This window comes from Quercus robur, chromosome 2, assembly GCF_932294415.1.
Source record: "Quercus robur chromosome 2, dhQueRobu3.1, whole genome shotgun sequence".
NCBI lineage: Eukaryota > Viridiplantae > Streptophyta > Magnoliopsida > Fagales > Fagaceae > Quercus > Quercus robur.
In genome coordinates this window covers 50289685-50361773 of record NC_065535.1, presented here as the reverse complement: position 1 = coordinate 50361773, position 72089 = coordinate 50289685, and the positions used below count along the sequence as shown (strand labels likewise).

The 72089-nt window shown below is 33.9% G+C and overlaps 4 protein-coding genes across 7 annotated transcripts; 2 read left to right on the top strand and 2 right to left on the bottom strand.

Moving 5' to 3' along the window:
• Positions 1 to 6797: 6797 nt before the first annotated feature.
• LOC126700075 (uncharacterized) lies at positions 6798 to 12384 on the bottom strand. The gene is made up of 9 exons (XM_050398056.1): positions 12147 to 12384; positions 11795 to 11928; positions 11549 to 11681; positions 11215 to 11465; positions 10612 to 11038; positions 10412 to 10491; positions 10098 to 10294; positions 9766 to 9959; positions 6798 to 7195 (listed from the first exon to the last, which is right to left on the bottom strand). Exons 1-9 carry the CDS (start codon positions 12382 to 12384, stop codon positions 6798 to 6800), a joined length of 2052 nt encoding a protein of 683 aa, XP_050254013.1.
• Positions 12385 to 21616: 9232 nt separating this feature from the next.
• On the top strand, positions 21617 to 29141 carry LOC126713892 (caffeoylshikimate esterase). 2 transcript variants are annotated; one of them, XM_050413836.1, is made up of 9 exons: positions 21617 to 21777; positions 21906 to 22090; positions 23561 to 23590; positions 24551 to 24677; positions 24809 to 24955; positions 27194 to 27324; positions 27394 to 27531; positions 27753 to 27851; positions 28669 to 29141. In XM_050413836.1, exons 1-9 carry the CDS (start codon positions 21729 to 21731, stop codon positions 28894 to 28896), a joined length of 1134 nt encoding a protein of 377 aa, XP_050269793.1. In that variant the 5' UTR covers positions 21617 to 21728; the 3' UTR covers positions 28897 to 29141. The 2 variants fall into 2 exon arrangements, with proteins under 2 accessions (XP_050269793.1, XP_050269792.1); XM_050413835.1 differs by lacking the exon at positions 21617 to 21777 and having other exon boundaries at positions 21784 to 22090.
• A 24260-nt stretch (positions 29142 to 53401) lies between these two features.
• Positions 53402 to 60007, top strand: LOC126713891 (protein ABA DEFICIENT 4, chloroplastic). Of its 2 annotated transcripts, none has more exons than XM_050413834.1 (6): positions 53402 to 53741; positions 55278 to 55494; positions 57812 to 57912; positions 59248 to 59376; positions 59487 to 59575; positions 59656 to 60007. In XM_050413834.1, exons 1-6 carry the CDS (start codon positions 53697 to 53699, stop codon positions 59762 to 59764), a joined length of 690 nt encoding a protein of 229 aa, XP_050269791.1. In that variant the 5' UTR covers positions 53402 to 53696; the 3' UTR covers positions 59765 to 60007. The 2 variants fall into 2 exon arrangements, with proteins under 2 accessions (XP_050269791.1, XP_050269790.1); XM_050413833.1 differs by having other exon boundaries at positions 53406 to 53741; positions 59652 to 60007.
• Positions 59900 to 62675, bottom strand: LOC126713890 (uncharacterized). 2 transcript variants are annotated; one of them, XM_050413831.1, is made up of 4 exons: positions 62231 to 62675; positions 60728 to 61001; positions 60433 to 60632; positions 59900 to 60351 (listed from the first exon to the last, which is right to left on the bottom strand). In XM_050413831.1, the coding sequence occupies exons 1-4, from the start codon at positions 62527 to 62529 to the stop codon at positions 60039 to 60041; spliced, it is 1086 nt and encodes a 361-aa protein (XP_050269788.1). In that variant the 5' UTR covers positions 62530 to 62675; the 3' UTR covers positions 59900 to 60038. The 2 variants fall into 2 exon arrangements, with proteins under 2 accessions (XP_050269788.1, XP_050269789.1); XM_050413832.1 differs by having other exon boundaries at positions 60433 to 60629.
• Between the last annotated feature and the right edge of the window lie 9414 nt (positions 62676 to 72089).

Sequence of the window (72089 nt, the reverse complement as noted above, 5' to 3'; positions counted from 1 at the left end):
ACAACTAATAATAACCTATCACTTAGAATTTATTGTAAAATTGTTGATAAAATATTGTAAACATAACATTTATCATTTGTTAACGAATCTCTCTAGGGTAGTGGTTAAATTGTATTCAAGGCTTTATTAAATAATATTTGTGTACATTTAAAAAAAAAAAAAAGTCAATCTAAAACATATATCCAAAAAAACACATAATTATAATGAATTTATACGTGTAAGCCAATAAATTGTTAATATGTGTATTTTTTTTAAGTTTGTATTACATCAATTATTAATCTTTAACATGACCTATCTTCAAACTCGTTATAAAACTCCTAAAAGTAATTTTAGAGTCACAATCAATCTCACACACAATTTTATAAATTGTCTATTTATATTACTTTGAGTGGTCGATATTTTCTATGATGAGAGATATTTTCTAACTTGCATGACATTTTAAATTAATCATTCACAATCACACATATCAACAAATTATAAAATTGAGTGTGTAAATATATACTCAACTTATAATATAAAAAATCGAATAAAGTTTAATATATATATATATAATAAAAATAAAAATAAAAAATAAATAAGGAGAGAGAGAGAGAGAGAGAGAGGTGAGTTTGTTATTAAACCCAACTTGGCTCGACCAGTCGGACTAGTAACTTGGTGACCCAACACATAGACCGGTTCTGGTCATCAATTGGATCGGATGTGCACAAGATCAGGTCAAAATCGGTAAAACCCGACGGGTTTTAAACAAACCATGTGACCCAACTGGGTTTTAATGACCCGATTGAGTTTGTGAATTGTGCAAAATTACATTAATAAGTTCATCCCATTGACTTCTTTATTATTTAATGTGTGATAATATGGTAATTTAAATGAGAGAAAACCTAAAATATATATATATATATATAATGCACCGTTCTATAATTTCTCTGCTGATTCACACTACTCTCTACCCATCACTTTTCACAGTTTCAGTTCCCCAAACTTGTAACTATGCATCAATTTTCTACCATGAACAAATCACTTTTTAGTTTCATGTAGCTAAACATAGGTATGAGTATTTTAGTATGTGTTATATAGTTTATTGTTTAAATCTTATTTTCTCTTCTTTTGTTTATGTTTTTTTGTGTTTTATTTGTTTATTGCTTTAAGTTTAAGTCTTTAACATATTTTTTCTCTTCTTTTATTTATGTAGTTTGAGATTTTTTTTTTTGTTTAATATGTAGAATTTAAAGACATGTAATAAAATTTTATTTAGCAAAAATTTTGTTGCAATCTTATAACATTAGTTTATTTTGCTTGTGAATTTTATAGAATTTTTAATGCTATTACTTTTTTTTTTTGAGAGAGTTTCAACCTATAGCGTCCGCTCCTGATAATAATTCTTTATTATCAGACCAAGACACCAATCAGTTTTTGGTGTAGGCGGGGATTGAACTCCAGATCTTTTATACAACCATCAGAGACTTTACCAGTTGAGCTAACTGGAACCCACTAATGCTATTACTTGTGAAACCTTGATTTTGAATTATAATAGCAAGTTTAACATAGGCATAGACATTTTTTTTGGGTTAATTTATATATTTATGTTATGATTTTTCAAACTTATATATATAATTTTTAAATTTTTTTTATTTAATCTTGTAGTTCCACCGTTGACCCCCTTATTAAACCAGTGATCCACTAACCCAACTTATAAACCGGGTCAACCTCTTGTTCGGGTTTAATAACTACGCGTGAAGAAATGAAAGGTGAACGAGAGCATTTAAAACAAAGCTGGCTTCCATGGACACACGCCCAATGCCTGTCTGTCACTTTGACTTTTCAACTGATGAAAACTCAAAGGAGAAATGAGAATTAAAAAAAAAAAAAAAAAACCATTAATTTCGGGGACTTATTACTTCCACGCGCGCTAATTACGGACCTAAAGAAGTAGAAAAGAATTAAATTCAAGAGAAAGGGTGGGTCCCACCACGTTTTAGATCCAACGTCTCATCATCTCACACTGACTACGGAATAAGATCATGACACGTGGTCCCTTCTTCAGATCTGGAATCCCACTTTGCTTTCCGGCAAGGCAATAAAGTTTGCACGTGATTCACGTTCAGGACCGTCCTATGAAACTGTCGGGGTTTCAGAAAAACAGTTATTATATTATTTTTTTTATTAATTAACAACTGTCTCGCTCTGTCGCAACTTGTTTCTACATATTGGGAAAGATAAAAAAGGAATATTTTCTTTTTTACTCTTTTTTTTTAATATAAAATATCTATCCTTAATATTCCTATTACGAGTTTTTTTTAACGGGTTACGAGGTGAGATGTTTTTTCTTGTCAAAATTTTCTTTTTTTTTTCAATTTTTCAAAGTACTCTTTATTTACAAACTAAAGGCTATGGCTGGTTCCATAAAGAAACATCTTATTTTCTGTGGGTCCCACCACCCAAAAACATGTTTGGTTGTGTTTTTTATTCTCAATTTTCAAAAACAAAAACAATAAATGAGGGTTTAAGAACAATAAATAGGCTAGTACAACAAAAATGAGTATAGTGGTTTTTTTTTTTTTTTTTTTGGTGTGTGTGTAAAAAAACTCGACTCAAGTGAGGCCCAATAGTTCTTTTTTCTCACCACACAAATTGCAATATCAATTTCTCACTTTCTCCTCAGCAAGATCGATTTTTCTCACTTTTTTGACTGTGATTATAGGTAGTGGATTTGGGGTTGATGGTGATAAACATATGAGTTTTGGATGTCGCTATAGGTGGTGGATTTGAATTTGGTGGTAAGGTGTGATGGTAATTTTGTAATTGGAAGATAAATGAGGGGTGGGGGGAATCAAATGAACTAGACTAGAAAACTAGTGCCTAATAATGCAAGTGGTTTTTGGAATTAGGAAAATGGGTTTTGAAAACTGAAAACAAAAACAACATTAAACTTTTTTTTTCCCCCTAAAAAGCATTATATTCATCCTAAAAATCACATACTTTTACTGTTAATTTAAGTAATTTTTTTAAACCTTAAATTTTTTAGATTTAACTCTTTCTTTTTTTTGAGGAAGGAGATTTAACTTTCTAGATTAGGATTTTTAAAAGTTAATTACGTAGGTAACTCTGTCATGGAATTCATAAAAATCTATCCATCCATTTTATAGTTAGTGGATTAAATTCTATAACATCATTGACCTCTAAATAAAGGTTATCTAAATTATTGATGACGTGGTAAAATCTAATCCATTCATTTTAATATGGATGAATAGAATTTTATAAACTTCACAGTTCAGTTACCTTAACCTTAAGAACTTTGAGATCTTAATCCATAATTGTACTTTTTAACAACAATTACTACCAAACTTTATTCCCCAAACTTTGGGACAAACTAATCACAGTTAGCCACACGTATCTTTCTACATCATTTTTATCTAAGGGCAAGACTTAAGTACAGTATTTAGGTAATGTTCTTTAGGTTCTCCCGTTAGGATTCTGTCATGTGGATTTTTTCTCATGGGATGAAAGTGTATTTTTTAGTTAAATAGTCACATAGCTGAATCTTAAAAAATGAACCTAAGAAACAGCATCTAAGATACTGTACCTAAGTTTTATCCTTTATCTAATATAAAATTATACTCTTTGTCATATCCTTAACTAATATGTCATTTTTTTATTATTAGTTTTTCTAATGTGATTTTAGGTCTTCATTTATCTCTTCACGTTCTCTCAACTTGAATTTTTTTCTCTTTGATCTATTAATTAACCACTCTCCTTTGCAATTCGCACACGATCAAATTATCTTTAGTAGCTCTACCTCATCCTTTTGTCAATTGGAACTACTCTTTTTAAATGAATGTATTCAATTCGTACCATATCTAAGTGGCTCTACCTTGTCTTTTTAAATGTTGGGTAGACAAGATCTTAATTAAATGTCTATCGATCAAAATGATACATTGAGAGTGAAATCCAAACCACCTTATCACAAGATCAAATCACATCAAGTTTCAATGAATGATTTGCATTCTTGAACTTAGGGTTAGCTACATGTGACTATGAGTAAATAATTATGATTAATTACGTGTGATAATCCCATTATTATAAGCTTATCAACAATCAAATACATGAATGCACAAGAAAATTTCAATGGATAATTAAGTTTTTTAGATAATTAATTGATTATCTTAAAAAAAACAATCTGTTAATTTAAATATAAATATCCTTGATCATTGTTAACATAAGCTATCATAAAGTGGTTGAAAGGCTCAAGAAAAAAATTTGTTTTTCTCAGTTGAGGGTTTCAATTAGCTTGACTGAAAAAATTATTTATCAGAGCAATGGATTTGTATTCAAATTGCACTTACACAACAAAATATATATATATATATATATATTAATTTTATTTAAAAAATAATCATTATTAAATGGATATAATAGATTTTAAATTCTATTGTATTTAATTATTAAAAAAAAGGGGAAATATTTCGAGCTAAAAGTTGGAGTATATATAGTATCTTACGCGTTTTGTTGATGAACAATCTTGCTAGCACAACTACTGCAATTAAACTTGATAAATTGGGTAGCCAAGGTAAGTGAAACCAGCTGCATTGCTTTTACCTCTCACAATGTATAGTTCATATGGACCACTAGAATTAAAAATAAACAGATCATTTTAGAGAAAAGGAAAAGGATTTGGTCGGGAGTGCAAGAAGGTGAATTTGGTGAATCACATGTGCAAGAAACTTTTTTTGAAACCCATGAACCAAACTTAAAACTCACAAAATCATCCCTAGTCTTTTTTTTTTTTTTTTTGAGAGAGAAATCATCCCTAGTCTAGTGGGCTACCACCCTTGCAATAATAATGTCTTAAGGCAGAGAGAACGTATGCATTGGCCCAAAAAGGTTTATTATTAGAAGGATCATTACGCATACTAGAAGCAATCTAATAATTTGTTTTTTTTTTTTTTTACTATCAGTTATTATGTTTTTGCTTTTGTCACCGTTGTTACTCATAAATCATAATAATGAACAATGCCACTACAACAACACCATGGCTAATGTCAGAATATTATTAAGTCAAGGCCCACTCTATTTTTTATTTTTGTTTCTTAAGGAAAGTCAAGGTCCACTTATTATGGAAAAAAAAAAAAAAAAAGGGGGCTTTTGCCTTTATTTTTTTAAATATTTAGTATAATGTCTTTATTTTGAAACTATTAAGCATTATGTTCCTATTTTGAAACTATTTTTTAAAAATCAAGTTTCAATGTAACTCGATTTATCCTTGAATCCTTGAAGTTTCTTGAATCACTTGAATTTTTTTGAAAATTTAAATGGAACTCGACATTGTTAATGTCAAGTTACACTTAAAAATATATACAAAACTTGATTTTGAGGATATCGATTTTTACATAAAAGTGGATTTTGTCAAAAACATGAACATTTTGCTAAATAATTTTAAAACAAAGATATTTTACTGTATAGTTTTAAAATTAGGTGCTAATGCTCATTTTCCTACCCTTATTATACTCAATCACTTATTGTACTACAGTTGTATTGTTGTATTCATACTTTTGTGTCCAATGCCCTGCTATTCCGTACGTGTACTGTATTTGCAATGCGATGAATCTCCCTAAAATAGGACCTAAAGGGAGAAAACCCAAAAATGAAAATAAACTATATAAAAACAGCCACATATCCTATACCCTCCCTATTTTTGGGTTTTTCGATAGCCGCTTGCAATTTTTAGGGAGCACTGTTTATTTTCCATTCAAAGAGGCTCCTGCCTCTATTTCCTCTTGGGATTGTTGTTTTGTTCCAAGACAAGCTAATGTACGTACTAGCCCACAATTTGGTTGCCTGGACTTCTCTTACTGCTACATGGGGATCCAATCCCATCTCTGCTCTCCCCAATTGGGTTCTGTTTGAGGCATGAGATGCCAGGTCCCTTATGAATGCTTTTGTATCCTCCTTTTTGTTTGTCAATTTATTACCATTATTCAAAAAAAAAAAAAAAAAAAAAAATTGGAGCCAAACCTTTATTGCTTTTTGAGTGTCCATTTGAGATCAGTTTATTTTAATGAAATTGAAAACTTTTTGTTAAAAGTACTATAGATAAAGATAAAAGTTAGCTGAAATAATACTGTGAGACTCATGAATAATACCAAAAAGTGCAGTAGAACCTATGATGTCACGAAAGCCTAAAGGAAGCACACACGATACTCTCTTGATGGAACAGAAACTAAACTGTTAGTTTCTGATAGTAAATTCCAAATCTACTAGGGGTTTCCTTGAATGCACAAGGAGATGTAAACTAGAATCTACCAGAAGAAAATTTGACAAAACGTTTATGTTTATTGATAATAGTCTGTTTTGCCTCTGATGGCTACAAAACATATAAATACTAAGAAAAACGTCTAAAATCCTAATTCATACTAATTACGTGATTAGATGACAAAATACCGAAATTTACCAAAAATGACAAAATTGAGTTAAATGTAGAATTATAAACTACTGACCTTAAGGGTCGTCCCAAAACAGACGGAGCCTTATTTTGACTTTTAAATTAAAAGTTATTAAGGAAAAGCAAATATTACTATAAATAGCAAAAACACTGTTTTCGGGGCCTTAATGAAGGAATTCGCCTAAATTTAGGCGACTTTCATGATAACATAAATCTAGATCAGAATGCTGTTTCCTTTCAAACTGTCAAATTTCATGCAATTTCGATACTATTGCCCCGATGCCCTCTACTAGCACTCCCCTTTGATCTTGCATTGTGACTTTTGGTGTCCCTGCTGCTCTAAGAAGGCATGTGCTGTCTATTCTACATCAGTCTCCCCCACTTGAAAAGAACTTGACCTTGATTTCCCATTATCTGGCGCATCACGAGGATGGTACTCATACAAATCAGCAACATTAAAGGTGGAAGAAATATTTATGTTTGGTGGAAGAGCAACTACATAAGCATTGTTGTTGATCTTCTTTGTGATATGGAATGACCCATATTTCTTGTTCATCAACTTGTTGTAGGTACCAATGTGAAATCTCTCATTTCTAATGTAGACCAGCACTAAATCCCTAACACTAAAAATCTTCTCCCATCTCTTTTTATCAGTTGCTTCCTTGTACTTGGCATTATTAGCTTCCAGTTTCTGTCTCACTTCCTCTTGCATTGCTTGAATACGATTAGCCATATTCTCTGCAGCTTGACTCCCCACTGGAAGCTCAAGTAAGGTAGAAAGTCCAAAATGTGTTTAGGGGGCATGCAGTAGAGAATGGCAAATGGAGACTTACTAGTGCTTCTGCTGACCAAGCTGTTGTAAGCAAACTCTGTCTGGGACAATGCTAGATCCCACTACTTGGGCTTTTCTCCTAAGATACATTAGATCAGATTCCCCAAAGTGCGATTAACCACTTCTATTTGGCCATCAGTCTGAGGATGACTAGTGCTGCTGTAATTCAAGGAAGTGTCAAAACGCTTCCACAAGGTCCGCCAAAAGTGATTAATGAACTTGGTATCCCAGTCAAAGGTGATGGACTTTGGCACTCCATGTAAACACATAACTTCCTTAAAGAACAAATTGGCCACTCGAGTAGCATCTAAAGTCTTCTTACATATTATGAAATTGGACATCTTCGAGTACCTGTCAACCACAACAAAAACAAAATCCATACCTCGCTGGGTTTGAGGAAGACCCAGTATAAAGTCCATAGACAGTTCCTCCCATGACGCTTATGGAATTGGCAAAGGCATGTATAAACTAGTATTTTGAGATTGACCCTTGGCAGTTTGGCAGATTGAACACTTCCTCATATGATTGCTAACATCCCTTTTGAGTTGTGGCCAATAATACATCTCCTCCACCAATGCTATAGTTTTATCTTTGCCCATATGTGTGGACACAATGGAAAGTGTCGAAGTTGCCACCTAGTTATATGGTCTAGGAACCATGAATATAGCATCCTTTCGAGGAATGACCATTGATCTTACTATCAGAGTATGGGTTCAGAGTTTAGGTATATTCTTGGGAAGGTGTTAGGCACCTAAGACCGCCCAAGCCTAAGGTTGACCTCCATCGTTGTGTCTTATATCTTAACCTTATTAAAAGCATATTCAATACTTGTATTCTAACTCACACACACACTAGCATACATCTAAGCATAAAATATGACATCATTATCCCAAAACACATACCTATCTATCTATAAATCAATAAGAAACCCAACCACACATATATACCTAGCATACATTTATTATGACATCTCATATTAAAGCATAAACCCTAGCATTCATCTAATTATGCATATCATCACATCATAAACCCTAACATGTTATCATCAATACATATCATCCACCTAATATTCATCTAGCATCATATCATATATCTCATCCAAGGCAGCAACATGTAAACATCAAAGGACCACATTGGGAACATGAAAATCATTAAGAACACACTGTTCAATCAAACACATTCATGCTTATCACCAAACCATGTTATCAAACAATATGCATGTACATGTGAATGCATAACTTATCTTTACTTAGCTCATTACATCACAACACCTACAGCATCAATGAATGGACATGTGAATGAATGTCACGACATTAAAACTAAGGAACAAAAAGATAAACCCTAATCTAGCATACAATGACAAACAAACATATGAACAAAGAAAAAGAAACTCAAAAGCATATAATAAGAAGGTTAAAACAGAGGCATATTAGGTAAAAAAAAAAATAAAGCAAAAGAAACAGGAAAATCAAAAAGTAAGGTTTTTGGGCACGAGTATGCGTGCGCATACATAGGCCTGTGTATGCAGGCTAGTTGTATGCATACGTAGACAAGCTTGAACCCTAACCCAAAAAAAGACAAGTAGAAAAACAGAGCAAGACTTGAAAGCTTAAATCTAATAGCCTAATATGCTAAAAAAAAAATAAAGAAAGCATAAAACTAACCTAAACAAACATATATAAACATAAACTAAACAAAGAAATAGATTAAAGAAAAGATTAAAGGCAAAAGAGAAAAAGAAAGGGTTTAAGGAAAAGCTCTTCAAGCTTGATTTTTAATTGTTCCCTTCAGTCAATCTATTCATACATCAATAGAAAACGTGATTAGTAATCTTAAACTCAAAGGATCAAGGCCAAAAAAAGCTCTAATAAAATAAAATTGACTTGAGGATGTTTTGTGAAAAATTCCCTCTATAATTTACTATTTCTAATGAATCTTAGGTTTTCCCTTAGGATTTTTTTAGTGTCTTGAAAATGTATTGTGTAAGGCTTTATATAGTTGAAAAATAGGGGTTTGGAACGGCTCCCAGACAATATGAGATTCATTCCAAACCTTAGTTTTTAATGCAGAAAACTTGCATTTTTCATGTCTTTGAAACTCTAGTTGCGTACGCAAACTTGTATCTATGTACATAGCATGTGGCTTGCGTACACAAACAATGGGTTTTCTTTGGCTTTTATTTTCCAAAAATAGATATTTGCTTATTAAAAGTTATATTTTTCATTTTAACACCTCTCAAGTCAATTTAACATCTGATTGGGCCCTAAACCAACCTTAGGCCTTGGAATTTGGGCATCATTGGGGAACGAGGCTTGAGTTGTAAGGGTACAAAATGCGATGTCTACAATATGTCCACCTAAACCTCCACCATGCAGCTCCCTAATAATTTGCTCCCTCAATGAACCTTTAGAGATGCATAATTGATTATCTCGAAAGAGGAAATCATCCTGGATGTACATACTATTGACCGGAGTATGAGTTTGTTGACACTTACCCCAAATATCACCAAAATTTTCATCGTTCTCATATAGCTCTTTGAAGCAATCAAACCCTACAACTTTAGTATGTAGGGTGGTCAACAAAGATGCTCGCCTACTAAGCGCATTTGCCACCTTATTAGTGACACCAGACTTGTGCTTTAATGTGAAATGGAAGCGCTGTATATAAGCTACCCACCGAACATGCATCCTGTTAATGCTAACTTGATTATTGATGTGCTTCAATGCCTAATGATTTGTATATAATACAAACTCCCTCTGAATCAGGTAGTGCTTCTAATGCTTAAAATTTTGTACTATAGCAAAGAACTCCAGCTCATAGGCTGACCATTTACTTTGAGCTTCACAAAATTTCTCACTGAAGAATACTACTGGTCTGTTGTCTTGTAAAAGACCAATGCCTATCCCAACCACAGATGCATCACACTTCACCTGAAACACCTTATCAAAGTTGAGCAATGCCAAAACTGAAGCTATGCTTAACTTCTCTTTGATCAAGGCAAAGCTCTGTTTTGCCTCCTTTCCCTATGAAAACCTCCCCTTCTTCAAACACTCAGTGATAGGGGCTACTATGCTACTGAAATCTTGAACAATCTTTTGATAAAAGGTTGCCAACTCATGGAAGCTTCACACATCACTCACTGTCTTTGCGGTTGGCCATTCTCTAACTGCACGGACCTTGTCCTCATCAACATGAATCCTATCCATACTGACCACATACCCTAAGAACAGCAACTTATCAGTCAAGAAGTTGCACTTCTTTAGGTTGATATACGACTCATTGGCTTGTAACACCACCAATACTTCTCACATATGATTATAGTGGGCTGCTTTTGTCTTACTGTAAATCAGGATATCGTCAAAATAAACCACTACAAACTTCCCAATAAATGGTTTCAATACTTGATTCGTAAGCCTTATGAAAGTGCTGGGAGCATTCGACAATCTAAAAGGCATCACCATCCACTCATACAACCCCTCATTTGTCTTGAAAGCTGTCTTCCTCTCATCTTCAGGTCGGATTCGAATTTGGTGATACCCATTCTTGAGATCCAGCTTGGTATAACACTTGGACGCATACAACATATCAAACATGTCATGTAGTCGAGGAATAAGAAATCGATACTTGACTGTAATCTTGTTGATGACTTGACTATCCACACACATAGGCCAGCTCCCATCCTTCCTCTGTGTTAATAGTGCCGGTGTTGCACATGGACTGATACTCTCCTTGATTTGCCCCTTGCTTAAAAGCTCATCTACTTGCCCCTGTAGAATTTGACCTTTTTGAGGATTCATTTTGTAATGTGGCAGATTTGGTAGACTAGCTCCAAGAGCTAAATCAATGCAATGCTGGATGTTGTGCATTTGGGTAAACTTGCAAGCATCTCTTTTGGAAAAAGCTTTTTAAACTTATTGATCAATGGTTGAATTGCCTCAAGTACCTCAGCAACCTTCTTCGACTCTCCATCTGTCACCACTACAGCATATACCTGTTTCAACTCTTTACACTCCCTGTCAAACTCATCCTCATTGTTAACAATGAGAAGTGATGGCTTCTCCTTCACTTTAGAAGCTTTGGGTACACTGTTTTCCTTAATAGGACCAAGGACAATTTTTCTGCCATTCTTAAAGAATACATACACATTATCCTTACACCTATGAGTAGCATCTACATCATATTGCCAAGGTCTACCTAAATATTCAATGACATGCATTCATTTCAACAACATTACAAACTACTTCATCTACATAACATTTACACATAGAAAAAGTAACACGACATTGTTGAGTAACAAGAGTTTCCATGCCTTTCTTGATCCAACCTATCTTGTATGGAGAGAGATGCTTTTCTGTCTTCAGTCTTAGTTTGGTAACCAAACTCTTCGATGCGATGTTCTCTACACTGCCACTGTCAATGATCAAATCACAAACCCTTTTATTGATGGTGCATCGTGGTCGAAAGATCTCATTTTTCTGATCACCGTATTCCACCCTCAGTGTGAGCAACAACCTCTAAATCACCAAAGACCTCCCTAATAGCACGCCTTCCTCATCTTCTTGGACCTCATTGAGATTATAGGCATATGGATCAGCATCATTATACACCTTTTCACCATCTTCTTTACTATCTTGTTCACCTTTTGCCTCGTCTTCTTCTGTCACCACCAGATTCATTACAGCTCACTTAGGGCAAGTATTAGATCGATGTCCTGGTTCTCCGCACATGTAGCATTTATTCCTAGTTGCCCTAGCATAGGGGTTGGCATTCGTTATTGGTTGGGCTGCAGAACCTGCTACTGCTATTGTGAACTAGTTGACACCACTATTCTCCCTAACCACGGGTTGTGTCGTGGTGTAAACATGGGTTGTTTACCTTTGTTGGCAATGGAACTAGATGACTCCAAATTGCGGTTGGAAAACTTCGAATCTGCCCTGAGATGTTGATATTCTATTTTCTTGGATAGGGTTATAGCCTCATTTAAAGTATATAAGGTTTGTAAGGATACCTGATCTCGGATAGAAACCCACAACCCGTGTACAAATCTAGATATTCGTTGATCTTCAATTTCCTCCAAATCATTGCGGTTAGCCAACCTGTCAAACCCCTCCATGTACTCATTAACTGTTCAAGTACCTTGCCTGCAAACTTTGTATTGTCTAAACAAATCCTGTTGGTAATCTAGTGGTGAGAACCAATCTACCATTAATCTCTTCATCCTCTTCCATGATCGTATTGGAAGCTTTCGTTCACGGGTACGGTTTAATTAAACACGATCCCACTAGGCAGATGCTCCTCCCTTTAGTTTATAAGCCACCAAACACACTTGTTTGTCATCTGCAATACCCATATAATCGAAAAACTTCTCCACCTCACTGACCCAATCCAGATACTTTTCAATGGAGACATTACCATTAAAGGATGGTAACTCTACTTTCATTCGATAGTTCCCCCGCTCTTGATAATCTCGGCCATTATCCCTCGCAGGACCACGATGATTCCCAAGGACTCTTTCTGTGTACTCCTCGTCCTCACTGTTCTCTTCGTTGTAGTCTTGCTGCCTGTTCCGATTTAGACCGCGATAGGGAGGGCCATGCACTCGGTTATCACGTAAGTAAGGTGGCAAGTGCTTCTCAAATTTGGTCCAGAGTTTGTTGGGTTGAATCACAAAACTATTGATTTTCATCACAAAAATCAAGGAACTTAGCCCTAGTGAGGACTGGGTTGTTGATGTCATCATCGTCGTCATTGTTATGGTGGTCACTATCTTGCCAGTTAGCCATCAGACCAGGGTAAGTCAAGGCTCTAATACCAATTGATGTCGCAGAAACTTGAAAAAAGTACACACGATGCTTTCTAGATGGAACAGAAACTAAACTGTTAGTTTCAGGTAGTAAACCTTGAATCCACAAGGGGTTTCCCTGAATGCACAAGGAGATAAAAACTAGAATCCACCAGAAGGAAATTTAACAAAACATCTGTGTTTATTGATAATAGTCTGCTTTGTCTCTGTTGGCTACAAAACATTTAAATACCAAGAAAAACGCCTAAAATCCTAATCGTACTAATTACGCGATTAGGTGGCAAAATACTGAAATTTACCAAAAAATGCAAAATTGAGTTAAATGCAAAATCATAAACTATTGACCTTAAGGGTCGTCCAAAAACAAACGGGACCTTATTCTGACTTTTAAATTAAAAGTTATTAAGGAAAAACAAATATTACTATAATTAACAAAAACACTATTTTTGGAGTCTTAACGAAAGAATTTGCTTAAATTTAAGCGACGATCATGGCATTGCCACGAATTGGATTAGAATGTCGTTTCCCTTCAACTCGTCAAACTTCATGCAATTCTGATACTGTTGCCTTGATGCCCTCTACTGGCACCCCCTTTTGACCTTGTGTTGTGACTTCCGGCGCCCCTGTTACTCCAGGAAGGCATGTGCTATCTGTTTTACATCAACCATGAATAGTAGCAAAAATAAACTGAATAGTAAAATAAGTTGGTAAAAATAATCTTTACCAAACGGACACTAAATCTATCAATGACTTTTTTTTTTCTTCCTGTTTGAAAATCGTTGACTCCATTTTTGCTATCTCATGATTATGCCAACATACCATCCAAAAGATAGCACCATTACGGTTAATTTCCAGCAAACCAGGTGGTTGTAACATTTTTATCATTCTCCTTTAGCATTTTTTTTTTGACATTAATGTTTTCTAGTAAAAAGTGAGTCATTTTTCAAAAGGTATTTTCTCTAATTTATATTTGGTTGTAATCTTAAATGAATTGGAAAACAATATCCTAATTGCCCTTATTTAGTCTACTGTGTGATAGAGTTGTTTTCCGTATTTTTTATGTTGACCAAAGATAGTTTTTTTTTTTTACTCATTTTTTCTAATTCTACCAATATCAAAAACTGGAAAACACAAAAAACTATTTTTATGCAAGGTTTTCCAATGAAACAAATGGAGCGTAAAGGAAAATAAATTCATTGAAGATAATTAGTGAGAAAATTTAATTAAACTTATACACTTTTAATTCTCAATAATTTTTCAATCGTGCACAAAAAGAATCATAAGAAAAGTTTTGAAATCTGAATCATTGGATAATTTGATCTTGTGAGTGAGTTTGTTTAGAGCTTGGGCACAAAATTGATCAATTGATATGTGCTGATACATAAATGCTAAAATTTACGAAAGGAAATTCATATATACAATTTTGATCAATTAATAATTCTCATTTCAAAAGAGAATTATAACTTGCAGCAATAACGTGAATAATGGGTTTTTTTTTTTTTTTTAATAGTTTTAAGACTACAAATTATTCCACAATTTTTTTACACAATTCTGACATCTCAGACTGTGAATACTGGCCATTACTTACACATGGACTCACTATTTTTTCTTTACCAATCACACTTTGCCACGTTATAATTGTGACAAGAAATAGTGAAAAACTTTGTGATCCTAGATTTTTTTTTTAATGAGAACCACGCATATAAGTTATAAATCTGTTTTTTTTTTTTTTCAACGGTGAGAATCAAGCGTATAAGTTTTAAAAACTATAAACGAAAGACAAGTTTCTCAATATATATATATATATATATATATATATATGTACACACACAAAAGACAAAATGATATTATGTAAGGTATAGTTAATGGGAACTCAAAAATATCATAATCAATCAATTCACAAGAACGTTCTTAGTAAGATAAGTTCTTGAAAATGAAAAAAAGTATAGTTTTGAAAATGATTTAGATTTAGATTTAGATTACTAAAACAAGCTTGAAAGCGACCAAATTAGCATCAAATGCAAGTGGCATGCATTTTCCATGTGTACTAACTACTAACGACGAAGTCCCCCATCTACATGGCTACACGGCTACACCCGCACAGACTCTACCTCGAAATTTTGTATTTTTTAGTTGATGATCTATCAACATGACCTAATAAAAGCTTTGACAAAAAATAATAAAAAAATCCAAACAATTAAAGTTATCGACGGTCCTTGTTATTTGATCCCCTGATTTATTTAACTTTTAAATATTATTTAGGAAAAAGCCTTTCAAAAAAAAAAAAAAGAAAAGAAAAAGATAGCATCGGCCAAATAATGTTAAGAAGAAAAGAGAAAACAGTTATTATGATGATTATTATTTTTAAAGGTTATGAGCCTATGAGGGGGAGCCCTAATTGGGTGACAATATATATAGTAACCCCTATCTATTGAAGAAATAAAGCTTAAGGCAGGGCCGGCCCTAAGGGCTAATGACCTTACCCCCCACTTGTCCCAATTCTTTTAAAAGGCTTTAAGACCCCCATTAAATAAACAAAAAGTCCTAAAATTGAACAAAAAAAAAAAAATTTTGAAATTGTAGAATGTTAATTTTTTTTAAAAGTGAAAATATATGTACATGGGTTTTGTATTCTTTCTTCGCCTCCAAGAATACTTAACTTCAACGTCACCAAAATTTTAATGTTCGTTTATGATAATTTATTTGCTAAATGTGAGACAAAAATGTAAAAGTTAGTTTGACTTAAGACATAAGCTTAAAGCCATAAACAACTTAAATAAAATACATTAAAATAGTAAAAACTAAAAAAAAATATGTAAAGTATAAAAATTGAAAAATGCTAAATGTATTACAAATTTTATTACATAAAACTTACAAACTGATGTAACAATGAATATGATTGGTGAATATATATATTTATAGAAATAATTACAATACACTACTAACTCCGTAACTCGACCATTTTCCCTTTATACCTCCAAGCGCTTTGTGTATGGTGAGTATTTGAAATGTTTTTTTTTTTTTTTTAATGATTGGTGAAATATCAGTTTGCAAGCTTAATTAATGTAATAAAACTTATACTACATATACTACTCATAAAAATGAGATGAAATAAGCAATGAAATTCAGTTCAACACCCATGGATTGGTCAAGCGGGCCGGCGGCCAAAGCTGGACAACGTGTGACAAATAGAAAGCAAAGTCTTTCAAAATAGGCAACTACCTGCCTCCAAAAAAAAAATCCTTTTCATTCAAATAGTTACGTGTGGGAGGAATTCACGAACGTGAAACTCGATTTTTTAATTTAGATGAAATTATAAAATTTTTCAATAAAAGAAAAATGAAATAGGAAGCTATTGAATCTTCGTAGCATGCGAACGCAAAGTACGAACCCTAGTCCCTAGGTATATTTTTTGACAACAACCCCCCCCCCCCCCCCCCTTTTTTTTTTTTTTTCAGCAATACTTTTACGGCAACAACACTAAGCCCATCGAAACAATCATCCAAGCAATTTAGGGTGTGTTTGTTTGGAGAAATTTTAAGGAGTATGGAAAATTTAAGAGAAAAAAGTAGAAATATAGCATTTTAAGTGGTTGTTTGGTTGAGATAGGGGAGAGAAAATAAGTGGTGGGGTTCGAGTGTTTTCTCCTCAGGCATATTAAAAAGTTTTTTGCCCAAAATGGGGAGAAAACTAGAGGAAAGAAAAACTCAATTTGAGTAGACCAAAATGCCCATGTACACAGTGCACATGAGCGTTATTTACTTGTTCTTGCCAGTTTTTATTTTATTTTTTTTTTGGCTGTGTTCTTGCCCTTTTTTTTTTTCATTTTCCTTTTTCTTTTCCTTCTAAGTTGGGCGTGTTCTTGGAGTCAATTGCCATAATTCTCCTCAAAAAAAAAAAATTGTCACAATTCTTTTTTCATTTTCTCCAGTTTCGGCAAGCCACAATTCTTTTCTTTTATTTCCTCCCAAGCAGTTTGGGCAACTCAAATTGTCATAATTCTTTTTTTTTTTCTCTCCCCCACAATTTTGGCAACTCCATTGCCTTAATTTTTTTTTCTCTCCCCTACAATTTTAGCAACTCCATTGCCACACACAATTCCTATTTTTCTCTCTCCTTTTCGGGCACTCCCCCTGGGTAGCTTGCATTCTGGGTAGGAATTTTAGTAACTACATCACCAAAATTCAATTGTCTCTTTCTCCCTTCATCACATCATTTCTCTCTCCTTTCTCATACTTTTTCTTAGAATTTTGGCAACACCATTGCCGAATCCCTCCTCATTTTCCCAAATAAGTTTGAACAGTGCTCATATCATAAATAAACTTTATTTTTTGCAATATTCAACCAAAAGACTCTGTGTTGTTTAGAGTAGGGGACTAATTTTTAAGTGTTTAGCATTTATCTTATATTTATTCAATAATTATAGGAAAGAATTTTTTTGAAATAATCCCAAAGTGTTGACCAAGACTTAAATTCATAATACCTAGATTACATGAGATCTAAGAACCATCAAAACAATTCTTGAGATTAGAAATGAGAAACAAATCTTTCTAAAGAACTTGTAAAAATTTAGGGATGAAAAACAAAATTTTAGTGAAATTTAAAGACCAAAATAGTATTTTACCCATATAAATTATAATAACAATTATGATTGCTTATTAAAGTCATGACCTCTTAGATGTTTGGGTCTTAATTGCAATGAATGCTTATTAAAAATTCAAGTAATAATGGAATAAAACTTACATAAAAAGGTTGAAAAGAAATTACAAAACAGAAAAATAATGTTAAAAACTTTGACTTCATAACCATGAATATCATTTTTCCTAAAAAATAATTACAACGTTACCGTGAAGTACCAAAATTTTCCATTGTGTTTAAAGAAATAATGTGATGACGGTGTTTCATTTTCAATCGAGTTTTTTGTATCTTACGATGCGTGAGTGGTGTGTTTGCGTGTGCTTGGTTTGGTTGGGTTGGGGTGTGTAAGTTGGACACGTCAATTGAGTTCCACTGTGTAGAAGAAGGCAGAAGCGTACAAAAGTTAGAGGAGAGATGAAAGATGATGGGTAGACGTGTGGCTTTTATTAGTTGCAGAGGATAGTGAGTGTGGTAGCTGAAAATGAAACAAGATTCAAGGAAGGCCACTACCGTGTGTTACTCCATTCCACGGAAGTTTACGTTGGGTACTGGTACTATGTTGTATGTACTATGTACATCTTAAGCTATCACACAATAGACCTTAAGCTTTTTTTTTTTTTTCAAATTAATGGTGTTAGATGATTGTTTTTTATCATCATCAAGACAAAAAATAATCAATTGACCTTTTGTGTTGGAGCGAATAAAACCCCATATCTACTTATGGTTGCAATATTTAACCAAAAGACTCCGTGTTCTTGCCAATTCTAACTTGACCTTTTATGTTGCTACACGGTCCTCGCGTACTCAAAATAACACCTGCGCAACACAAAAAAAGAAGACCTTGCAGAGAGCACCGGTGTGGTGCCAATCAAATACCCTCCGAAGGTCAAGTTAGAATTTCTCACAACTCTAGAGTACCAAAGCGGGTAAATTATGCATACCTTAGTTAATTAGGGTATTGGGGTTTTTATAGTAGTAGAAGGTTGACATCTTTTCCTTACTGTAAAAGTCTTTTCCTTATAGGAATTCTTGAAAAGTGTATATTGCGGAGTCCTTTCCTTGTAGGAATCCTTTTGATCAGCACTAAACGTGAAGCGCAAACTATTTCCTTATATATGCAAACGTGGAGGTCAAGCTAAGCTTTGTTAGGGTTGTCAGCTCCACTTGATCTCTTCAACTTTCCCGTTGTCAGCCACCCATGCCTTTTTCCAAAGGTCATCCCATCAGCTCTGAGGCGCTCTACATGATCTTCTTAAGGTTGTTGCTTTCAATGGATCCCGACGAACTTAACTAGGGTGTTGCTTTATACCTCTTCAAGGGCGAATACTATTATTACAATTTTTCCCTTATCAATATCTATCCGAAACCCCTTTGTTCTTACCAACTCTTCCTCCTCTTCCTCCTCCTCATCAAATTCTTTATCGTTCCACCACTTGCCAAACCTACACTCCTTGGAACTCACCCAAGCTCAATAGATCCAAGTCCAACTTTATCCTCTTCTTCTTGAATTGCCATTGAAACGAGCTTGAGTTGACTCGACGGCTCATAACTAGAAAACACCTAAACTTAAAATCACCACACCCAAACAAAACCTAAAACCCAAACCACTAGCCACCACCATCACTACCTCGAACAGAACCCAACCACCATTGAAACCCAGCCACTAAAACAACCATCACCAAAACCCACTATCAAACAGACCCAGCAAGCATCTAAACCCACCACCAAACAGACATAACAAGCACCGAAAGGACCCACTGCCAAACCCAGCCATCAATTCAACTCTACCACCGAAATGCCACCACTAAAACCCAGCAACCATCGATTTGGAAAGGGAGAGATTGAGAAGGGAAAAAAGAAAAGAGAAATAGAGAGAGAAAAGGGAGAAATAGAGAGAGAAAAGGGAGAGATAGAGAAGAGAGATGGAGAATAGAAGAGAGGGAGAGACCAAGAAAGGGAAAACATAATAGTTAGAGAAGAGGGAAAGTTAGAGGAGAGAGAGAGAGAGAGAGAGAGAGAGAGAGAGAGAGAGAGAAGTGGGAGATAATAAAATAATAGGATTTAAGAATATAACCTGTGAAAAGTGAGGTTGCATATATTGGGGAGTATAGTTGTTAGTATCGTACGATATGATACAAAAAGTTTTGTATTGTAAGTGCTCATGAATCGTCCGATATATAGGTGTGTATCGTATGAATTGTATAGTATGATACATAGACATGTGGGTTTAAAATGAGTTTTTTTGTTAAAATTTGTGGTTTTATTTGATTTAAACAAGTTATTAGATTTTTTTAACACAAAATTATTGGGAAACTTAATTGAATCTAATTCCCATGATTTTTTTTTCCCTCCCTTCTCTTTCTCCTACAAAATTTAGTCTATACTCATAACACTTATTCTCATATGTGCAAATTTATATTCTATGATATTAAAATGTATTAAATGAAAATATAATTATTATTTTGTTATTATTATTATGAGTCTAAAAAGCAAGAATGCCAAGAAAAAAAATATAAAGAAAAATTATTAGAATAAGAAAACAAAAATAGTAAATGTTGATAATAATGAAGAAAATGTCTATGAAAAAATAATTTTGCAAGATACTGAATATGATGATAACATTGACTTAGATGGAGTTGATTAGATAAGATGATGAAAAGATATTATATTTTGGTTCATATATCATGTATTGTTACTTCTGAGTTTAATCAATTTGAACGCGCATGTTATAAACATACGTTAATTTGACTTATTTAGTTAACTTTGTTAAATATTATTGCATAAGTAATGGTTAAATTGGTATTTAATTGAATATATTTCGAATTTATAATAAGTATACCTTTTATATATGTATATCTATAATTATTTTAAACTTTTATTAGATGTTTGTGTATCTTACGATACACGATATATAAAAATTAAAAATTGATTTATGATTTGACAACTATGGCGGGAAGGGAAAAAAATTTGGGTTTACCTACCTAGATGTGACATGATTTTAAGGGGTCTAGGGGGTAAAATAGTAACCGGAGGGTTTTTACAATCCCAATACTAATGCTCTTAAGGCAAAAAAAAAAAAAAAAAAAAAAAAAAAAGAAAAAAAAAAGAAAAGAAAAAGAAAAAGAAAAAGAAAGAAGAAGAAGTAACTACCTACCATGTCTACTCTCTCTAATTGGGCAATAGGCATACTACCATGGCAAAATTTGGAAGATAATATATTTTTATATTAATTATTTTAAATTGAGATCCTTTTAGAGTTATTTCAGATATTCACATTAAATTTCTTAAATTTTTTCTCTATTTTAGAATTTATTAAAATTTTTCTCTATTTTAGGATAAAAGTTTTATTTTTTCTTATTTTAGTTAATCATAGTTCAAAACACCTAATCAAAATTTTTATTCTAAATCTTATTTTATTTAAATATTATTCATTTTTTCATTTTTTTATTTCTCACACTTTTCAAATTCCTTATTCTAAATCCCATTTTATTCAAATATTTATTTTTCATTTTTGTTTATTTCTCCCATTTTTCAAAACACTACTTTTCTTGTTCAGTTACCAAAAAATAACAAATAATAAAATACTGGTTTGAGCTTAGAATCTTCCCTTTAAAAAAAGGAAAAAAAAAAAAAAATCACACATTGATATTAGTTGTCCTTTTCTAATTTTTTCAAAAGAGATCTCTAGAATTTAAATTATCCTCCACCCGTTATTAATTTAAAAATAAAAAATAAAAATTCTACTTCTAAAAAACATGAAAAAGTAAAAAAAAAAAAACAAGTAAAACAACACATTAGAGTATTTTCAGAAAACACAAAAAAACAAAAAACAGAGTTTTCACGTCCTAAAAGTTGAAAGCATCCTCCGCTAAGATCGCATTCCAACACATTATCCTTTTTTATTAGTAAAAAAGTCAGTCAGATCTCATTATCTCTCTCTGATTTAAAAAAAAAAAAAGAAAGCAAGGGGCCAAAATCATAATAAAAGTTATAGAATAAGAATAAAAGCCCACAACATGGCTTTGAACCCCGGAAAGTTCTACTACAGTCACCGCACATTTGACGGTAGTCATACAATATTAAAAAAAGAACAGTCAATAAACTCCAAAACTGTTTTATGTTTTCAAAAACTGTTGCGTTCTCTATTATTATTGTTGTTATTGGTTTGTGTTTTAAGAAAGTGGGTTTTGTAGAATTGAGGAGTAGAAGAAGAAGAAGAAGAAGGAGAGAGGTGATGGCGCCAGTGGTGAAGTTGGCTGGGGTTAATGAAGAGTTGCAGAAGATTTTGGAAGCTAACATGGACCAAGTACCAGCCAGAATGCGCGCTCGTGAGGCCTTCAAGGGTATTCAGCTTCAGATTGATCACATCTTGTTCAAGGTTTCTTCTTTTTTCGTTTTTCTGTTCCATTGGTTTACTCTCAAAACTGGGTGTTTGTTATATTATTGAAATGTTTCAGTTCTGATATACATGGCTGAATACAAAGTAAAAACGAGTTCAATATTTTAAAACTACTTTTATTTCTGTATCCGGTTTATGTGTATATATATGTTGGGTCATTCTATGATGTTATTTAATATGTATACTTAATCTTAACAGTTAACATTGGATATTGTTTTATTTAATATGTATTTTATAATAATTATGTAAATTTGTATGGTAGAATTCTCCTATGTATGTGTCTGTGTGAATGTAAAATTTAAAACTGGCATTAGGAATATATTTGAGTCCAATTTTCAGCTGGTAATTTTTTTTTTTTTTTTTTACAAGTTACTATAGTGAAAACAGTTTTAACCGGTTATGTTGTTGTTATCTGGGCCGGTTCAATGACATGCCAAACACCCTTCTTTGAAACCATATTTGTCTTTGTGTGTGTGAGGGTTTATTGCTTTAGAGTGAATAAAATGGTCTAACTGTTCGAGTTAACTCATATACATATGTGAGCTTGGGTGTGTTCTTTTATTGTTTTATTGAGTGAAATTGTGCAGCCTGATTCAATGCATATATATGTGTGTGTGTGTGTGTGTGTTTGAATTGGTTTGTTGCTTTAATGAATCCAATGGTTCAAGCTATCTTTTGTTGAAGTTATTGCTTTCAAATTGTCTTTCAATTGCTTTGGTTTGTTGAATTGGTGAATCAATTACGCATGTCTTTTATTATTCTATGTGAAACCACTTGCATTCACCGTCTAGAAAAGATGAACTTAAGATAGTTGTGGTTTGAAACTGTCTTTTTTATATAATTTAATTAGTATTCTTCTACAAATATACAAATTTACTTTTGAATTTTATTTGTTTACTGCATTAATGAGTCAATTTGTGTTTTATCTCTATTGTCTGGTTGTCTATGTATTTGTGTCTTTTTGTGTGCCTCTACTCTTTGGGGAGGTTAACTGAAATTAAAAGTTGAATTGGTTTTTTTAAATGGTAAAATTGATGATTTTTGTGATTGGAAGTTCCTAAAGCTGTGTGATTCATTGTCCTTAATGGCAACTGAGGGATAATAGCTGAAAGGGAATTCAGTATTAAGACTATTCAGGAAATTGCTTTTGTTTTTTATGGCAATTAGTTTTTGGTGGAATTCATTTGTAATTACTAGCTATTTTCAAATTGCTTCATTCTTTCCATTGCAAATCCACACACGCACACACAATGAACTTCATGCAGTTTTTGTGCCTGTAACACATTTTAAAATGCATCAATTTACTCTAACAAATATTTGGGACAGACCATTCTATCCTGGAGACTATGGCTAATGGGTATGGGCTGATAAACAAACTTTAGTGTACTGTTTACCCTCATTCAATTTTTTAATGGGTAATATTGATTACTTTATTTTTTTGTGTTGCAGATACCATCTGATGGAGTAAAAATGAAGGAGGTAAGAACTTTAGAATCAAGATTTTTCATCTATGAAATCTGTTTCTTTTTGGTCAAATTTTATTTCTAGGGAGGCTTTGATGTGTGAAATGGAGTTGCTTAATGCGTCATAAGTTGAATGTTTTGTTTTACTTATGGTATCTGAAGCGAACAAACAATGTCATTACATAATTTACATCTCATAAGTGCAACTTGAGAACTTCCCATTGGCAAGCCTTTGTTGATATGATTTGCTTAAATGCTACGGTAATGTTAATGGGCTGAGTTTTGTTGCAGTGGAGAAAGGGTGATGTGAAATGCACCTGTTCTTAAGACTCCAGCTGCCAGTTGTGGAAATTTTTTTGCTTATGCAGCTTAAAAATGCTTATTATATGTTCAGAAAACCATTGCTTTTTCCTTGTCCCCTGCACGGGTGAAGCGGGGGAAGGGGAGGGTTTTCTAAAAACTGTCATTTGAGTATAAATGATCTCCAACTTTCATTCTAGCTCAAATTGCAATTAAGAGAAACATTAGAGTCTTTGACTCTCTTCTTATCCTTAAATGGGGCGTCTTCTTTCCTGTTAGATTGGGGCAGTGCAGCTTCATTCCTGTTGATCACTTTAGATGCTAAAACTTAGTTCTCGTGAAAATATATTTTTTCACTCAGCAATTTACTTTTATTAATTTATTACTAGCTGTTAAAGGTGCCAAAGTTATCTACAAACTAATTAATAACCACAGGAAACTTGAATATATCTTAAAAATCACGGAAATTGGAAAGTGATTTCGCCCCTCTCCATTTTTTTTTAAGTCGTCATTTAATCCTTCTTAGGTGGCAGTGAAAGAGGTTTCTTACAAATTGTCATTTATAATGCTAGTGTAAATTGTTTTTAATTCGTGTCTTGATCTGTATAGTTTTATTTACAGTGTATATATTTCTATCCTTTTTCATTAAGGATGATAATTTGTTATTCTTTTACAGTCGTATGAAGTGAACACTAGAGGATTGAAAATTTTCTCAAAAAGTTGGCTTCCAGCCACCTCTCACCCCAAAGCAATGGTGTACTATTGTCATGGTTATGGAGATACCTGCACATTTTTCTGTGAAGGCATGGAGCTTTGTTTTCTTTTTTCTTTTTGGTTGAATAAACTGAAGACAATTAGCTCATGTAAGTAGTTGTAGTGACCAACTTGTGATAATGGAACTTAGTTATTGATGTGGTAATGGCATTCTTAACAGGAATTGCAAGAAAATTGGTATCATCTGGATATGGAGTTTTTGCAATGGATTACCCAGGATTCGGTCTTTCAGAAGGTCTCCACTGCTATATTCCCAGCTTTGACATGCTTGTTGATGATGTAATTGAGCAATACTCCAAAATCAAAGGTAAAGCTAACGTGTTTCACACTATCATGTCATTTTTGTTGAACCTTTCTGCAACAACCTTAAATAGTGACGTTCTTTTTTCCTTTCTTTTATCTTGTAGTGAAAGATTTTTTTTTTTTTTTTTTTAAATAAGTAATTTTGTAGAGAAATAATATTACTAGGTTTACTGTTTACCTACATGGAAAGCTGTTTAATTTCTTTGTCTTCTCAATGAGTGTTTTTTTTAAGGTTCCTAGGAAGTACATTATTGCATTTCAGTGACTGCTTGTTGTTTTTCTCCCCCTTTAGCTGTACTCTGTCGACATGGGTGTCATCCTTCATTGTAAGCACAATCTGTCTGGTGTAGCTACTCCCAGAAACAAAAGTAACGGAGTCATGGCTACATATTTGTCTTATGAAATGTACTATAAGACAAATAGCAAGCACTAAACACATGCTCCCACATGCACAAACACTGAAACACATGCTCACACATATATTTGTTTTTAGTTTGTGGAAGAAAATTGCTAGTAAAACAGTCACCAAAGTATGTGTAAATTTTGACATGAATATGCTTAGCAGTCCTCCATGCTTATATTTTAGAAGAAGACAGTTTCTTTTATGTCTCATTGTTTGATGTGGTGTATTTGGAAGGAAAGAAATAGTAGGTGCTTTGAAGATAGTGAGTGTTCTATGCTTTATCTCAAGTTATTATTTTTTAGAACCTTATTGGACTGGTTCTCAGTGTGGAGAAACCAACCCTTTTCTTCAATTTTGGATTTACTTGATTTATGTAACTTTTGTATTTGATATGTACACCCCTGTATACTCCCTGTGTACCTGGGTGTCTCTTTTTTGATATCAATAAATCTTTATTACTTATCAAAAAAAAAAAGTGTTGTGCTTTCAAGTGTAGGACATCCTTTTCTGGGCATAAGTATTCTTCAAATCATAGGAATATACCAGTAGACCTCCTGCTTAGCTTCTTGTAGACTGATTGATTTTCATCCTTGGTAAGAGTTTTTCATGCGTACTTGGGTTCTTACATCTATAAATTTTGTTATTTATCAACAAAATAAATATAGTTTTTCATGTGGCCTTAATGAAAATTGCTGTTGAGATTTCAAAGCAATCCCTGTAGCTTGTGGTATACTGTTTGTAATTAGAAGCAAAGTTGAAATCACTCTATTGCCAAAGAGTCAAAATCTGCAAATAGGGAAACACATTTAGCTATATTGGAAATTTGGAAGGAAATTGTAAGGGGTTTACCTTTTGTTCCTAATGCCTTTAAATGTTGGTTATCATGACAAAACTTAATTTCTTAATAACCGTGTGCAGAATGGCTGTTCTTGGCTGCCAGTTTTCAATCTACTTTTTTGACTCTTTGCTGCAATGTTTCTTTGAATTTTCTCTTGGCTGGTTTAGCTTCCTTTGCTCCCCAACCATGATGGTAATTTAAAGAATTATTTTCTATTATGAGATCTTAATAATTAAAAAATTCTTCATCCAGTTGAATTAGTTGAAAGTTTTTGAATTTTTGTCCCCTTTATAACTTTGGATTTTATTTCTTCTAAGTTTCAACCCAAGTGGATCCCTCACATATATATCTCTTAGAAGCTAGATGCTCAAACCATATTGACCTCTAAAGAGTGTATTTTCTGTGAATAGATTTTCTGTTCTAGAGTTCCTCTAGATCAAAATGCACTTGCATGAACTTTAATTTATGACTAATTACAGGGCTTATATTATAAATATGTTTCAAAATTTCTTTTCCCATGTGCACACTGTTCTTAAAGAGAGGCTAAATTTGATTAAACTTGTTTTTGTGTTGTGAATTTTCTTCCTCCATATGGAATAATTCCTTTGATGTGGCAGGCATAAGCTAGGCAGTTCTCCTTGATAGCTTTCTTTGCTTATATGGTGTAGGAGAAACAACTGGATTTTAAAGTTGACAGTGTCATTTGCTAATCAAACAAAGTTGACAGTGTCATTTACTGCAAGTCTGACAAGCCATTGATTTGCTCATTTGGAAGCAAGAGTATCATCTATTGCAATCACTGAAACCATGACATTTGATGACTTTGCATCTTGTGTTAATCTCTCTTTCTCAGAATTTGTTATTAAATACATTATGTAAAATTTCTCACTAAATGATCTGTATATAACTTAACATATTTATTTTCTCCTGTGAAATTATCAAAATGAAAATGGTGTCATATACTAGCTTGTTCACATTATTTGGTTAAATTTGAATTGCAGAGAGCCCTGAATTCTGTACTATCCCAAGCTTCCTCTTTGGTCAGTCTTTGGGTGGAGCTGTAGCTTTGAAAATGCACCTAAAACAACCTAATGCATGGGATGGTGCTGTTCTTGTTGCGCCTATGTGCAAAGTACTCCTCTGAACCTAAGTTAGAAACCGTTTTAGTTGACCTTATATTAACTGAAATTGTTTTGTTTAGATTGCAGATAACATGGTACCCCCATGGTTACTCAAGCAAATCCTGATTGGTGTGGCTAATTTTCTTCCCACAATTAAGTTAGTTCCACAAAAGGATTTGGCTGAAGCAGCATTTAGAGACGTGAAATATAGAGAGCTGGTTTGTCTCTTTTTATGCAATTAGATAATTCCATGGATTTAAAATATAAGATGTTTATGTTGTATGCTTTTAGCAAAGACTAATGATGTTGATTGCTTCAGTTCTCTGTAATGTGGGCATCTTATTCTCAGTGAAATGTTAACTGCCTTTTTGTACCAGTCCACCTGTTCTTACAATGGACGCTTTTAGCTAAAATGTTTTTAATATTTCTCTAAATGCAGACAGCTTATAACATTATTGCTTACAAGGATAAACCTCGCTTGCGTACTGCAGTGGAGATGCTCAAAACCACTCAAGAGATAGAACATCGATTGGAAGATGTATGCTCATTCCCTGACTTCTCTCTGTTACATTTATCAGAAAGTTGAATTAACTGTGCCTTTGTCTTCAACATCTGCTCAGAATGGATCCTAATCAGTCTGTTCTGTGTGCCTCTTTTCCCAATACTTTTTGAGTTTTAACAGTCATTATTTCCTTATCTTTCTTTCTGCATGCATTAAATCTCTTATCAGTTTTCTTTAGGGGCCTATCTAGCTGGCTGAAATCTGTTATAAATTAAAGCTGTTACATTATTCGTGGCCTCTCTGAAATTTCCTGGATTCATTCCAAATAAGATTTAAATATATAAATGTCCAATAAAAGAGGACACTCACTATTTATAAAAGCTTAACCTATTCAAAGCATAGAAATTAGTTAATTTCCAATTCGCTATACCATTCTGAAGTTTAAAATGTCAGTTTGCCTAATTTGGTTGACTGATTCCATCCTCTTTAACATTCCATCAACTGACATGAGGATAAGTTACCAAGTCTGAAGTCTTGCATGGGCTACACTTTATATATCTCATGGTATATTCATCTGGTGCAAATGAGATTATATAGAGCAAGATAGTGTATGCTTTTTCAAGATCTTTGTCTTTAAATGCACTTCATGAGGAAGTCCTACAGATCTGAGTTATAGGAACAAGCAATTTACCAGAGAAAAAAAATCACTAGATTACATGTTGGCAAATATGACTTTGGGTTTATTTGAGAAGTAGTTTGTTTTACCTGGATTTTTCTGTCAACATTAGAATAGTTTTATGAAAAGTATTTGGAACTATAATTATATTTAGACTCATAATTACCATAATTACAGGTCTCTTTGCCGTTGTTGATCTTGCATGGAGAGGCAGATATTGTAACTGATCCGTCTGTGAGCAAGGCCTTGTACGAGAAAGCAAGAAGTTCAGACAAGAAGCTTAACCTTTATAAGGATGCCTGCCATTCTCTTCTTGAGGGTGAGCCAGATGAAATGATAATTCAAGTTTTTAATGATATAATTTCTTGGCTTGATGAGCACTGTATAAAAAATACTTCCCAGTGATCATGTGTTTCCTTACATTTTTTTTTTGTTGCAAATTTAGTTTTATTTTTTTGAGGAAGCTTGATAATCATTGAAAAAGAAAAAGGCTTCTGTTGCATGTACAAGCAATGCTGTCTAGGTGTCTAGTCCATTGCATTTTGAAAATTAATAACTGTACTAATGCAGACAATTTGGGTAAATTTATAGCAATTTGATACAAAAATTTATCTTGTGTATTAGAATGGGCTGGTCTTTTGGATCTTGAATTTCTCTTTTTATTGGCAAGTGGTGAAATGAGATGATTAATTTTTAAATTTAGCTGTTGTTTTAATTACCATTTCTTTTGCTACATATATGGTGGAAGATTTCCCTGGAAAGTGATGGAAGGAAAAGAAAAATGTTAAAACTCCCTTCTTATTAAGATGAACTCACTGGGTGATCTTGAAGACAAATTGATTTTGAAATGGAAAATTTAGCGTAATTCTTGCAATCAAATGGTTGGAATAATCAAGTCCAACTAAAATTTTGATGATTGTGAATCAAGAAGAATGAATGAGATATATTAGATACTTGCCCACGATACTTAAAAAAGAAGAAGAAAAAGCTAACACAGTTAAAGTAGTGTTTGGCAAGTCTACTAGTTGGAGAGAGAGAATTTTAATAAAATAAATACATCTTGAATAAATACAGTATGCAGAGAAGTAGAGTTTAGTGTTTTGTTGATGTAGCTTTTGGCTATGCCATGAAGAACTATACTAGAGAGGCACACGTTAATTTTGACTTTGACAATCAAGCTGTGCAATACTAGTCCAACCCTTGCTGTAAGTTGTGGCTCCATCTTGAACCATGAAAGTTTGGTACCATACTAGAGAGGCAAACGTTAATTTTGACTTTGACAATCAAGCTGTGCAATACTAGTCCAACCCTTACTTGACTTTGACAATCAAGCTGTGCAATACTAGTCCAACCCTTGCTGTAAGTTGTGGCTCCATCTTGAACCATGAAAGCTTGGTACCATACTAGAGAGGCAAACGTTAATTTTGACTTTGACAATCAAGCTGTGCAATACTAGTCCAACCCTTGCTGTAAGTTGTGACTCCATCTTGAACCATGAAAGCTTGGTACCATATAGAGAAGACCAAGCATTACATGCCTTAATTCCAAATCATAATTCCTTTTAATTGTTTATGTTTGAGAAAGTCTTCATTGAAATAGGAAGGGTTGACGAAGACGAACCATTCCATAGGTTGAGTGGGCGCCAACTTATTTGAACTTAACCAATATAATCAATGCTCATAAGTATTTAGTATTTTGGACTTGTGACTACTAATTTAATACGATGAACAAGATAGTGGCATATTGGCTATGATTCTCTTATAAGGTTTCTCTCAATTTTTTGAAAACGATTAGAACCAGAAAGAGGTGGTCCTAATCCTTATTATGATGCAAAAAAAGAAAAAGAAAAAAAAGTAACATGGTGTGTGAGATTTTCAAACCAATTTTGTGTGTAACTGTGACTGCTTCTCACTTTTTCAGGCAATACATTGTTTGATTTGGTTAATTTACTTCTCAAGTGTGGGTGGGGATTAGGTCCTCTAAATGACTTATTCCATTCTATCAACTTCTTTAGGAGCCACTACCTAATGAGACCAGTAATAAGTCTAAGGGCACCAACCAATTTCACATCAAATTTCACAATCATTTAGGTGACAGTTTGCTATTGGTGTATTATAAAAGTGATGTTAATGGTAGTTCAATGTAAAGGTAATGTATCACTGAAAGCTCAAATAGCGTGAAACACTATAACGTGTTTAGACCCCCAATTTTAAACTTACGGCTACATTGTTTTTACTCTAACTTATCTAAGTGCAGAACAAGAGTAAATGATATGCAATAATTGAAACTACTCTCTAAGCCATAACCACAAGCAAAAAACAACAATAATAAAACTTAAAGAGTAAGGGAAGAGAGATGTAAATACAAGATAACACTGAGACGTGTTATTGAAGAGAAAACTGAAGAATTCGGCGAAAAACCTCTTCGTGGCCCTCCAAGTTGAAATCGATCCACTAGTGAATAAAGTTCGAGTACACAAATATAAAAAAGACCTTCTAAACCTAATCTACTTGTGGACACAAGGGGGGAGTCACCACCTAGTTTTTGCAATGGTCTAGGAACCATATATATAGCGTCCTCTCGAGGAAGGACCTTTGATTTTACTACTAGAGTATGAGTTTGGAGTTTAGGTACGCTCTTGGGAAGGTGTTAGGCACCTAAGATTGCCCAACCTAAGGTTGGCCTCCCATCATTGTGTCTTATGTCTTAACTCTATAAAAAACTATTTAAATACTTGTATTCTAGACTCACACACACACACTAACATGCATCTAACAAACAACATGACATCTTTAACCCTAAACAAGCATACTTATCTATCCGCAAAGCAAAAGAGAGCCAAACACACAAAAGAAACCTTTACACTCATCTAACATGTGAAAACCTTATCATACATCTAAACAAGGTAGCAACCCTAAATATGGTAGCAAGCATATCATCAAACAATAAAAAAAACAAAGCATTAACACGTTAGAAACCCTAATCATAAATCTAAGCATGTTTCATCATATCAATCAAAATAAACCCAAAACGTAAATGCATGGACATTTCTAATGTATGACTTACCCTTTACTTACCTTGCAGTAACAGAGCACCTATGGCATCAATGCATAGAAATGTGAATGAATGGCATGGCATCAAAGCAAGGAAACAAAACAAATCCTAATCTAAACATGTGATAACAAACAAGCATGTGAAAGAGGTAAACAGGAACCTATAGAGCCTAAAACATGTGAAAAAGAGGCTAAACAGAACAAACATGCAAAGGCAGAAACAAAACAAACAAAAATTTAGGGTTTTTGGGCAACGATATCATGCACGCTAGAATAGTCTTGCATACGCATAATCAAGACTGTGTGTGCAGGCAAGATTATGTGCATGCAAGTCCTTGCTCAGAAAATCTAAAAATGTAGAAAAAAGAGCACAAACAAGAAAAACCTAATTCTAACACCCTAGCATGCTTAGAACCTAAGCAAACATGCATAAACATAAACCAAACCAAAAACAAGATTAAAACAAGAAAAGAAAGACAAAAAATAAAAGAAAGCTAGAAAGAATACCTTAAAGCAAAAAGCCCTTAGGCTTGGTTTTTGACTATTTCCCTCAGTCAAATCTATTCACTAACAAATAAGAAAGTGATTAGCAACGTTAAACTAAAAGGATTAGGGCCATAAAAGGTCCTAATCAAATAAAATTGACTTAAGGGTGTTTTGTGAAAAATTCCATTTTCATTCACTATTTTCTAGTGAATCTTGGGTTTTCCTGTGGGAATTCTGTATGTTTTGAAAATGTATCATATAAGGCTTATTATAGTTGAGAAAATGGGGTTTGAAACGGCTTCCAGATGATGTGGAATTCATTCCAAACCTCAGCCATTATTGCAGAAAATTTGCATTTCTTATGCTTCTGAAACCTTAACTGCGTACGCAAAAATGTGCCTGGGTACGCATGCTCCCGCTTACGCTAAACATGACCCTAGTATATAGGCCAAGGGCCATTTTGGTCATTCTATTTCCAAAAATATATATTTTTACTCATTTAAAAGGTTATATTTTCCATTTTAATACTCCTCAAGTTAATTTGATATCTGATTGGGCTTAAAACTGGCCTTGGGCATTTTAGTTCGAGCATCATTGGGGAACAAGGGCCTGTGTCATAAGGGGTACAAAATGCGGGGTCTACACTACCCAACATACTTGAACCCTCCAAGTTCCAACTACCAATGGGCTTCATGGAGCCAATGTCTTCACTAGTTATCCGGATCCCGCGATTAGCTCCAAATTGCATCCACCAACCAATGGCTTCCTCCAATACTTCCCACATGCACCAAAACTTCTCTCAACACTCAAATTGGGTGAGATAAGTGTTTGGATTAAGAACCTCTCAAGGATGTGTAAATGGAGAGGTAAGAGTAGAGGAAAACTTAAGAGAAATAGTGTAGATGATTATGGGATTACAATCTCTAACTCTCAAGTGTATAGCTAGGGTTTTCTCTCTCAAAAGTTCCTTGGAAAACTCCTTACAATTTCGTGGGTAATGTGGGCTTATATAGTATTGGTAAATGAATGAGAAAAAGCACACTTAAAAAGTTCTGGCAGTGGGTTTTGCGGGTCACTCACGACTTGGCTTGAGTCGTGAAGTGACTTGCGAAATCCAACCTGGCATGAGATTGTTTAGATTCCAACATGTGATTCTCATGTGGCCTTTCGTAGGTTGTCAGTCGTGAGCCAGTCGCGAATTCACTTTCTTCACAGATCTTCACCAAACTCTCACACTCAACTCTTACATTAAATCCCACAAAAAACACAGGGAAACAATTGAACAAAATTATAATAAAATTTGACACGGAATTAAAGTCAACATAAAACATAGTTGTAAATCACAACTTTACAATTACAGATCACAATCTATTATCTCAACAAATTGTGAATGTTTTGAAATTTATTGCTTCGGTAGCATTTGTTAAACAGGAACATATGTATAAAGCTGCAAGAACTTAGAACTTAGTCCTAACTTTTTCAGTTGGAACTTTCTTTAGTGGTGGTTCACAGTTATTGGTTCAAGCCAGAAATTGCCCTCCCCATTTTTATCGCTATTGAGAAACTAAGTTTATGTTTGTTAATAGTTTTTATTTTCTATTTTCAAAAACTTATTTTTGGGAATATAAAGAAAAAACAATTTTCTTGTATTTTTGAAATAAAAAACATGTTTGGTTAGTTGAAATTAAAAAGATATTTTTTGAAGAAAAAGATAGAAAATACTAAAATATGTTGTTATTAGGATTTAAACTTTAATACTAACTTATTAAATAAGACAAATTCATTAAATTAAATGCTTGTTTTCATTGACTTTTGAAAATTAGAAACTAAAAACAGTCTTTTGCATATTTTTAGTTTCCTTCACGAATTGAGTTTTGAGAACAGTTTTTGTTTTCTGTCCATTTTGGCAGTAGCGGCTCTAGAAATTTTGTTTGGGTCATTAAAATTTTTTAATAAAAAAAGAACTTGAATATATTGAGTTACCGACAAAAAAAAAAAAAATTAATACATAAAGTTTTACAATTTCCTTCTATAAGTATTCAAATTTTGAATTGTTATATGATAGTTCATTATAAGTATCTATTGCCAATGTGGGTAGCTATGAGTCTATAATCATTTTATTTTGTTAAGTTTATCTAACATTTTTATTTTTATGCAGTTTTTATTATCTATTTGTTATTGTTTTTATAGAAATATTTTAAACTAAATGACTAAACTAAACTCATTGGCTTTGGATTAATTATTGACACACACAACTACACTCATTTATACATAAACTTATACACTAGTTCTACTTAACCAATCAAATGCTTGGACAATCACTAACTCTACCATTTTTTTTTCTTGAATTTTACTAACTTTATAACAAAAAGTTATTATAATATGATTACAATACACACACATGTAACAAACCATCTCTATTTCTTAATTATTAAATTATATAAATTTATATTATATTGTACACACAAACATCCACACACATTATAATTCACACAAATAACATCATAATAAAAAGTAATGCACACAATCAATATTAGATATATTCACACACATAATATAAATTTATAAAAAACAGTGACACTTACAATTCACAAACACTTACTTTTTATTCTTAGAGTTGGAAATACTTGTAATAAGGGTGTGTAAAATTTAAGTCAGGGTGTGCAAAAATATTTTTAAGAAAAAATTATAGTATTAAACTAACAAAAAAAATATTTTTTATATAATTTTTTTTTTGGAAGCAGGGGGTTCATTTGAATCCCCTGAGAATAGTGTAGCGCCACCCCTGCATTTTGGGTTGTCAAAAAGGTTTTTTAGTTTCAAAAATTAAAAAATTATTTTTGGAAACAAAAACTAAGAGAAAAAAGCAATTACCAAATATACCCTAAAGATCTTATCCATAAAAAAGAGAGCTAATTTTGAATGAACTCTAAGCTTTAACTTAGATAAAAAGAGAGTGATTTTGACTGAGCCTATGTGTTTTATTGTAGAATTGTATCTCTTTGTTATTAATAAAGAAAGAGTATTGTTTGTTACACACGTGTTTTATAATTAAAAACATGAGTTCAACCCACGATTTCAAGTTGTATACACACGTGTATAACAAGTTTTAGCCATAAAGAAAACTCCATTACTATTTGTCATGTCCCTAAAATTTCATCAGTGTCATCTATATATATATATATATATATATATTAATAAGTAAAACTGAGAGAAAATCCAATTAGATTTCAAATTGGAATTTAATTAGAATCTAACTTTACGCCTCATGTTCCATCTAATTTAAGTTTTTAAATTTTGTGTCAAGTTAATTAATTCAGTGTAAAAATTGGAATTCAATTTGAGTTTAATTTTGCGCTACGTGTCTCACGACTCTTGTTTAATGTAAGTTTTTTAATTTTTGTGTCAAATGAGTTAATTCAATATAGAAAATAAGGAGTCATGTTAATGAGTACCCTTAGGGCAATGATTAACAATCCATTTTAAAAAAGTTTTGACACAATTTTTATGGAAAATGGAAAAAGTTTTTAAAACATTTTTTTTTCTTTTCCCATAAATTTTTTTTTTTTCTAAATGGATTATTAACTATTACTCTAAAGACATCCGTTAGCATATCCCTATAAATAAACCATAAAAAACCTAATCATATATATATATATATATATACATAAAACCAATGCTTACAAAAAATTTAATTAGATTCAAAATTGAATTTTGCTTTTGTTTGCTTTCCATACAAATTAAATTGTTTAGATTTTTGCTGTTATTTTTTCTTTGAACTATGAGCATATTTTTTTATACTGTTTCTATTCAAATATTTTGTATGCTAAGATCTTGAACGTAACAAATTATAATTGAATCGAATGATCTTATGTACTTATCCTCATTCAATTTAGGAGATATTATTAGATTAGTTTATTCTTTTATTTTGTGTTATATTTAGTAAAATTTCACGAACAGTGATTATGAATTGATATTGTATATATTTAATAGTGATTTTCAAAATTACATACATAATAGCAGTATGATGAGAAACTTGGCCTAACCAATATCATTAAAATTGCAAGAAAAAACTATTTTAGTAATTCCAAATGTCCTGATTGAACTAATATCCTATATGTTTTATAAACCAAGCTAACATTAATAGCACCATCACAATTCATCATATACACACAGGTTACATACTAGTTTCTTATTAAAGTATGACATTATCATCACTTCTTTTGACAAACATGTTCACTCTTATCCTCTCAACATTCTTCTTCTTTTTTTTTTCTTTTTTTTTTTTTCACTCTCAATTTCTCCTTTCTTTTTTTTCTCAGGGATAAACCCTCTCTCTCTCTACATCCACATTTTTTTAAAAATATTTTTAAAATGCCTAGCTAGTAGCCTAGTATGTATGTGTTGAGAAGCTCAAGCTATGTAATTAACGCAATTGATTGAAATAAGTCCAACTTGTCGTATTTAGGCATAAGTGATTGACAACATCAAAGCTGTATAGATTAAACACAAGAGACAAGACATGATATTTTTAAGTCGAAAAGAATTTTTATTAACTGTGGCTTAAGATATAGCAACTCTTCTAAATGGTACTATATAAATCTAAAAGGGTTCTTCACATCAGTTTAGTTTTTATTCTTTTTCAAATTCCCTACCAAGAGTTTCTATTCCAGTGTTTGAGACACTCTGTCACATATAGGAGTATAGATAACAGTGACAACCATTTATGAGAGTGCACTAGCCTAATTACTAAGTATTGTTTTAGTTTCCCAACTTTAATTGTGACTTAATTAATTTTAGGCTAAAAATAATTAAAGCAAAATTTACATAATTAGCCAATTAATTAACAAAACTACCCAACAATTACAAAGATAAACATAATTGAGCAAAACAATAATATAAAGGGCAATAAGTAAAGAGGATGCAAACAAAAGATAACATGCAATGTGTGACCAAAGAAGAAAATAGGAGAACTTGGCTTAAAAACCTTTCTATGGCCCACTAAGCTGAAATCGATTCACTAATGAATAAGTTGGAGTTTAAGGATAACAAAAACACCCTCTAAGCCTAATTTACCCACTATACTTGAGCCCCCAAATTCCAGTTACCAATGGACTTCTTGAATACTTCTTCACTAGCTTCTTGGATCTTGCAACACCGACTAGTTGCACCACCGAGCCTTACTGGCTGAAAATGTTTAAGCTAAAATGATTCCCAATGCTCCAAGAAATTCTCAACAATCAAATTATATGTTGGTTGTATTTGGATAAATCTCCTCTCAATGTATGGCAATGGGAGAGAGAAGAGAGTAGAGAAAAACTAAGGCAATTTGTAAGGAGTTTGTAGGCTCAAATCTCCTAATTCTCTAATGGTTTTTCTAAGGTTTTTTCTTTGATTTTGCTTACAATTTTGTGGGAAATGTGGGTATTTATAGAGGAGGAAAAAGAGGCATGGCTGGGATCAAGAGTATGAGTTGTCCAAGAGCATTAGTGAATCACACGCAATTTCTTCAGCTCTAATTGACTTTCAAAATTTCTCACGTGCTCTTCACATGCAAACTTGCAGGTGCTGCTAGTCACGAACCACTGACAAGTTAATCATGAGTTCCACTGATCTTGCAATTCTTCATCGACCCTAAACACAACCCAAGTACATTAAAACACACAAAAATAAAAGGAAAATATGCATGAAATTATAACAAATTGGCATGGAATAAAGCCAACAAAACATTTATGGAATTCACAACTTAACAATTTCTAATTATGTTTTTAGAAACTTTAAGATTTGAGCTTATTGTAGATCAATGTGCTTATAGAGTAAATAACTTAACTTCACTGGATCTAATCTCAGCTAAGTTAGAATTAGTTTAGGGTTATTCCTCCTTAAAATACCTGCATTCGATAATTGTTCATTATACATAGCCTACTAAGAGCATGAGCCTTGATATTTCTAACATTTTGTTGTATCTAGATAAAAAGGTAGGGAACATGATTATAGGTGACAAGGAATGTAGATAATCATTTTTCCATGTTAAATTGTAGCTCTATAAATTGTAATTTTTGGACTTACGAGTTCATGGCTTCATGCAAGATCCATCTAAAATAGGGAAAGTTTCACAAAGTAATGATGATAAGGAGTGCCAATAATACCATAGCATTTTTCTCTATTTAGGGGATTGTAGACTCCCCCATCTTGGCTAAGGAATCCGCACATTGATTAAACTCCAAGAACACATGCATTATCCACATTACTATTAGTGAAACACTTCAACAAGTTCCTGCAATCAATAATAAAAGTAAATTCACATGCAAACAATTTCTGCGTCAAATTACACATGCAGGTTTGTAACTCCGCTCTCTAGTGATAAAGAGTAATTAAATCCATCTTTCAATGCCTAGAGTTCCACCATTAAACTTGTACCTTAACCAATTGATCTGGAAAAACCCCTCAGCCGGTTGCCTTCGTTGTTCTTAGGGAATCCACCACCCCATATGCTAGCTCCGAGTTACCAAAGGAAAAGCCATTCATATTGGTTTGCACCACTTTTGAAGGAATGGTTAACCTGTTAGACTTAGGATGGATATTAGAAGCCACATAGAAGCACTAGACACGTTTTTGTTGTTGTTGATAATTCAATAGTAAGAACATGTGGGGGAGAGGGTATTTTTGAACATTGGCAACCCAATTCCTCTTTTGAAACAGGTTTCAAGGATTGCGAGTGATTTACTGCCACACTTGGGAAAATAAAATGGTTTCTATACATGAAGCTAGTCTAGCTAGAGTTGCCATACGCTTATAGAAAAGATAAATTTTCAAGGAATGTGAATTCTATGAAAAGGAACATAAGGATAGATTATATTTTTAATAATTCAATAGTTGGGGTGAAAGATTCGACACTTAGATATCTCCGTTTGAAACACAAATATATGCCAGTTAAACTAAGAGACTCTTGGAAAATAGAAGTTTTTTGAAGCCCTTCAATGTGTGACACCTATCCTACTCCAAAAGGATGTCACGAAACAACAATCTCAAAGAACATGATCAATAGATTCAGGATGTATTCTACAAATTGGACATACAGTAAAGAGGTTAAACCCTTCTAAGCCCAATACTCCACATAGCAGAACACTTGGTGGGGTTCAACTGATTTAATTTATCCTATGCCAAAATACGTTCTTGAAAAAGAAAGCAAGTTCAGCTCCAACCCATCCAAAAAATAATTACATAAAATGAAAAGAGGAGGAAGAAGAAGAAAAAGAAACAAACAAATGCTGTGCAAGTGGCACATGAAACATTGTCAGGTAAATTTGGCTTTATTTCTAGTGCTCTATCATGCTGGCCTGTGTCTCTGAGCTGACTCAGCTGAGCTATAAATCACCTTGTTTTTCTTTCTTTTATTTATTTATTTAATTTAAAAATTCACAAACTTTTCTTGAATAGGATCTTCTATTTTTCACAATATTGACAAATGACAATTGTGTTAATGTATATATAGTCAAATCAGGTGTATATTTTCCTTATTAGTTCACCTCCTATTAAGTTAAAACCAAGGATTGTTATTGTATCCTTGATTTTATCCCAATCAGGGATATTTGCATTTGTAATTAATCAATTATGATGCCTAATTGCCTATATACTTAGCCTCTTCTCTTATATTTCATGTGTAGGGGATATAACACAAAGTAATAATGGAAAAAACAAAGTTAACACAAAACACAAAATAGAAAATAGATAATTTGGAGGCACAAAATTGTTATCCTTAGACAATATTTGCCTCCACACTCTTGTTGCTAAAAGGTAACTGCAAACTTGTCTCAAAATATTCTAGAACTTGAATTTTCACTTTATAAAATAGTATTCTCTAAATTCAAATATCATTATTATAACCTATCCATGTATATACTTATATATACAACAATCCCTCACTAGGTTGTAATAATATATATCCCACTTGATTGATATTCTATCATGCATAAATTAAGGTGTCTTTCAACTTAAACCTTTACTTAGTGTAATTGTCTCAAGAAATCAATAGAGTTAATTGTGGCTTGGTGCTTAAACCAAAACTCTTACGTGTTGAAATTGGAAACAACACACACATGAGAATATCCACAACACATTTAGAAATCCAATGTTGTTAGCACTATTATGGCCTTGTGCTCTTCCAGGTTTAGTAAACATTTACAAGAGAAAGCCTTTTACTCTTGCTAGAAGTGGCACCACTTCTATGTTTATAAAGGTGAAGTTCCTTTTTATGTCCCTGTTACACATACATTTATACTTCATGATCTTCATTAAGAGTTTAAAACTCATCTTTTATTTCATCATAACAGACTGTACTAATCCATTCTAAATAAGACAAAAATTTAATGCTCTTACTAACCACGTATCAATAGCTTGTTATTACCCTTTAAATCTCTTAGATTAAATCAATTCAAGGTTGGGTTCCTACTATTGGAGATTCTCTTTAAAGAAGGGTTTTAGTCCCATTTCAATGGATGTTACCCCAACCAAATCTTGAGACACTGCTATGGTTAAAGGGTTTGCCAAATTATTATTTAACCTTACATAGACAATTGAAATGGTACTAACTTCAATTAATAGTCTTATGTAATCATGTCTTAGACCCATATGTCTAGACTTTCCATTATACATTTTACTGTATGCTCTGCTCAAGGTGGCTTCACTATTGCAGTACATGGAAATGACTGGTATTGGTTGTGGCCACAACTCTATGTCTAATAACATATTTCTTAACCATTCCGCTTCTTTGCCTGTTGCTGCCAAGGTTTTTTGATTCCATGGTGGAGTGAGAAATATACGTTTGTTTCTTTGATGCCTAAGAATAGCACCCCCACCAAGAGCCCAAGAGATTGCACCCCTACCAAGAGTGAATGTCCAACCATACGTGGATTTATTATCACTTACAAAAGTAATCCAACTAACATCCGAATAACCTTCCAACACAGCTGGAAATTTAGAATAAAAGAGTCAAATTTATGGTTTTCTTTAAATAACCAAGAACTCTACCAATTGCTTTCCAATGATCCACACTTGGATTACTTGTAAATCTTGAAAGTTTGCTCACTGCAAAGGATATGTCTGGTCTTGTACAATGCATAGCATACATCATGCTTCCTATAGCACTAGCATACTTGAGCTGTGCTATTCCTCTTCCAGTGTTTTCACCAAATTTTATGCTTCAATCAAAAAGTGTATTTGCTTCCTTTATATTAAGATGTTCAAATCTTTGAAACACTTTCTCAATATAATGAGATTAACATAGTGCAAAACCACCGCTATGTCTTTTAATTTTGATTCCCAATATAGTATTTACTTCGTTTAAATCTTTCATTTTAAACATAGAAGATAGATAATTTTTGGTTTCACATACACTTTTCATATTTGTATCAAATATAAGCATATCATCCACATAAAGGCATATAATAACTCCATATTCTTTTGTAAATTTGGAATACTTACATTTGTTGGCACCATTGTGCACATAATTATCCGACAAAATCATAGAGTCAAACTTTTCATGCCATTATTTTGGAGCTTGTTTCAAGCTGTACAAGGACTTAACTAATTTTCGAACTTTCTTTTCATTTCTAGGAAGTACAAAACCCTCAGGCTGTTTCATGTAAACTTCATCATCAAGATCACCATTTAGGAAAGCTGTCTTTACATCCATTTGATGTACAATCAATTTGTATATGGATGCAAATGTTAACAACACTCGAATAGACGTGATCCTAGTTAATGGTGCATAGCTATCAAAGTAGTCTATTCCTTCCTTTTGTTTAAAGCCTTTGGCCACCAACCTTGCTTTAAAAGTTTGAATTGACCCATCAGTATTATATTTTCTCCTAAATACCCATTTACAACCAATTGGTTTTGATTCAGTAGGTAGATCCAATAGGACCCAAGTATTATTGGATAATATTGAGTCCATCTCATCATTCACAGCTTCTTTCTAGAAAGTTGAATCTTTAGAAGCCATAGCTTCCTTAAATGTTTTAGGATCATCATCTGTATTAAACGCTATGAATATTTTGTTTAGGACTACTTGTCAATTACCTTTAATAAGATACAATTGGGCTTGAAAAGAAATGAAATCTAGACCAAAGTCCTTTTCTTTTCTTATTCTTTGACTCTTTCTTTGCTCACTTGATGAACCACTTTCAATCCTTTTAGTACTACCCAAAGTAGTATTAGGATTAGAGTCACCTTCTTGTATTTGAGTAGGTATCATGGCATCCATGAATCTTTATTGAATTTATCCTCAATAAATTCAACATCTCTTGATTCTACAACTGTATTAGAGCTTAAGTCTAATAATCTATATGCCTTTGAATTTTCAGCATAACCTACAAACACACTTTTCATAGCTCTTGGTCCTAACTTTGTTCTTTTTGGGTCAACAATTCTATAAAAGTATAAGCACCCCCACAGTTTGATATAATCAATGTTTGGTTTCCTTCCATTCTATAACTCATATGGAGATACTTTAATCTTGTTGGAAGGTACTCTATAGTGCACATGACATGCAATAAGTAATGCCTCTCTCCACAAATTAAATGGAAAATTTTCACTTAAGATCATGGCATTTACCATATCTACAAGAGTCCTATTTTTTCTTTCAGTCAAACTATTTTGTTGGGGTGTATAAGGGGTTGAACTTTAGTGTATTATGCCACATTCCTCACAAAATGCAAAAAAATCATTAGGAAAACACTCACCACCTCTATCACTACATAGTATCTTTATTTTCTTATCATTTTGATTTTCTACTTCAATTTTATATCGTTTGAACATGTCAAATGATTAATCTTTATTTCTCATCAAATACACGTGTAAATCTAGAGAAATCATCAATGAATGTAATGAAGTATCTTTTATCTCCTCTAGTTAATACACTATTTAATTCACATACATCTGAATGTACAAGTTCAAGCATATTAGAGTTTCTATTTGACTTAGAAAATGGTTTCTTTGTCATCTTTGCTTGAATACAAATTTCACATTTATTTTCATCATCAAGCTCATATGAAATCATACCATGCTTTGACATAAACTTCAAGTATTTGAAATTTAAATGTCTTAGCCTAGTATGCCACAAATAAGATGAATCAACAATATAAGCATAAACAGAAACTTCTTTAATAATAATACTTAGTTTGTACATGTCATCAGTAGCATATCCTTTACCTACAAATATCCCATTCTTGGATAAGATTAACTTGTCTGATTCAAGTACAGCTTTTACACCACTCTTACATAATAAATTGGCAAATACAAGATTCGTCTTAATATCAGGCACATGAAAAACATTGGTCAAAATCAGCATCTTGCTGGAACTCATTTTGACTTCAACGGTATCCTTTCCATGAACCTTTGCTTTTTCGTGGTTGTCCATTAGCACTTCTTGTTCTACAAAAGACTCCTCATAAGTCTTGAATAGTTCCTTGTTGTTGCACACATGCATCGTTGCACCTGAATCGAACCACCAATCAAAAGGATTTGCAATTATAGCCATATGAACTTCAGTGATCATATCAATATATGTATATATATATATATATATATATATCACTTACCACAACAATAATGTCCTTAATGTCATTTGTTTCATTGGCATTGCCTTCTTCATCATTTTTCTTATTCTTTAAGAGTTTACATTTGCGAATGTGATGACCTTTCTTTCCACAATGGAAACAAGTCTAGTTCTTCTTGTCTTTGTTGGGATTCTTGGAGCTGTTCTTCTTAAAACTACTCTCACTTTTGTTCACTTTTAAGTGCTTATTGGTCTTACTTGAACTCCCACTTTGAACATTGCTCACATTGTTCACATTCACTTTAGAGTCGGTATTAGTCTCATCTCTAATCCGACTTTCCTCTTCAATTCGAAGATGTTTTTCGAATTGTTCTAAAGTGAGATCTCATGACATATGCAGAAGTTTCTTCCTAAAATTATTCCAACTTGGTGGGAGTTTTGCAATAATTGCACCCACTTGGAATGATTCAAGAATATTGATTGACAAATCACAGAGTTTATTGACCAAAATCTGTAATTCATACACTTGATCTAAAGCTGAGATATTATCAAGTATTTTATAATCAAAGTACTTTTGAATAATAAACTTATTTGTACCTATCTTCATAGTTTTGTACTTTGCCTCCAAAGCATTCCAAATCTCTTTTGGTGACTTCATTGAAGTGTAGAGATCATAGAGATGATCCGAAAGATTATTGAGAATGTGACCTCTGCATATCAGTTCATCTTCCTCCCTTTTCTTTCTTTGTGCCTTTATTTCATCAGTGTCTTCATCACTCGCAGTAGGAAAAGGTATCAAATTTTGGTCCAAGACATAGAAGAGTCTCAGTGCAGTGAGTAGGAATTTCATCTTGTATTTCCACCGAGAGAAATTAGTTCCATCAAAGCGATCCAATTTCACTAACTCATGATTTAACATCTTCTATGTTGAAACATCACTTGCTCCTTCCATTGTACTAATATTGTTTAGGATTGTAGGGGATATAACACAAAGTAATAATGGAAGAACAAAGTTAACACAAAAAACAAAACAGAAAATAGATAACTTGGAGGCGCAAAACTGTTATCCTTAGACAATATTTGTCCCCACACTCTTGTTGCTAAAGGGTTACTGCAAACTTGTCCCCAGGATACAACCAAGTTATTCAGTTTTACAGATAGCAATTTTGGAGAATAATTGCAGGATTTCCTGTATTTCTTTGTAAGTAACTTTTTGTGAGAGAAAAGGAATATGTTTCAAGTGAACATAAGCCTCAATTTATACTCATAGGGTTATATTTTACCAAAAGGCATGTATGGAGAGTTAAAATGTTTCATAAAATCGTTTACAAAGCTTGAAACCTTTTCAAACATCCAGAATGGTTACCAGAAAATTCTGTAGAAAATTCAATTTTACGAGTCTTGATTGATCGAGAAGAACTGAGCATTGATCGAACTAGGTCGAGACTTCATAATAATTTTACTCATCACTATGATCAATCAAGCAAAGGTTTCAACCGATCAAAAATACTGAAATTCGAATTTCACTTAGGAAATTCCAGAACTTGAATTTTCACTTTATGAAATAGTATTCTCCAAATTCAAATATCATTATTATAACTTATCCATGTATATATTTATATATACAACATCATGATACAGAAAATACACAGATTATACAATACACAGTAGGTACCCACCCTCTTTTTGTTTTGTTCTTGCTTTCTCTTTATTTGTTTTCTGTCAACAAATTGCAATATTGAAAAAAGGATAGAGATGAAAGTTTGTGAATTTTCAGTAAACGAAAAGTTTTTGAAAATAAATAAGTTTGTGAATTTGCTTAAAAATTACAGAAAATTAATGGTGTAATTTATTGAAAAGTAAAACTCTTAATTATCGATTAAGAAAGATATTTATTTAGTAGTGGCATACAATAATAGTAAAAATTGGTGGGAGAATGAAAAAGGTAAAAAGATAAAAAAGATTTAATTTTTACTCGTAATCTTACATAGAAAACAACTCATAAATTGTTCTGAAGCGAAAGTGTAAGTTGGTAATTACGTTTATGTTACATGAACATTACGTGTTATTACGTAACATTCTAAGAAACTCCTGTCTCCCGTTTGTTTTGGATTTGTACAGTAATAAACGCAATTTTTAAAACTTAAAAGTACCATTAGCATTATTTTTTTAGTACGATATAATTGGCTAGGTATATACATTACACGGTGCCATAACAGATTATAATATTTAAAGTCCTATTCATAAAAAAAAAAAAAAAATATATATATATATATATATATATATATATTTAAGGTCCGTTGGTAAAATCCCTCAAAATATTAAAAGGCAGCACCCCACGATTTCCCAGGCCAATTCTTTTTTTCTAATAAAGTGCTCTCTTTTACTCTTTTAAAATTGTCCTTATTCTTTTTTCTTTAAAAAAAAATAAAAACAATATCTTTAATCTTTTATTATAGTTTCAGACTTGCATCCGCCCCTCATGATCATAATTGAAAGAGAAATAATGCTAATTGTAAGGGGACAAAATCTTTAACAGCCCAACAACGATGTTGGGCTCGCACACGGAAAGTCCCTCACAATAATATTTGTAGAGAGTGGGCTTGAAAGGCCAGCGTTGGATCACAGGGTGACATTTCGGGCCGGACTATAGATGAACCAATATGAGAAAGAGCTTTGGGCTGGATATTCAGGCCCTTCAATCTTGTATCTAAGAGGATTTGGCTCCTCGGATCATGTCCGAGGAACGATGGTGCTGTCCCCGGTTACCCGTCGGAGGGTTTTTATGTGTTGTCCGGCATATATTATCCAGGCATTCTCTTTCATCAAGTCTTTCTCCAGAAGCTAGATGGGAGTCCCTCTCTTTGGTCACATAACATTCTCTTTTATACTAGCCTACGTTCGTTGTCCTTCGTCCACGTGTAGGGTCGATCTCTCCTGGACAGATATCTGTCCCATCAGTCTAATCCAAAAATTGCTGGAGATGATCCATAAAGCCTGAGATCCCGGCTCTGTTAGGGGCAGTGTCATGTCAGGGAAGGGTATTAAAGACAACTTCCCCAGGATATTTTCTGATCTTTCCAGCTTACTCATATTCCATTTCTATCCATGAGGTTTTGGACCTGCTGAGGACGAAACCTTCCTCGGCTATGTCTTCGGGCTACTTTTTATGTTTCCTAGTTTCGAGCTTGGGCCCTGGCCTCCTTCAGTTTAAGACCGGTGGGCTTCCCATTTACGTGTGGGCCGGACCCATAAACTATTGGACCCCACATTAGCCCCTCAAAATCCTGCTGTCCAACATCATGGTAGGACAGGTGGATTTTGATGATGTCAAGCCCTTATTGCCGTTCACTTTCTTCGGATCTTGATCAACACTGGCGACTCTTCCCCTCCCCAAGGAATGCACCGGTCTACGAGCCGTTTTTCCTGGATTTGCGCACGTTGCCGTTATGCCGCGTGGTTATCTGCAGCGTGTCTTTAATGTCTTCCCATTTACGAGGCCTCCCAGATATAACGGTTACTGATGGTGTAGGAGAACGAAGCGGCGCGTTATACTCTGGATTTCCCTGGGGATCTGAGTGCGTTGCATACCCCCTTCTTCGTTCCCTATATAAAGAGAGAAGACTGAGGGTGACCCTCTCATATCTGAATCCCTCACGTTCTTCTCAGAACCCACTTCCTCCATCCGGTTACTCCCTATTCAATAATACTTTTCTCATAGTAATCCACCATGAACAAATCCTTATTTTCCCAGAAATACCATGTCCTGACAAAACTTGAGATGGCTCGGTCGGGGCAAGGATGGCGGAGGCTTAAGATTTGCCTCCCCATTCTTTTAGCCAAAATCTGAAGCAGGGACTCGTCACACCCCATTTCTGGTGTGACTGAGTCGAAAACCTCCCTTGTCATCTCCATCCGCTCTCTCATGAGCATACCTAATATGGCTCCCCTTCTCCCTCTTTTGCTCCTTTTACTTTCTTTTCATTGCTTCCCTCTTCTTCTCCTCCTTCCCGCTCATGTCCTCCATCTTCTTTTTCCCTTGCATTCTTCAGTGACAAGAGCTTGCTGAAGTGCTTCCATGTCTTCTAATTCTTCTTCCTTCTCCTTCATTATTTTTGTATAAGGATCTTCTCCTGATATGAACAGTACTGAGGCATAGATTTCAGAGAGACTTTGAAGGCGAGTTCAGAAGACACTTGATGGTTTACTTATTTGTGTTACGGATGTTGTTACTGTTTTAGCAGTTCATTTTTTTGTATAGGCTTGTTTAAGCCCTTCCTTGTATGTTGTAACAATTTTTCATATTAATAAAAGTGATTGTTACTCTATTTCGTATGTCTTGTTTATATATTTTAACAAATGTGAAAGCGCTGCTCGGCATAATAGTATAGCATTTGAATCAATAATAACTAAGGCCAAGGTAATCGTTCCTAAAAAGATGCCACGATAACTTTAACAAAATTATTATTCAACATAACAATCCGACCAGTGAGGAGTGAGACTTATCTTAAAATTAGCCGTGATGGGCATTAAATGCTCGATAAGGTGTAAGAAGTAGTTATCCGAGGACACGTTACCCACCGGATGAATGGCCTCCTTAGGTTGGCGATCATTAGGTCGTTCTGCCATCTCCATGATACGCGAGCCTTAACCTTTTCCAGTATTTAAGCCGAGAAATTTCTTCATTCGGGCAGTTGACTTCCCAAGCAGCCTGAGTCCGAGGACTTTGCAAAACCTGGGTTTTGTTCAGGACGTATGCGTTTTGTCTTATGTACTTGATTTTTCCCCTTAGGCTTGAGTCTGAGACTTGGGTTTTTATCGGTACTGGGTTTTCCCTTTTAGCTTGGGTCCGAGGACCATGCAAGCCTTAGGTTTTGTCCGAGACCAATGTCTGCATCAGTACTTGGTCTTCCCTTTTAGCCTGAGTCTGAGGACCATGCAAGCCTTAGGTTCTGTCCGAGACCGATGTCTGCATTAGTACTTGGTTTTCCCTTTTAGCCTGAGTCCGAGGACCATGCAAGCCTTAGGTTCTGTCCAAGACCAATGTCTGCATTAGTACTTGGTTTTCCCTTTTAGCCTGAGTCCGAGGACCATGCAAGCCTTAGGTTCTGTCCAAGACCAATGTCTGCATTAGTACTTGGTTTTCCCTTTTAGCCTGAGTCCGAGGACCATGCAAGCCTTAGGTTCTGTCCAAGACCAATGTTTGCATTAGTACTTGGTTTTCCCTTTTAGCCTGAGTCCGAGGACCATGCAAGCCTTAGGTTCTGTCCAAGACTTTGAGTTCAGATTTTCCCTTTCATTGAGCATTTCCCGAGGTGCCAAACAGGGTGTCCCTGGGCCTTCACGCAAAGCGGGCCTGGGTCGCGAATTCAATGAGCCCGCGGATTAAGAGATATTTCTGCAACCTCTGGCCATGCAGTACTTCTCTGACGCCCCAGAGATCGAGGCGCGCCTTTACGAGGCTCCTTGAGTCTCTTGGCTACAGTTGACGTTGGAAGTTGAGCCAAGACCACTTTGTCTGTAGTGCTCCTTGGGACGCCGTGTGAGTTGACTGCCACTATCTTGTCTTTTCAAATAAATAGGAGGGAGAGAGGGTTGCTTTATATACACTCCCATCCTTTTAATTTCCTCTCACATCACGCTTCCCATACCCGGAGTTCTCCTTTCTTGGCATAACATGTTGAAAGCGAGGGTTGGGAAGAAAGAACTTCCTCCGCCGCAGAAGCGCCGTGTCTTCATGAGGCTTATAACAGTAAGGTATGGGCACAGGAAGCACAAGTTCAGGAGAGTACTCCATCTCCACCGAGGGGGAAAGGAATCTTCCCCTCTTTTAGTCAAAATCCGAAGCAGGTTCTGTCCATGCCAGAGTTTTGGTGCGGCAGAAGAAGGATTTTCCTCCATCAGCGCCTCTGCTTTGCGGTAGGCGTATGTTTAGGGAAAGCCCCACCACCTCTAACTCCCTGCACCTTTTCTTCAACGGTGTCAGGTTCAAGTTGGGTCTTTTTGGCTGCTTGAGTTATGGGCAGGTAAGGGTGCGGGGGAAGAATAAGGTCTCGGAGCTGTAGCCAACCTTTCCTCCGACATACCTCCTCGGCTTTCTCCAGCTTTCTTGTATTTTTTTTCTTTTTCTTGCTTATGTAGTAAGCTCTGACGTAGGCTGATTCCAGCTTTTCGTTTGTACACTGTACTATTTCTTCACCGTAATAAAAATGGAAATTGATTTACATGTTTCAAGCGTTGATCTAATGGGCCACACAACTTTGTGAACGAATGTGCTCTATGTATGTGTTGCTTTGAGAATATTTGTGATAAAGCTACTTTGAAGCATAATCTAATCAACTCTCATCTGACAGCACTATCAGGCATTATATCGATAACTTGTAATAAATCAAACTTAAGAAACTAACCGGGATATCAGTTGGATATTCTGTGATAAGCGCGTGAATATCGTTCAAGGCTGATGATTTATAAATATTCCCTCCGAGCAATCGACTGGGAGTTAGGGAACTCCGATGGCGCTTTTGTGTACTTGGTTTCCCCAGAGGCTTGGGTCCGAGGACCATGCAAGGCCTTGGTTCTGTCCAAAACTTGTATGCTTCCTTTTAAGTAGTTGGTTTCCCCAGAGGCTTGGGTCCGAGGACCATGCAAGGCTTTGGTTCTGTCCAAAACTTGTATGCTTCCTTTTAAGTAGTTGGTTTCCCCAGAGGCTTGGGTCCGAGGACCATGCAAGGCCTTGGTTCTGTCCAAAACTTGTATGATTCCTTTTAAGTAGTTGGTTTCCCCAGAGGCTTGGGTCCGAGGACCATGCAAGGCCTTGGTTCTGTCCAAAACTTGTATGATTCCTTTTAAGTAGTTGGTTTCCCCAGAGGCTTGGGTCCGGGGACCATGCAAGGCCTTGGTTCTGTCCAAAACTTGTATGATTCCTTTTAAGTAGTTGGTTTCCCCAGAGGCTTGGGTCCGAGGACCATGCAAGGCCTTGGTTCTGTCCAAAACTTGTATGCTTCCTTTTAAGTAGTTGGTTTCCCCAGAGGCTTGGGTCCGAGGACCATGCAAGGCCTTGGTTCTGTCCAAAACTTGTATGATTCCTTTTAAGTAGTTGGTTTCCCCAGAGGCTTGGGTCCGGGGACCATGCAAGGCCTTGGTTCTGTCCAAAACTTGTATGATTCCTTTTAAGTAGTTGGTTTCCCCAGAGGCTTGGGTCCGAGGACCATGCAAGGCCTTGGTTCTGTCCAAAACTTGTATGCTTCCTTTTAAGTAGTTGGTTTCCCCAGAGGCTTGGGTCCGAGGACCATGCAAGGCCTTGGTTCTGTCCAAAACTTGTATGCTTCCTTTTAAGTAGTTGGTTTCCCCAGAGGCTTGGGTCCGGGGACCATGCAAGGCCTTGGTTCTGTCCAAAACTTGTATGCTTCCTTTTAAGTAGTTGGTTTCCCCAGAGGCTTGGGTCCGAGGACCATGCAAGGCCTTGGTTCTGTCCAAAACTTGTTGGAGATCAGCCCCTAGACCATGGTGGGGGGGATTTGGCCTGAAGCCGGAAGCCCCTAGAGCTGCCCGCGCTGTTGACACTGCAGGGCGTAGCCCCTAGCAAAAATTCGGGTCGGAGCAACGACTGCATGTCGCCGGAGATGGCGGGAATCCCACAAACCTCAGCTAGCTAGAGAGTTGGCTCAAACACCTCCTGCGCCAACGCGCAAGCCTTCCCACAGACGGCGCCAATTGTAAGGGCACAAAATCTTTAACAGCCCAACAACGATGTTGGGCTCGCACACGGAAAGTCCCTCACAATAATATTTGTAGAGAGTGGGCTTGAAAGGCTAGCGTTGGATCACAGGGTGACATTTCGGGCCGGACTATAGATGAACCAATATGAGAAAGAGTTTTGGGCTGGATATTCAGGCCCTTCAATCTTGTATCTAAGAGGATTTGGCTCCTCGGATCATGTCCGAGGAACGATGGTGCTGTCCCCGGTTACCCGTCGGAGGGTTTTTATGTGTTGTCCGGCATATATTATCCAGGCATTCTCTTTCATCAAGTCTTTCTCCAGAAGCTAGATGGGAGTCCCTCTCTTTGGTCACATAACATTCTCTTTTATACTAGCCTACGTTCGTTGTCCTTCGTCCACGTGTAGGGTCGATCTCTCCTGGACAGATATCTGTCCCATCAGTCTAATCCAAAAATTGCTGGAGATGATCCATAAAGCCTGAGATCCCGGCTCTGTTAGGGGCAGTGTCATGTCAGGGAAGGGTATTAAAGACAACTTCCCCAGGATATTTTCTGATCTTTCCAGCTTACTCATATTCCATTTCTATCCATGAGGTTTTGGACCTGCCGAGGACGAAACCTTCCTCGGCTATGTCTTCGGGCTACTTTTTATGTTTCCTAGTTTCGAGCTTGGGCCCTGGCCTCCTTCAGTTTAAGACCGGTGGGCTTCCCATTTACGTGTGGGCCGGACCCATAAACTATTGGACCCCACACTAATAGTTATAATATTTTATTTTTTTACAATAAATTTTGATGTAGTCGGCATTAAGTAATGGAGAAAAAAAGTGAGTTCATAAGTTTCAATCATATCTATCATTCACACTCATGACTCAAATATTTTAATAATTATAAAATTTTATTGTGAAAAAGTTATGTTCATAGTAACTAGTTCAATGAAGATAATTAAAAGAATAGAAAAAATTATTATATATTTTTTCTCATGTATTTAATTCTAATTATATTATATTTTTGTGTATTTATTACAAGGAAAATAAATATGATTGGAAAGTAAAGCCATTTTTGGGAGTGAGTTGGATTATTGTAGTCATTTTCAAAAATACATAAAAAATGTTACCGCATTTTTGTTGCAAACTTTTAAAATATAAATGTATTATACACGCAATAAATCCTTATCGTTCTTTTTCCATTTTTGTAATTTATTGCCAAAATTTTGCAATTACTTTTCTTGAAAGATGTCGAGTCATTCCCATCCGAATGCCTATTATATTATACACACATACCGTATTTTACTAATCACTATCCCAAATTAGATTTCAATAATCAGAGCATTTTTTATTTTTATTTTTTTTGAAGGCAAACTACAATTAACCCCCTTAAAGATTAGGCTAATGAACAATCAGGTCTAAGATATTTAAAAACTAATTAATTTGATCCATAAATTGTTGATCTTTGTTTGCATCTCTCTCACGAGACCAAATTGGTCAATTTTCAAGCCCAAACCTAAAGCTATCCTTTTGCATAGAAAAGCAGTAGTACTTTTTATTTTGATGGATTGGGATATGGAACATGTATTGGAAATGAATTTTTTTTTTTGGGGGATGAATATTGGAAATGTATTTATCTCACCAAGGAGCGTTAGTATTGGTAATGCTAAAAAATTATATTGCTATTTTTAACACCATAAAATACAAATTTATGACTACATTAGTGGAGCCAAAACTAAATAATTTAGCTCCACAGTTACAGTGTACCGCCAAAAGTGGCTACTGTGCGCGATAAAAAAGTATTATTAAATTACATGTTCACACTGTTTTATATTAAATATATTATTTTATTTATGTATTTATACTCGTTTGTAGTAAATATATTATTTTATTATAGTGAATATATTATTTTATAGTATTGAACTTATGTTAGATATTTTGTAAAATAAATAGATAAAATAAATAAGGGAGTTTTTTTTTTGGCTAATAGTTAAATTTATGCCTCCACGTGGATGCTCTAAAATGCATAAAAAGATTCTGACATGACCCAAGCCTAATTTAACCTTATCTCCTCCAATAAGATGGAACATACCATATATCAACAGAAAAAGAGAAGCGCACCCACAAACCTTAAGAACCAAACAAATTCAGTATTAAAGTGGGGACATACGCATTGTCCAGTTTCATTGCTCTAAAGCTAGTTTTAGTGCGCCATTACTCTTTGCCTTCTGTCTCTCTCTCTCTAGCTAAGCTGCTTTTCTGTACTGCGTTTCTCTTAAGTGGAAAGCTGACCTTCACTGTTTGGAACTCTACATTTGTATTTGTATTTTTTTTTTTTAAAAATAGTAATATATAGTACTAGCTCATGAAGAAGCTGTTGGTGTTGACTATCTGGGTTTTGAAAACATGGCCTTCTCTTCTTTCCTTTGCCACTTTCCAATCTCATTCAAGGTTTGCTTTTTATGCTTTTCAAGAATTATTTAATTCTCTTTACTGTCTGTCTTTGCCAGTTATAGTTTAGTGGCTAGTAATAAAATCACTCATGCTTGCTTGGGTTTCTTTGGACTTGTATTTCAATTTATCTATCTGGGTATCAACAATTATGTGTTCTATATTTTTATTTATTTTAATGGTGTTACAATAGTCGTTTTGGATGAATTTCTGATTGATTGCAAATGGGTATTGGTCATAGTATGGAATTAGTTATATTTTGTTCCAAAAGATAATTCTCTGCTAGATTTGAGATTGCACTTATAAATAGTTTTGTTTTTCTTTGTAATGCCAAATGGGTTCTGATCATAAAAGCCAGCCATTGCACAATGGGATGTATATTTGATTTTTCATTTTCTTTGCTTGCTATATATTTCAACTACCTAGGGTGACGTTTCTTGAAGATTGAGTTTGGTTAATTGAGTTCTGCATAGTGCATACAATCATGAATAATGCCTGCAAATTCATCATCAAGGATGGGACAAGTTAAAAGCGGCAGCCATCATCATATAAAATTTGAAACCAGGGAATTTTCTCCAATCTTAAAATTTATCCTATCCCATCAGTGATAGTGAGGGCTCCAAGTTTTTGCAATGGCCCCAGTTAAGGTGATAAATTTGTGTCATATATGCTGGAAAAATTACAAATCTAGGCATTCCATTTCAACCAAAACTGGGCCTTAGCCGTCGGTACACACAATGAATATTTGGGTGTACTACGATGGATCATCTTTACAGTCCCCTGGTTTTATGTTTGCATTATTTTGGGTAATTTGTAACATGCTGTATAGAAGTGTACCTTTAATTTATATAATGTAGTGCAGGATGTTGCATTGGATTATGCTGTTGACTACTGGTCATGTATATGTTTGAATCATTACTTTGTGTGGAACGTTGTTCCCACCATGTTTGAAAACAATATTCTTTTGGTGTCAAATATGTGATGAATCTCTATTTCTCTTAGGGCATGTTAAAGTAAAATCATCATCATCATCATCATCATCATCATATTACCCTTTGACTAAATGCTGGATGGGACTTTTTTGTTGATAATTCGATAGTTGGGAGAGGGGGGATTTGAACCCTGAACGTTCCCGTTAGAAGCATTAGGAAGTGTTAGTTGAGCTACAAGACTCTTGACAGATGGGACTCACGTCTGTAAAATTTGAATAAATCAGTGAGATACACACATTTAATTTCTTTATTTTTTTGTTCCAAGGAGGTATGAAAGTAGAATTCCATGAACATTCTGATGCAAATTTGAATATTGCTGTTTCTCTATCCCCTTTCCCAGCTGTATAGATCATCTGTTGAATCACTAGCAATTAGGTCCTGTTATTGTTCAAAGGAGTTTAAACTTTAAAGTATGATAAAACATGTGACTAAACATAGGGTTTTTTTTTTTTTTTTTTTTTTTTTTATCTCCCCCCAGTAACTTCGTGCATATTTTCCAACCTTGCCGGTGTTCCTTACAATCAAGTTTCCATTTTTATCATAGATTGTTCACTCAGGGCAGTCTATAACACCACGGCATGATGTAAGAACGGGTTTTTCTCTTAGAAGTAATGGCTCTGAATTTTGTGGCCAACTGGTTGCAAGAGTGGGAGTCAACATGGACAGGGACTGGAGTTTTCTAGGAGGATCAAAAGTTATTTCTACACCAAAATTTGCAAGATGTGCTCTCTATCAAAAAGGCTCTGGAGTGTATGCTTCATGTAATTCATTTTTTGCACCTTTACTACTTTAACATTTGCTTAATGTAGGTACTACTTGCAAAGTTGCATAACTGATTGTAATTCATTTTCTTCCAGTTTTATTTGTTTTAGGGAAGTCTCAAGAGAGGTACATGAGATGAGAACTTAGGATGATATGTTTGAAAAGGCCTTATAATGCAATATACTTTTTGTATCATCTATATACATGTGAAAAAGAAATTCAGAACATGTGCCAGAAGTAAAAACATGTATGTACAGACATACATAAGAACCAATTTACATAATACTAGTGAAACACAGAGACTTAAGAGACATACATGACATGAGAAGTTAGGATGATATGTTTGAATAGAAAGCCTCATAATCCAATATACATTTTGTATCATCTATATACTTGTGAAACAAAAGTTCAGAACGTGTGCTGGAAGTAAAAATGTGTATGTACAGACATACATAAGAACCAGTTTACATAATACTAGTGAAACATAGAGCAAGACTAGAGAAAGCTGTAAATCTTAGTAATGTATAAGATTTGTATAAATTATGATCATTTTATAGCCTCTCCATTGCAGATTTCAAATCGAAAGACAGTTGCAATGACATTTTAAAGCAACTTTATAAGCTTAGTAAATTTTGTTCCCTTAACTTCTAGCAATGTAATCTTTACTAAAAAATAGATGCTATAGGATCCCTAAATAGGCGTCAATAAGTATCAGATCAAGAAAGATGATTTACCATTAGCTATTCTATGACATGATGGCCTCTAGCACCAGGCTTTGTGGGAATTGTATCGGTCTACAGTATCCAAGCTTTCACAGTTAAAAGTCCAAGGTGTTTTGCTTGAATTGGATTTATGCTAAACATGAAGAAGTAAGCCTCTTAAGCTTTTCAACATTTGTTGAATGTATTTTTAGCTGAAATTACTTCACCTGTCTTCTGTCATTATATCACAATGTGATACCTGAGCTCACAATGAAATTATATCAATGCAAGTCATTACTTCATTGAATTTATATAGCTTTCAGCTCAACTCCATTTTTTCATGGTTAACTGTTGGCACCAGAGCAACAGGTTGTGTTGATGATACTTCTACAAGGGACATCTCTGAAGTAGGTATTCTTAGCCGACCCCAATTTGAATACATCCCTATATTTACAATACTTGATAAATAGAATTTGAAGTAATGTTTTCTAATTGGAAAGGTTTCCCATGATGTGGGATACTTCTGGTTAAGTATTGATACACCTTCAGTATGAGGATGTGAGATTTTTTAGCACATTGAAAATAATTGTAAGCAAAAGATAAAAAAAGGCTTATGACATAAATTTTTTGGTATAGTTAAAAACTTGGGATGCTTGAATTGTGAAATATTGTAACCTCAGACCATAGAATACACAATGATTAGAACACACACACACACAAAAGATAAAAAAGGCTTACAACAAATTTTTTGGCATATTTAAAAACTTGGGATGCTTGAATTGTGAAATTTTTAACCTCAGAACTAAAGAATACACAATGATTAGAATACACAGAGAATAGAATACTTATTACTTAATGTGTCCTCACCATATGGTGTCCTACTTCTCCAAGAATTTTTGTGTTGCTCTATCCATATTTATATTTTGTAGGTAGTAGGTATGGTTAGCTGACCCCAAAATATTTGGGATTAAGACTTTGTTGTTATTGTTGTAGGAGATACATATTCTTGATAGAGGTTATTTGAATAATATGCAATCTAGGGGAGCTTTGTAATGAACTTGGAGAGAAGATGGTTGATGGTGGTCTGGAAGTATGTTGGCATTTCTAATGCATGCTTGAAGAAACATATGAACTTTCTGCTTTAGTGTTCCCCCTTCCCACAAATTTTTCCTTACTATAACTGCTACAGCCTTGTATCCTCTTGCTTTTTTACTGGATTCCAAAAGGCATCAAGTTGAAACTCATCTTGCATTTTCAATCCTTAGGGGCACCTTTATTGTGGCAGAGATTTTTTTCCTGCCTATTAGTTCAATCTTTGTAATTCTGAAGATCCCCCTTTTTGTTATACTTACCCAAATTTAGGGTGAACAACAATGCCTTGTGCTTGGGCAACCAACTGTTCAGATATATCATTTGGAGCTTTCTGATATGCTTGAGAATGAAGGTTCTGAAAATCACAAAAATTGTAACAAATATTGACTATAATGAGGCATTTTGCATGCTGTTATTATAAGCTTGAGCAGAAATTTCCTTCACTTCTTTGGTTGTGTCAGTGATGACTTTCTTGTCCCTATGTTTCGTTGTCTACATATCTATTTATTTATTTACTTTGCAGTGTTGTCAGGTTCTCAACTGGCTAGCAGTGTTTTTTCATTGGGAACAGTAGCTGTTCTCCCATTTTACACCCTCATGGTTCTGGCTCCTAATGCTGAACTGGTATGTTTATTGTATTAATTTGAGATTGGCACTCATTGTCAGTTCTTCAGTTTCTGTTTATCATGTGGATCATACAATTTGTTCTTGAATTTTTCATATAATTCCTCAGTTGATGTATAGTTCCAGACATATAGATGTATGCTTTATTTATATTTATTTTTTAAATAAAATACTTTAATTAATAAGAAAAAAACAATTAGTAAAGGAAAAAATTACAAGAATTACAATTTTAGAATAAGACTATCTATGAATTCTAAAGAGGGCAAGAAGGAAAATTTCATAACACTATCATCTAATCATTATAAATCCCTTCATATAGACTGTTTGATCTTATGGGTTGGCTGTTCCACTTCATCAAAAGTTCTACTATTTTGCTCACGCCAAATTGTCCACAAGAAGCACAAACAAGCTGCGTTCTAAGCGTTAACATTTCTATGCTTTTGAAAAGTCCTACTCCAAGAGCTTGACATTTGAGTCACCATCCTTGGCAAAATCCATGAAACTTCAAATAGTTTCCACACAGAAAAACCAAATAATCCTCCTCACTACCAAGCATTAAAGTAGAATATGTTCCATTGATTCCCCCACTACTCTTATCCACAGACTCCAATTGGTAAATTGAGGATTTGATCTTATTAGTTACAATCTGGGAAAAACATCTTTCAGACAAAGCTCCCCACACTACAGATCATACCAGAATTGAATTTGTGTACCATCCCCATAGAGAATTTTATATAACGTGAAAAAGTATCTCACCACTGCTTCCTCAAAGTTTTTCCAATGACTAACCCAAGCTTCACCATGTTTGAGAGAGAGAATTTTCCACAGCACCTGTCTTCTTTGGTTTATTTCTTTACCCGTCAGGGTGCAACCTAGCGGTTGGAGGCTTGGGTGAGCTGTAGACCTAAACATCCTGGATTTGATCCCCATAGGAGTTCCTTTGGATTACCTGATACATAGTTCTGACGGTGGGGTTGTGTATCCATGGTTTACTCCTCAGGGGTGGGTCCAAAGGGCCCTACCTTAGTGAGGTTCCACATCATCAAAAAAAAAAGAAAAAAAAAAAAAAAGAAAAAAAAAAAAAAAACTGCATCAACTTCATTGTAGCTGTGGTGGTTGAATTTCACAATAATTTATTTTGTATAATGTAGATCACAAAATTCCTATTATATCGAGTGCTTATCACTTCATTTAAACCTTACTTCACAATATTAAGTTTACTGATTCATGTGTTTACATTCTTCTCTTTCTTTCTAAATCCATATGTTCCACTAGCTTGTAAATCCATTTTTTGTCAGTTGGTGCTCCTAATTGATTTAATCATGCATAATTCAGACTAAAAAATCTGTGGAAAGTAGTATACCATACGTAGTGCTTGGACTTCTATATGCATATCTACTATACCTCTCTTGGACGCCTGAAACACTCCGGATGATTTTTGCAAGTAAATACTTGCTGCCTGAGGTGTGTATTTAACTACCAAATTTGGATTCAACAGTTTTTATTTTTTATTTTTTATTAATAAATTTAAAAATTCTTATGTTATATCTTTTTTTCTTGTGTGCTATGTGCAGCTGCCTGGCATCGCAAAGATGTTCTCAAGCGAGATGACTTTAGCTTCTGCATGGATTCACTTGTTGGTTGTAGATCTCTTTGCTGCAAGGTCTCTCTCTCTGTCTCTCTCTGTCTTTCTGTGTTGTTGGTTGTAGTTCTAAGCTCTAACACTTCACTGAATTCAGGCAGGTTTTTCATGATGGACTGGAAAACCAAATTGAGACTCGGCATTCAGTTTCTTTTTGCCTGCTTTTTTGTCCCATTGGAATCCTTACTCATGTCATCACCAAAGCACTGACCAGAAGGTCCAGAAATGCCTGACACAGCATGATGATGATTTACTTTGCAGAAACAATCAAACAATGAATTCATTAGAATTTGAAAATTTTTCAAAACTCTGATTGGAACAAATGTTGTTTCAAAGATCATCAGATATTAATAAAGGCTGAGTTTTCTTGTTTCCTTTCATCAAAACTCTAATTGGAACAGATATTGTTTCAAAGATCATCAGAAATTATTAAAGGCTGAGCTTTCTTGTTTCCTTTCATGAAATATTAAATTTACATGACTGGTCATTTGTCTCTATTTGGATTCAAATCATCACAATATGGATGAACATATAGCACTTCTTCCTTGAGTTGTACCCCAAATTTCTGATCAACTCTTTCCTTGACAAAAGCAATGAGGTCAAGCATGTCTTGAGAAGTTGATCCACCAGAATTTATAAAGAAATTTGCATGGATGTTGGATACCATGGCTCCTCCCACTCTAAAACCTTTCAATCCAGCTCTCTCAATCAACTCAGCTGCTGCAATTCCCAAATTAGGTGGATTTCGGAACACTGAACCAGCACTACGTTCACCTATCGGTTGAGATACTCTCCTCCTGTAAATCAAACCACACCCCTTAAGCATCTCCTAGTAAACAAAATTCTTCAAGGAAGCATAATAATATTTTAATGACTACCTTACTAGATATTCCTGTAGTCTTCTTTTTGCTGATCCCGAAGGCTGCAGCTTGAACATGACTGCAACAATGCTTCCCAAGTCTTTCATAAATTTAAATGGTGATGTTCGGTAGCCAAATTTGAGATCGATTCTGTTTAGCGTCTGAAAACTTCCATCATTCTTTACAATTTCTACACTATCAACAACATCAGCAGTCTCCTTCAATCAATAAGAACATTGGCAAACCAATTAGTCCTTCAATCCTGAAACAGTCTCAGAAAACATTTTAACTCAAAAATTAGAACCAGAATTACCTGCCCATTTGCTCCAGCATTCATATAAGTTGCTCCTCCTACAGTCCCAGGAATTCCTCCAGCAAATTCAAGGCCTGTGAATCCTTCATTTGAGCATTGCATGCCCAATTTATTAAATTGAAAACCGCTTCCAACTCTATAAATACCGGGTTCATTGCTCTCCAAGAACTCAATCCGGTTCAGAATAACACAACCATCAAAACCCAAGTCGTCAAAAAGACAATTTGAGCCTTTACCGATAATAATAAATCGTATGCTGTGCTCATGACAGTATCTGCAACATTTTAACCAACAAAACCATTAGAAGTGTAAATATTATTTCCTTTGGAATCTCTCTCTCAACAGAAAATAGATTAAACCTTGTGTCATACGCATACATATAAAGGCAAAAGTTTTTAAAAGATTTCTAATAATATTATTTAAGTGTTGTGAAAATATGTATTGTAATGTTTAAATACTGAAAATTATCGTTTAAACAACAGTACCAAACGGGATAGTGTACAAGTTTTGCTCTCATCCCTAAAGTTATTTATTTATTGTCATTGAAAAATTAAAATATCAACCATTTTGTCCTTTCAACATGTCTAACGGAATACATATTTTTTAGGGACGAGAAATAGAACCCGACTATATTTTATGAAGAAAAGTGACATAATTTAAGTTCTATTTTCGTCTTTGAAATGTCATTCAGAATTAATTTTTGTCTTTGAAATGTAATTCAAAATTCATTTTTGTCCTCGAACTTAAGAAAAGTGGAAAAATAATAAAATGTATAATATTTTAAAATTTCATGAACAGAAATATGACTTTAAGGTTGTGTTTGGATACTTGAATTTAGATTTCAAATCAATGGATTTGAATAGCCTTGATTCCAAATTTATAAATTTAAAAATTCCTTATTTAGATGTGTTTTATAGTTTATTCCTAAGAGGATTTTAAATTATGGGATTAGATGTTTCAATCCAATGATTTAAAAGTTTAAAATCCTTGATGGCTTAAACTATCAAAACAAAGTATTTGGATTATAATCGTCAAAATCCAAATGCCCATATCCTGCTACAGGCATAATAAAGTTGAAGGATAAAAATAAAACTTAAGCTATTTTTAGGGATGAAAAAGAAAATTTTAGCCTATATTAAATGAAATTTTGTAAATGGTAAGCATTTTAATGAAGCAAAATAAACATAAATTTTTTTTGTAAAATGCCAAAGATCAGGTGACGGATGAGAGCCTGATTGTTACGATTATTTTGTTTGATTTAAATACATGTTTTTTTTTTTTTCCTCAAAAATGTTAATTTATTGTGAGACAGTGAGAGTATAATAATAATAATAATAATAATAATAATAATACAATGAAACAGACAGATTTACATTTATCTAAGACCAAATAAAATAATTCAGATCCACAATCAATCAAACCAGAAAAAGTAGCAAATTGTTAGAAACAAAATTTTTTTTTTCTTTCCCTTTTTTGGGGTCTGGAATAAAAGAAAGAGTGAACCTGATAGCAGAAACAAGCTGGGTTTGATTGTGAACTTTGACAAAATAATTGCAAGGTCCACCAATCCCCCAAGGGCTAAGATCCTTCAAGAGCTTGCTGGCACGAATGAAGTTCAAGTTCAAACCATCCTTGCACTTCTGGGTTTGCTCTTGTTTGCTGTTGCTGTGCTCACATAGAAAGGAGACAGATGAGTTTGTTGGTGATGAATATGAAGTGTGAAATGAAATGGAAGAGTTTTGTGGTTTGGGTTTGGTGAGGTAATTAGCAGTGGGAAGTGAGTGAAGAAGAATATTGGACATAACGTTGGGGGGTTGTCTTCTTGGTTTTTACTAACATCATCAACTCATTGTTGGGAGTAGGATTTCGAGTTTCCACTTCTGTCACTCTAGTCTTGTTGCTTTGTGTGTCGGAACTTGGGAAGTGAAAAGGGTCTTTGGCTGATCAAAGTAATTCTACATTACCTATATGCGCACGTGCTTGGATGCATTTTATGTTAACATCATCAACAATAATTTTCCTCCATTATTTGATTTCTTTCAATATCTTTTTCCTTTTCCTTTTTATTTTTTTAAGCCATATTAATTAAGCAAGCAATTGCTCAAAAGCAATCTTTGAAATTCCCAAATCCAAAGAGATTGGACGTTTACATGAATTATGTTGTGGTTAATAAGACTATCAAGGTACAGAGTCAGGATTTCATCTTTGGAGGGCTAAGAACAAAGTATGAACAAAAACAATGTAGAATGATAATTTTTATAAAAAGTTCAATACTAAATTAATGAGTAAAAATAAAACTATTATATATTTAAAGTTAACAACAAAGATACTCCAATTATTAGTCTTCTATTCCATTTTTGAATGTCCTTAATTAAGATTGATAAAATATGTAGAATGCAATATGATTTAACATATGCTATTTTTTATATAATAATTATGTACATTAAATTAGTCTTTATATTAGCCAAAATAACTCTATTTTTCATCTAGTCAGTTTGTAAACTATGAACTATTTTTTAAATCATACTGATCATAACTGATATTCTTTAAACATTCCATATCAAGATTTTTGTTAAATAAATTAGATTTTAAACCGTTTGAGTATATTAATAGATTTAAAAATCAAGAAAAATGTAAAAATTAATCAAATTTAAATAATTAAATAATAAATGTTACATTATATATGCCTAAATTTATATATAGAAGTCAATATAAGAAAAATATAACAATAATCTATAAATACTATATAACTGAAACCTTTGATTATTTGTTGAGTTTCTTATATTGTGCCTTTACTATTATTTATCTAATTAAGTTTAATTTTTTAGAAAAGAAAAGCCCGACTCTTTTATGGTATCTCTCATGAGTCTCGACTCTTCCCCTTTCACGTCCTTCTTTCACAACCTTCACCTCCCACCATTGTCTCCCTCACGTAGAACCTTCACTTCTCACCTCTATCTTCATGTGATCCCCCTTGAACCCTTTTCTCTTTTGTTGTTTTCATTCTTTATCTCTCTCTTTGTTGACTTTTTCTTTGCAAACCCAAACACAGTGTTGGGCTTTATGGAGCTTAGTTTTGTTTGATCCGGTTTGACGATCTGACCCGACCCGAATAATAGTGCGTGTGATTGTCTTTCTTTGGTGTGATTTCTCTATTTTTTGTTTCTCACAGGTTAGGATTTTGGTTAAATTCCCTACAACTGGTATCAGAGCCTAGGGTTAGGTTTAAGTGGGAGCAGTGGCAGAGGAAGCAGGAAAGGCATCTGGAATAGAAAAGTTTGATGGCACAGACTTCGCGTATTGGAGGATGCAGATTGAAGATTATCTCTATGGGAGGAAATTGCATCTGCCTATTTTGGGGACAAAACCTGAGACTATGAAGGTTGAGGAATGGGCGCTTCTTGACAAACAGGTTCTGGGAGTTATTAGGTTAACTCTGTCTAGGTCTGTTGCACATAATGTTGTAAAGGAGAAGACCACAGCAGATATGATGAAGGTTTTGTCCGGTATGTATGAAAAGCCGTCCGCAAACAACAAGGTGCATCTGATGAAGAAATTATTCAATTTGAAGATGGCAGAGAGTGCATCAATAGCACAACATCTGAACGAATTTAATACTATCACAAATCAATTGTCGTCTGTAAAAATTGATTTTGATGATGAGATTCGTGCTCTGATAGTCTTGATTTCTTTGCCAAATAGTTGGGACGCAATGAGGATGGCAGTAAGTAATTCTACAGGAAAGGAAAAGCTCAAGTACAATGATATACAAGATTTAATTCTGGCTGAGGAGATTCGCAGAAGAGATGCAGGCGAAACCTCAGGATCTGGTTCTACCCTAAACCTTGAGACAAGAGGCAGAGGTAATGACAGAAATTCAAATCAGGGCAGATCAAAATCCAAAAATTCTAATCGAAACAGAAGTAAATCTAGATCAGGCCAACAAGTACAATGCTGGAACTGTGGGAAAATAGGTCACTTTAGGAGGCAATGCAAAAGTCCTAAGAAGAAGAATGAAGATGACTCCGCTAATGCTGTAACAGAAGAGGTATAGGATGCATTACTTCTTGCAGTAGACAATCCACTTGATGATTGGGTTTTGGACTCAGGAGCTTCGTTTCATACCACTCTACACCGAGAAATCATACAGAATTATGTTGCAGGTGATTTTGGTAAGGTGTATTTGGTTGATGGTTCAGCCTTGGATGTTGTGGGTATGGGAGATGTTCGGATATTGTTGCCCAAATGGATCTGTTTGGTTACTGGAGAAGGTTCGTCATATTCCCGACCTGAGGAGGAATCTAAGTTCTGTTGGACAACTTGATGATGAAGGACATGCAATACTATTTGTTGGTGGTACTTGGAATGTTACAAAGGGAGTTAGGGTATTGGCTCGTGGAAAGAAGACCGGTACTCTGTATATGACCTCATGTCCAAGAGACACAACTGCAGTTGCTGATGTAAGTACTGATACAAGCCTATGGCACCGTAGACTTGGTCACATGAGTGAGAAAGGGATGAAGATGTTGATGTTAAAAGGAAAACTACCAGAATTGAAGTCCATTGATTTTGACATGTGTGAAAGTTGCATCTTAGGAAAGTAGAAAAATGTGAGCTTCTTGAAACTGGCAGGACACCGAAGGCTGAAAAATTAGAATTAGTACACACTGATTTGTGGGGGCCTTCTCCGGTTGCATCCCTTGGAGGTTCAAAGTACTACATCACTTTTATTGATGACTCAAGCAGAAAGTTATAGGTTTATTTTCTGAAAAATAAATCTGATGTATTTGAAAATTTTAAGAAGTGGAAGGCCATGGTTGAGACAGAAACAGGTTTGAAAGTAAAATGTTTGAGGTGGAGGAGAGTACATAGATGGAGGGTTCAGTGAGTATTGTGCTACATAGGGAATTAGGATGGAGAAGACCATTCCTGGGACACCACAGCAGAGTGGTGTGGCTGAGCGCATGAACAGAACTTTCAATGAGCGTGCTAGGAGTATGAGATTGCATGCTGGACTACCAAAAACTTTTTGGGCTGATTCTGTTAGCATTGCAGCTTACCTGATAAACCGAGGACCATCAGTTCCCATGGAGTTCAGACTTCCTGAGGAGGTTTGGAGCGGTAAAAAGGTAAATTTTTCACATTTAAAAGTTTTTGGTTGTGTTTCTTATGTTCATATTGATTCTGATGCTCATAGTAAACTTGATGCAACGTCTAAAATATGTTTTTTCATTGACTATGGTGATGAGAAATTTGGCTATAGGTTTTGGGATGAACAAAATAGAAAAATCATCAGAAGTAGAAATGTGATATTTAATGAATAGGTTATATACAAGGACAGGTCAACTGTAGTGTCAGATGTTATAGAGATAGATCAAAAGAAATCTGAGTTTGTCAACATAGATGAATTGACTGAAAGTACTGTCCAGAAAAGGGGTGAAAAAGATAAGGAGAATGTAAATTCACAGGTAGATCTGAGTACACCTGTAGCTGAAGTTCGTAGATCTTCCAGGAACATTAGACCTCCACAACGTTATTCACTTGTTTTAAATTATCTCCTGTTGACTAATAGTGGTGAGCCAGAGTGTTATGATGAAGCCTTGCAAGATGAGAATTCAATCAAGTGGGAGTTAGCTATGAAGGATGAGATGGATTCCATGTTAGGGAATCAAATATGGGAACTGACTAAATTGCCTGTAGGAAAGAAGGCTTTGCACAACAAGTGGGTATACAGAATAAAGAATGAGCATGATGGTAGCAAACGTTATAAGGCCATATTAGTTGTTAAAGGGTTCCAGCAGAAAGAGGGCATTGACTACACAAAGATATTTTCTCTAGTTGTGAAGATGTCAACAATCAAATTGAAACTGGGAATGGTGGCTGCAGAAAACTTACATCTTGAGCAGTTAGATGTGAAGACACAGTATTCCTTCATGGTGACTTGGAGGAAGACCTTTACATGATTTAGCCAGAAAGGTTCATTGTTCAGGGACAAGAGAATCTAGTCTACAAACTGAGAAAGAGCTTGTATGGCCTAAAACAAGCTCTTAGATAGTGGTACAAGAAATTTGACAGTTTTATGCATAGAATTGGGCTTAAGAGATGTGAAGCTGATCACTGTTACTATGTTAAGTCTTTTGACAATTCTTACATCATATTACTGTTGTATGTGGATGATATGCTTATTGCAGGGTCTAGCATTGAAGAGATTAATAATTTGAAGAAGCAGTTGTCCAAACAATTTGCAATGAAGGATTTGGGAGTTGCAAAGCAAATCCTTGGTATGAAAATCATTAAAGACAAGGCTAATGGTACATTGAAGCTTTCACAGTCAGAGTATGTGAAGAAAGTTCTCAGCAGGTTCAACATGAATGAAGCTAAACCAGTGAGCACACCCTTGGGTAGTCATTTCAAACTAAGCAAAGAGCAGTTACCGAAGACAGAAGAAGAAAGAGACTATATGAGCAAGGTGCCCCATGCCTCAGCTATTGGCAGCTTAATGTATGCTATGGTGTGTACAAGGCCAGATATTGCACATGCAGTGGGAGTTGTAAGCAGATTCATGAGTAGGCCTGGAAAGCAGCATTGGGAGGTAGTCAAGTGGATTCTGAGATATCTGAAGGGTTCATTAGATGCATGTCTTTACTTCACAGGTGCAAGTTTGAAACTGTAGGGTTATGTAGATGTTGATTTTGCTAGTGATATTGATAGTAGAAAGAGTACTACTGGGTTTGTTTTTACTCTGGGTGGTACAGCTATATTATGGGCTTTAAATCTACAGAAGATTGTTATTTTGTCTACTACAGAAGCTGAGTATGTTGCAACAACTAAAGCTAGAAAGGAGATGATTTGGCTACATGGTTTCTTAGATGAATTGGGTAAGAAGCAGGAGATGGGCATTCTACACAGTGACAGTTAGAATGCAATTTTTCTTGCCAAAAATTCGGCTTTTCATTCAAAGTCGAAGCATATACAGACAAAATACCACTTTATCCGTTACCTTGTTAAAGATAAGTTGGTAATACTTGAGAAGATTTGTGGATCTAAGAACCCGACAAACATGTTGACTAAGGGTGTCACTATTGAGAAGCTGAAACTGTGTGCAGCTTTAGTTGGCCTTCTAGCTTGAGGACAGGAGGATGAGTTGCAGGGATGAGGGGATTGTGTGTTTGGAGGATTGCGGTTGATGTTGATGATTGAACTAGTCTCCAAGTGGGAGATTTGTTGGGCTTTGTGGAGCCTAGTTTTGTTTGATCCGGTTCGACGACCCGATCCGACCCGAATAGTAGTGCGTGTGATTGTCTTTCTTTGGCTTGTGTTTTTCTCTATTTTTTGTTTCTCATAGGTTGGGATTTTGATTAAATTCCCTACACACAATTCTCATGGCAAACTCAAATAGAAACCCAGTAAACACACTCCCTCTACCATCTGACACTCCTTACAAAATCACTCAATCTTTCAATTTTGAGGTAAATTATTATTATTATTTTTTAATTTATGTTGCGCATTATAATTGAGGTTTGTTTTCCCTTTAGCTTTTCTATTCTTGGCTCTATACTGAATAATCCAAAACTCATAACTCTTATAATTGATATAAACTAGTAATAATATTGTAATGTTTTGTGTAAGATGATTTTGGAAAATGTTGTATAAGTATTATAGCATAATCCTTATAAAACTTTATTAGTAACTAGCCATGAACCTGCACGTTGCGCTTGATAATTATTTTTATGGTAGTTTTATTAATTTTTTTTATAATTTAAACTAATTTAATAATGAGTAATGTATTTCGTAATCTATAAGAACAATCATAAATGTAATATAGGAACAATCATAAATTATAAATATAAATTTTGTCGTACTAAAATGAAAATAATACAATTTTTCTCAGAAATTCAAAAGGCAAGTCAATGAAAATATTCATGTTTAATAAAAGTTATTTCTAACATTTTGTGAATCATTAAAAAGAATATAAAATTTGAAAATTATTTTTTTAGTTTTAAACAAACTTTCTCAAACCTTATTTTTTTTTTGCCTATAATCCATAATACTGAAAAATGTAACTAAAAAAATTAATAAAACTTAACAATGATTAATTGGACCAATTAGGAAATCTAAAAAATTAATTGTTGTTGATAATTTTCTTTGCAAAATATGTAATTTCGTCCACCAAAAACATATTATTCAATAAACAATTATTAGAAAAATCTAATAATTAAATTTCTATATATGCATCGTTATAAAATAATAATAATAATAATTAAAATAAAATTGCAAAAGCTAAAATTTGTCACCCATCCGATTATTTTCGTTTCACTAACCTTTGCTTTTCTCTAAGTAAATGGCATTATGGAGTACTTCTAATACAACTATTAAGAATACTTTGTCCACCACAAAGGATTAAAAAATAAATAAAAATTAGTAAAGTCTCATAGTTTAACATCTAAATTAAGCACTATAAAAAAATCATGCTATTTAATAGAATAAATACCAAATTATCCAAATCATACTATGTAATAGAATAATATTGTATTTTTATATGCTATATTTAATTCTTTATAACGTAATAGGATAACATTTAACAATCAAAGAGACCAAAAAAAAAAAAAAAACAATAATTTATAATAAAAAAACTAAATCACATTAACCCAAAGTAGAGTTTTTAAGAATATAAAAAATTATCAACCTAAAGCAGAGATGTAAGAAAAATAAAAAAAAATAAAAAATAAATCCACCAAAAAAGAGAGAGAGAGAGAGAGAGAGCCTTTTTTTGTGAGGGAAAACTACGTACATAATGGAAAAGTTAGTGGCAAATTTATAGTAAGAGGGTGTGAATAAGAAAAGACAAAAATAAAGAAAGATGAAGGAAAAGAGGAAGAATGATATTAATGTAGAGGGTAGTGAGGAGATGAAAATGTAAGGGAGGGAGAAAGGTTGGAGAAGTAGTGGGAAGATGAAAAGGTAAGGGTAGGAGAAATGTTGGGGAAGTGTAAATATTTGAAAAATAAATGTTAAAAACAATTGTAGGAAAATTAGAAAGAAAAACGATAATGACGTGGAGCTGATGTGGCTCAACTGGAGTGTAGCAACAATAAATGTTACGCTTCAACTTTTAAATATAGATATAAATATATATATAGATGGGTTCATCATAAAAAGCAATAATCATAAATTGCACACACATCATTTATTCAATTGAAGTAACAAGAAAAAAAAAACTTTAGAGGAATATTATAGAATAAAAGTTGATATAGAATGTGTCTTTCTCTTTCTCCTTAATTCTCAAACAAAATACACATCTTAAATACCCATAGTTAATCACATCATTTACAATAATCCAAAACTCATAACTCTTATAATTGATATAAATTATTATTATTTAAATATTTTCATCAATTATTTATACACAATGAATTACTAGATCCTATTAAAAGAGAATTGGATGTCAAATTATAGAACGGATTTCATGTATAGCCTTAGGTGCTCTCTAATTATTCTTATGCTGGTTTGGTGGCTAATATCCCTGATTATCAAGGAAAGGTGATTGGGGAATGTAGTTTGAAGATGATTGTTATTGGGTACAAATACATTTAGTTAAGTTTGCATAAGATGTTAGTTTTCAGACTTTGCTTTGGAGTGTCACAAGAACTTGTGAGAATCATGCGCATGGGTTAGGCACCTTTCAAAGGTGAAATTTATTGGTAATCTATTGGTAGAGCCTAACTATCTTCTACAACTTAATCACAGTTGTGTGTTTACAATGGTGTCTAAGGTTGGAAATAGGGTGACTATACAATTAGCAAATTATGCAAAAAAAAAAAAAAAGTCCAAAGATTGATGAAAATTTTAAATTTTGGATAAACACTTGAATTGAAACTTAGCTGAAATAGAAGCTACAGATTAAGTAGGTAATAGCCATCAATTGATACACAAGGTTTTTGTTTTTTTAGGTTTTTCCATTTGTTTGACTTTAATATTTTGAATTTTATCTGAGTTCATGTGGTTTTCTTTTTTTTTTAATGGTTTTTTTGTTTTACTCACAGTGGCTCACAAATTTGAATTGTTTCATTATTGTTCCTATATACTCTTAATATGTGTCATCAAATGGAAATAGTATTGTTATTTGTTCACTTTCTTCTAAGATCTTAGAAGGTTCTCATGAATTTAATAGTTTTTCTATTCTCTTAACTTGAATTTAAGCAATTATATTCCTATTTTGTAGAATTTATTTTGAAGTTAGATCAAGAGCTTTATTTTGAACATATTAGAGTCCAGGTGCGTCAACAATCAATCTATATCTATATGGGTTTGGTTTACCTCCAATACTTTTTCAACTAGACATGTCCTTTTGTTTTAAATATACAATAGCAAATGGTAGTGGATTTTAATCTTCATATTTTATTTAGTTAGTGAGTGATGTGGCAGTTTCTCATATATATATATATATATATATATATAATTGAAGTCTTTGGCTTTTTGTTGACCTCTCCAGAGCTTGCCACATCATTATTATTATTATTAAACAAAACTATATTTATATCTATAAATTATAAAATATAACACAAACACTTCTTTCTACAATACTCTCCCACCGTCCCTAGACTCCTTATACTCTCTCTATTTTTTTTTCTTTTTCTTTAAAAAAAAAAAAAAAAATCTAACGCAAGTTAGACTTCTAGCCAAATACAATAACGCTCTCCCACGATCCATACTCTCTCCTATTTAAGAAAACTACATCTAGACTTTAATAATATTGACAAAAAGAAAGAAAAAAAAAATACATAACCACTTTTATATATATATATATATATATATGTGTATTTATATATTCATCACCTAACCACTTACATATATTTAATTTCACGTTTTAAATTTACCAAGTGTTTCACAATAACTGTAGAAAAACATTGTTGTCATATTGATATACCCAATTAATATCTATGCACTTAAACAAATTTTACAGTATAATTCAGCCATGAGAATCGTTTTGACAGCAATAAAGCATTGGTTGATGGTTTGAAAGTTTCTGTATCTAATGATAATAGTCAACCAAATGCATTGAATTATTGTCTTTTATCTACAGTCTCTTGCATTGATTTTGGTTTTTGGAGTGCTTCCAAAACAAAAAGGTATGTAAAATTTTCTTATCAAGTTTAATGTTAACATATATGAGAGATATTTTGGTCAATTAGAAAAAATTTGATGAAACATAAAAGGAAAAATAACTAAAGAACGCACAATTTAAAAAAAAAAAAAAAAATTTAGTGATTGTATTAGGCAGAGGCTTTTGGAGATTGTTGTATTTATTTTTGGAATTCTTTATGTTCATGTGTATGTATGTATTGGGTTTAATTGAATTGGA

Excerpts from the sequence above, each read along its gene's own strand:
- LOC126713890 (XM_050413831.1), bottom strand. The coding sequence starts at position 62,529 with ATGTCCAATATTCTTCTTCACTCACTTCCCACTGCTAATTACCTCACC. Across the intron at positions 61,002-62,230 it reads CAGCTTGTTTCTGCTATCAG|ATACTGTCATGAGCACAGCA; the intron begins GTTCACTCTTTC and ends AAAATGTTGCAG. Across the intron at positions 60,352-60,432 it reads CTACAGGAATATCTAGTAAG|GAGGAGAGTATCTCAACCGA; the intron begins GTAGTCATTAAA and ends TTTGATTTACAG.
- LOC126713891 (XM_050413833.1), top strand. The coding sequence starts at position 53,697 with ATGGCCTTCTCTTCTTTCCTTTGCCACTTTCCAATCTCATTCAAG. Across the intron at positions 55,495-57,811 it reads CTCTGGAGTGTATGCTTCAT|TGTTGTCAGGTTCTCAACTG; the intron begins GTAATTCATTTT and ends TTTACTTTGCAG. Across the intron at positions 59,377-59,486 it reads GTAAATACTTGCTGCCTGAG|CTGCCTGGCATCGCAAAGAT; the intron begins GTGTGTATTTAA and ends TGCTATGTGCAG.
- LOC126700075 (XM_050398056.1), bottom strand. The coding sequence starts at position 12,384 with ATGGAGGGGTTTGACAGGTTGGCTAACCGCAATGATTTGGAGGAAATT. Across the intron at positions 11,466-11,548 it reads TTGTTACTCAACAATGTCGT|GTAGACCTTGGCAATATGAT; the intron begins GTTACTTTTTCT and ends TTGAATATTTAG. Across the intron at positions 10,295-10,411 it reads AATGGCCAACCGCAAAGACA|GGAAAGGAGGCAAAACAGAG; the intron begins GTGAGTGATGTG and ends AGGTTTTCATAG.
- LOC126713892 (XM_050413835.1), top strand. The coding sequence starts at position 21,830 with ATGTTTTCAAAAACTGTTGCGTTCTCTATTATTATTGTTGTTATTGGT. Across the intron at positions 27,532-27,752 it reads ACGTGAAATATAGAGAGCTG|ACAGCTTATAACATTATTGC; the intron begins GTTTGTCTCTTT and ends CTCTAAATGCAG. Across the intron at positions 27,852-28,668 it reads TAGAACATCGATTGGAAGAT|GTCTCTTTGCCGTTGTTGAT; the intron begins GTATGCTCATTC and ends CCATAATTACAG.